The sequence below is a fragment of the Pseudorca crassidens genome, chromosome 14, assembly GCF_039906515.1.
Source record: "Pseudorca crassidens isolate mPseCra1 chromosome 14, mPseCra1.hap1, whole genome shotgun sequence".
Lineage (NCBI taxonomy): Eukaryota > Metazoa > Chordata > Mammalia > Artiodactyla > Delphinidae > Pseudorca > Pseudorca crassidens.
The window spans coordinates 10,038,929-10,108,510 of record NC_090309.1 but is presented as its reverse complement, the minus strand read 5'-3'; the positions used below and the strand labels follow the sequence as shown (position 1 = coordinate 10,108,510).

General features: G+C 55.4%; 3 protein-coding genes across 3 annotated transcripts; all 3 read right to left on the bottom strand.

The window, feature by feature from the left end:
- Positions 1-26,293: 26,293 nt before the first annotated feature.
- ADRA2B (adrenoceptor alpha 2B) lies at positions 26,294-29,913 on the bottom strand. Its single transcript, XM_067704288.1, has one exon. It carries the CDS (start codon positions 29,475-29,477, stop codon positions 28,134-28,136), a length of 1,344 nt encoding a protein of 447 aa, XP_067560389.1. The 5' UTR covers positions 29,478-29,913; the 3' UTR covers positions 26,294-28,133.
- Positions 29,914-37,304: 7,391 nt separating this feature from the next.
- On the bottom strand, positions 37,305-52,034 carry ASTL (astacin like metalloendopeptidase). Its single transcript, XM_067703949.1, has 9 exons — positions 51,983-52,034; positions 51,161-51,286; positions 49,209-49,270; positions 47,846-47,936; positions 47,290-47,407; positions 46,365-46,546; positions 43,500-43,581; positions 43,251-43,405; positions 37,305-37,636 (listed from the first exon to the last, which is right to left on the bottom strand). The coding sequence occupies exons 1-9, from the start codon at positions 52,032-52,034 to the stop codon at positions 37,305-37,307; spliced, it is 1,200 nt and encodes a 399-aa protein (XP_067560050.1).
- A 3,485-nt stretch (positions 52,035-55,519) lies between these two features.
- DUSP2 (dual specificity phosphatase 2) lies at positions 55,520-57,832 on the bottom strand. The gene is made up of 4 exons (XM_067703879.1): positions 57,338-57,832; positions 57,138-57,250; positions 56,470-56,689; positions 55,520-56,352 (listed from the first exon to the last, which is right to left on the bottom strand). Exons 1-4 carry the CDS (start codon positions 57,723-57,725, stop codon positions 56,138-56,140), a joined length of 936 nt encoding a protein of 311 aa, XP_067559980.1. The 5' UTR covers positions 57,726-57,832; the 3' UTR covers positions 55,520-56,137.
- Positions 57,833-69,582: the final 11,750 nt, after the last annotated feature.

Here is a 69,582-nt window from a genome sequence, read left to right as displayed (position 1 = left end):
ATAGTATGCATATTAATCAACCTCGAGGATCACACTGGCTGGAAAGGATGGTGCGCTCATTGAATGATGGGATCCAGATTCAAAAGTAACCCAAGAGCGTGGAGCAGGGACTTCCCTGGCAGTCCAGTGGTTAAGACTTCGCCTTCCAATGCAGGGGGTGCAGGTTTGATCCCTGGTCGGGGAGCTAAGACCCCTCATGCCTCAGGGCCAAAAAACCGAAAACATAAAACAGAAGCAATATTGTAAGACATTCAATAAAGACTTTAAAAGTGGTCCACATCAAAAATAAAAAAATCTTCAAAAAAAAGTGTGGGGCAGTGGATGCACTCTCAGACATTGCCACTTTGGGAAAAGATCTGTTAGTTTCTTATAAAATTAAATATATATCTTCCTATGAGTCAGCAATTCTAATATTAAATATTTACTCAAGAGAAATGAAGATCTATGTCCGCACAAAAAAGCTCGTACACAAATGTTCTTAGCAGGTTCATTCATAATAGCCAACAGCTAGAAACAGCCCAGGTGTCCATCAACAGGACAACAGACAAACACACTGTGATATAATCATACAACACTATTCAATGACAAAAAGGAACAAACTACAAGTATAGGCAACAATGTGGGTGAATCTCAAAATATTATGCTGATTTTTTAAAAAGTCTGACACTGCAAGATTCTATTGATTTGAGTTTCTAGACTGGGCAAAACCTATCAAAACAGTGTTTGCCTCTAGAGGGTTAAGATGGACATTGCCAGGGAAGGGGCATGGAAGAGCCTTCTGGGGTGATGACAATGTTCTCTATCTCAAGAGCAGTTTGGGTTACACAGGTGTTTGCATTTCTGGAAATGTATGTGTCTTTCGCTGTATATACCTTTAAAAACATAAACAAATATTGAACTCTAGTCAATGTACATGCAGAAATGTTTGGGTGCGTGGGGAAGCTTACTGATATCTGCAACTTACTTTGAAAATCGTCCAAAGGTAAGATGGATTGATAGAAGGGTAGAACGATGCGTAGATAGATATAAGATACAGCAAGCATAGTAAAATATAAATTATAGACTCTAGGTGGTGAGTATACAGGTGTTCACTGTACAATTATTTCAACTGTTTTGCATGTTTGAAACTTTCGTAACAAGACGTTCAAAAAATTAACCCAGCAGGATAGGGAGGTGGCTGAGAGCCAAGAGGGTGAAATTGAATGCCAGTGAAGGGCAAGGGGTCTCTGCAGGTGTAAAGTGCTCCTTCGCTTAAACAGGGAATGAGAATGTCCTGGTTCACCAGCAGTTCGTGTTCATAAGGAATGGGTTTCATCCAAGGTTATTATGAGCACATGTGCTGCTGCTGTAATTGATGTGGAATTAATAGATATTTCCATAATCCCTGCTCATGGAGGGCATCCCATCCTCTTCCACACTGCTCTCACCCCCTTGATCCTGGAGATCTCACTTTCAAGGAGACCTTAGCAAATGAGTCAGAACAGGCTGCGTTTTATTGCAGTAACAGAAGATCCCCAGATCTCAATGGCTTCTCTCTCATGTGGGTTGGCTGTGGCTCTGATCCTTGTCATCTTTGCTGGGATCTAAGCTGACAAAGTAGCCTTCATCTAGAATATTCTGTCTGGTGGCAGAAGGAAAAGATACATGGCAAACCACAGACTGGCCCTTACAGCTTCTGCTGAAAGGGACATACAGAGCTTCTGCCCACTTATCACTGGCCAAAGCAAGTAACACGGCTCTACCTTGGTTCAGCTGGACACAGATACCCCAACCTCCTGCAGGGAGAGGTACAGCTGACTATGGCCAACAGTGATTTGCTCTACCTCAAGGACTCTACCGGCATAGTGAAAGGGCTGGGAAAGGTGAGCGGACGAGACCCACTCTACACAGCTCCAGAGGGTAGCCTGAGGACACCTCCAATGGCTGGAGTCACTGGCTTTGGGTCGCAACAGGAAGCACTTTCTAACAAGAAGGACTGTCCACACTGGGAGCAAAGAGGGCACACGTGACCTGGGCACCTCCATGGCCCAGCATGGTGCCCAGTACTGAAGATCTGATTGTATCCCATCCTCCTTATCCACCTGCAAATACTGGGCCCAGCTGCCCACAAAGCAGTGAGTTCCCTGTGCCTGGAAGGATGCAAGCAGACCCTGGATGGCCATGTGACATCCTGTGGATGGAACCCCTGTATTGGGAGGGTGGTCAGACAAGAGTGGGGCTCAGAGCTGCCAGCTGGGCTGCTGCAGAACCAAGTTTCCAAACACGCGTGCTTTCTGGGAGGGGCCGCAAAGCGGAAACCCCCCAGCGTTGAGCAGCTGCGCAGGGCTCTGAGATCTTGAATGCTGGCCAGGACTGTTACTGACCATCCCTCGACCTCGAGCAAGGGCCTCGCTGCAGGGGAGGTGGTGCTAAACTAGTGCACTTGTGAGCAATTCAAGCGGCGGGGCCTGGGCTGTGTATCCAGGACTCTGAGTGCATCTGTCACGGCCAAGCGGTGAGAGCACTGGCCAGCTATCCAATGTGGCCCGCACGACCCACTTAGGGCCTCATCCCTGAGCAGCGGCTCTGGGGAGCTCACGCTCCTACCGTGGGCCTGCCGTATGCAGAGAGACTGGCTGCTCTCTCATCACCGATTTGCTTTCCAAAGGTATCAGACCCCTCTCACCAACGTAATAACTTTTCTCATGAGAACAATCCCTTCTAGTTTGCAAAACGCCAACTGACAGAGCCTCTGCAGGCGCCAAACCTGTGTCCCAGTCAGGGCGGGGATCTGTCTTGGACTCACATTCGTCCCAGGCTGGGTGCTGGACCCAGCTGCCCATTCTGGGAGGGAATGCAAAAGAGAAGGGTCCATCCTGTAGCCCAGATGCCCGCCTGCCCCCTGGGACCACTCTGCTTGCCCAGCCGAGGTCATCGGATCCTTGGCTGGAAGGCCAGCTCTCCACACCACCTCCCACTCAGGCGGCGTTTAGCAGTTTACAAAGGAAGTTTACCTACCTCACAACTTCCTCAGAGAGGAGGGAAGCAGCTTCTCCAAGCCCACAGCGCTGGTAAGGGACAGGCAGGGATGGGGAACCCCACACCTCCCGTCTCTCTGAGCCCAGTGCACCATGGCGGCCCTCCCTCGTACTCCCCTCGTGCACTGGCTCTCGGGCTGCCTGTGAGTGGGTAGGAAGCCCACCAGCCTCTTCCGCAAGCCCGCACCAACTCGTACTCACCACACAGGGCTGCTTTAATTAAGAGGCAGATGAGATAGAGCTGTGAGGCTTTCACAGCGCCTTCCCCTCCCTTCTGCCCTGGGGTTCCCTCCGGCTCCAGCCCAGCCCCCAGCAGAGCCTCCAGGGTGGTGGATGTCGGGAGATGGGGAGGAAGGTCAGGCCAGGCCTGGCTCCGGGCTGGCCAGCCAGAGGCCGGGTGGCCGGGGCAGCAGAGCAGCTCACGTCCGCACATTGCTGAGCGTCCGCATCGCTAGGCCTGTTTCCAGGGGCCAAGGCTCACAGCCCTCTACTGGGGACGGCCGCCTTCTGTGCTCAGCCAGAGGTGGCCCATGAATTCTGGCTGGCTCGGCCTTAAGCCCGACCTCAGCAGAGAAACACACAGAAGGCCAGGTCTCCAAGCCCTTCCCACCCCGCCCCCACCCCGCCCCCGGCCCCGGCCCGGGCACACATCGTCAGAGGCCTGCACGTCCAGTCCTGACCCTCAAGGCTGCTGCCCGGCATGGGCTCCCCTTACCCCCACCCTGCACGTCCGCGTGCAACTCTTTCACACCCCCCTGTCACGGCTCACCTTCTCTCTGCAGCTCCTGGGCCCTTACCCACTCCGCCTCTTGCTCTCTGAGTGCCTGAGTTAGTCACGTGCCTCCGTGCAAGGCCCAGTCTCACCTGCAGGCCCTGGGAGGCGCACTCATGGGATTATTCCTAACTCCCAGGGATGTCCTTAGATACACATGTATCCTTAGAACTTTCTAGTGTGCTTGTGTATTCAGTTCACAGGAATGATGTCATGGTATAGCCTCCGTCCATCACATGGTTTTTCATTCAGCACTGTATTTTTAGGATCTCCTGGTAACTGTACGCCACCTTGTTCCTGACGGCTGTGTGGCTCACACCTGTCTGTTCTGCTAAGGTAGGACCATTAATTTAAAAAAAGTTTTTTTATTGAAGTATAGTTGATTTACAATGTTGTGTGTTTCTGGTGTACAGCAAAGTGATTCAGTTATATATATATATTCTTTTTCAGATTCTTTTCCATTATAGTTTGTTACAAGATACTGAATATAGTTCCCCGTGCTATACAGTAGGACCTTGTTGTTTACCTATTAGGACCACTGATTTAATCCCACTCTTCACCGCTGTAAATAACACCACAAGAAACATCGCACGCAGGTTCCTGCAAACCCGGGTGGGAGCTTCCTGGGAGAAATACCCAGCAGGGGATTGTGGCCCACGGACTTAGGCATGCTTGTAGCCTAGGGGCTGTCAGGTGCACCCAGAGTGACTGCACAGCCAACCTGATGAGAGGAGAAAGGACATACCTGTTTGAAAAATTCTTTGCAACCTGCCAAGGCAGGAGGCAATGTTTCAAAGAAGGCAGGCTTGGGAGACAGGAGGGGCCGTGGTGGTGCCTCTCCAACACCACAGAGACGGTGGGAAATGAGGGAAAATGAGGGAAGGAGACAAGGGTGGGCGTGGAGATGTGAACGGAGGTGCTATACGGCAGGAGGCAAGGGAGGAGCCCCAGGGACAAATCTGGGGTTGCCCAAAATGTCGTTTTAAAGTTATTTGCTCTGCAGGACTTGGATGACCAGCTGCTCAGAAGCATCCACTGTTCCCATGATGCTTTGTGTGAGGGGGCTTCTTAGGGACCCGCAGAAGGTAGCTGTGGTATGGACCAGACATCATCGTGGGAGCCAAACTGGGAAGAATGGCGGACAGACCATGGGATTTGGGGTTCATGGCCATCTTATCTAGATCCCAAGGGCAGGGGGATGCTCTTGACACCTGGCTGATACTACATGGCAGGTGTGGGCATCGTTGAGGATGTTGCTTCACACATGACGGAGACCTGCTGAAGACCCTGGGGTGAAACAGCCTTCTGCCCCATAGTAACCTGCACTGTTTCTGAGCCTAACTCTGTTTTGAATTAATGAATTGTAAATCATGTCACTAGTCAGGTTTTCATGGCCACCCTCAAGGCCATCGTTCACAAGTGTGCAGGACAACACAGGGAACCTCTGGGTATCCACCTCTCCCTCAGTTCTTAGGTTGTCTTTCCCCTTTCCTGATGGTATCCTTTGAAGCCCAGATTTTTTAATTTTGAAGAAGTCCAATTTATCAATGTTTTCTTTAGTTGCTTTTGCTCTTGGTGTCATATCTGAGAAACCACTGCCCATTTCAATGTCATGAGATTTATGTCCACGTCTTCTTGTAAGAGTTTTGTTGTTTTGGCTTACATTTAAACCTTTGATCCATTTTGAATTCATTTTTGTTATGGTGTGAGGTAGGGATCCAAATTCCTACTTTACATGTGTCCCAACACCATTTGTTGAAAAGACTATTCTTTCCCACATTGAAATGTCTCGGTACCCTTGTCAAAAATCAATTGGCTATAAATGTGAGAGATTATTTCTAAATTCTAAATTCTATCCATTGATTGGATTGTAACCTCATGCCAGCACCAGCCAGTCTTAATTAATGTAACTTTGTAGTAAGTTTTGATATCAGAAAGATCAAATCCAACTTTGTTCTTTTTCATTATTTTCTTGGCTATTCTGGGTCCCTCACATTTCCATATGAATATCAGGATCAGCTTTTCAACTTTTTGGAGAAGTCAGCTGGAATTTTTTTTTTTTTTTTTTTTTTTGCGGTATGCAGGCCTCTCACTGCTGTGGCCTCTCCTGTTGCGGAGCACAGGCTCCGGATGCACAGGCACAGCAGCCATGGCTCATGGGCCCAGCCGCTCCACGGCACGTGGGATCTTCCCGGACCGGGGCACGAACCCGTGTCCCCTGCATCGGCAGGCAGACTCTCAACCACTGCGCCACCAGGGAAGCCCGCCAGCTGGAATTCTGAGAGCGATTGCATTGAATCTGTAGTTCAGTTTGGGGAGTGTTGCCACATAACAATATTAAATGTTCCGATCCATGAACACGGGATGTCTTTTCATTTATTTAGATCTCCTTTCATTTCTTTCAACAGTGTTTTAGAATTTTCAGAGTATTTGTTGTTCACTTCTTTGGTTACATTTATTCCTAAATATTTTATGCTTTGATGCTGTTATAAGTGGAATCGTTTTTCTTAATTTCATTGTCACATTATTCATTGAAAGTATATACATGTCCAAGGAGATTCTGACGCCCTCCTTCTCTCCTGTTGTTTTGGTCCCCCTTTGCTCTGGGCTGTGGCCCTGAGCCACCCTGGATTCCAGCAGCATTGCCCTATGTCACTAGGGTTTGGTTACAGGCCTATGTCCCCAGCAGACCATGGCTCCCCAGGGGCCTCATTCCAGCACTGGGTCCAGTGCACAGGACGTGTTCATCTAGAGAATGATGAATGAATGAACAAATGAGTAAATGAATGAATCAATCAATGAATGAACAAACAGACTGACACATTAATACGTGCTGGGTGCCGGGTTCTGCATGTTGTGAGGCAGCTGCTCCCAGAACTCTGGCCTAGGGCTCTCCAGCTGAGTCCCAGTCCTTCCTAGGAAGTATTCCCTTTGTGTCCTCCACCCACACTCCAGGGAAATGGGGCCGTGAGGGACAGTTTCCTGGCGCTTTCCTGAAGTCTGTGAGGGGAAGGCTCACTGGAAGCAGAGTTGGGTGAAGAGAGAGGGAGCTGGGCAATACCTGGGGAGAGGAAGACCTGCCAGTGGCCTGAGGCCTCCACCAAGAACCAGGCAGGCTCCAGGCTGCTAAAAAGTTGAAACAACCCAAATGTTTATCAACGGATGGGTAGATAAACAAATGTTGGTATATTTATCCAATGAAGTATTATTTGGCATAAGTAGGAATGAAGTACTGACACAGGCTACAACATGGATGAATCTTGAAAACATGATGCTAAGTGAAAGAAGCCAGTCACAAAAGACCACATATTGTGTGATTCCATTTATATGAAATGTCCAGATAGGCAAATCCATAGAGACAGAAGGTAGATCAGTGGTTTCCAGGGGCTGGGGGTGGGAAGTGCAGTGGGAGGTTGGAGATGACCGATCAAGGGTTTCTTCTGGGGGATGAAAATGTTTTGGTACTGATTGTAGTGATGATTGTACAACTCTGTGAACATACTAAAAGCCATTAAAGTGTGCACTTTGGGTGAATTATATAGTATATTATGAATTATATCTCAATAAAGAGAAATAAACTATATGTGAATTATATCTCAATAAAGAGAGATAACTATATGTGAATTATATCTCAGTTAAGATTTTTTTTAAAAAATCTCCTTGGAGAAGCATTTGCAGCAGCTTGGTCTTCTTTTCTAGACCACAAAGCTTCAAGAAGAGGAAGGAGCTGCAGATACTTGGGCCAGACAGCAGCAGCCCCAAAAACCTGCCGGGTCACCTTCACCAGGCCACCTCTCCTCTCTGGATCTCATCTCCTCATCTCACGGATGAAGGGACCAGGTCATTTCTGAGGGCCGTTCCACCCTGGTGTGCATTGACTCAAAACACTGGTGTCCTTTGAGCCAGCAGCCCCAGTTCTGGAAATCTCTCCTGGAGAGTTGAGCTCATGCAGGAGAAAGCACTAGGCTCAAAACTGTTCCATGCAGCACTTTCTGTTGTGCTGAAAAAACAGAAGCCACCCAAGTTTCCAAAAGCAAGGGAACAGTTACATACACGGCAGTTGTGCCGTTTAAAACAGGGCCTGGGGCTTCCCTGGTGGCGCAGTGGTTGAGAGTCCGCCTGCCGATGCAGGGGACGCGGGTTCGTGCCCCAGTCCGGGAAGATCCCACATGCCGCGGAGCGGCTGGGCCCGTGAGCCATGGCCGCTGAGCCTGCGCGTCCGGAGCCTGTGCTCCTCAACGGGAGAGGCCACAACAGTGAGAGGCCCGCGTACCGCAAAAAAAAAAAGGGCCTGAAAACACTGACAAACATGGGGAAATGCTGCAGCTGCGAGGTTTGGTGGAAAGGCAGGACCCAGAGCTGAGCGAGGACAGTGGGCTAAGGGGCCCCACGAACGTCATCAGAGAGGAGCAGGGACCATTGGAGCTGCTGTGGGGGGGAGGAGGGGGAGGAGAGACGGAGCGTGGCTCCCTCCTTTATTTAGAAGCCTGTCAATATCAATGGCAATAAAGGTGAGCCCTGGCTCTCGGCTCTTGAGTGACCGGCGAGAAGGACAGGTGTTTCCCGATGTGCATGGTCCACCTGGTGCCCAGGTACCAGCTCCCGTAAAGCTCATAGTCCTTCTTGCCCCTCCGCTGCCTAGTGACAACCTCTCCCTCCTCCATCCCCTCTAGACTCTCTCCTCTCCTCAGCCCACTCCAGGCTCCGAAAGGGGAGGTGGGAGGGCCCCCTGTGGGATCTTCCCCAGCCCCCGACCCTGACCACAACTGCTGGCTCTTCCCCTCCCTCGTCCTCACTCCACATCACATGCCTCCCAGCTAACTGCGGTAGCCCCCATAACTGCCCGCCCCAGTCCCCAGTACTGGCCATGCGCAGACCTGTCCTCAGGCTTGACTTGTGTTATCTCGCTTCATCTTCATGAACGACCTTGTGAGCACTGTGCTTCCCTAGTCCACCGAGGAGGGACAGCTGCCCAGAGAGGGGAGGGAGCTTGCCTGAGGTCACACAGCAACAGGGGGTAGAGCCAGAATTGCTACCTCTTCCCCTCCTGCCCCTCCTCAACCCTCTGTCCTTCTCTCCCACTGCTCTCCCGCTCCAGCCATCCCTCACCCCTTCCCTGGGGAGGAGAGCTCTGGCTCCTCTGTGGATGCAGCAATTATCTGTGGACAGAGCCTGTTCCTCAGGTCTGGGAGGAGGGGAACCAGCCTGATGGGTGGACTCATGGCTCCATCCCACTGGATGGTAGGAAAGGGAAGGCAGGAGTAACTCCAAGGAAACCAGCCTCTGTCTAAGGGAGCTGCATGTGGTGGGCCAGTCCCTGCAGAGCCGAGGATGTTATAACCACACACACACACACACACACACACACACACACTCACTCACACACTCACACACACACGTGAACGCTGGGAAACCGTATGGCTACCTTCTACTGGCAGAAGCAGCCAAAGAGAGGTCCAAATGGAAGTAGGGAAGGCTGGCAACCCAGAGGTTTACCTGCAAGTGGGCTCTGGGGGCCCTCTCTCCCATTGCCCCGTCCCGATGGAAGGGTGGAAGGGGAAGGCTGGGAGGGGCTTGACAGGAGAGGTGTGAAAAGGCCAAAGGGAGGCCCAGGGCTGTCTCAGCCTAGGATGTCTACTCACTCCAGCCACTGAGTCTAACGAGCTCACATCCTCAACCCTGTGCCTACGTGAAGAATACTGATATTCTAATCCCTTCACAGACAGCTTCTGCAGGTGCCCAAGGTGGCTTTACCGCCTCCTCCGTATGTGAGCCTTGTCCCACCTCGTCTCTGCCTTCGGCTGGTGCTTCCAGGGAGCAGAGGTCCAGGGTAGTTCCCAGACAGAAGTCACTCCTATAGCGCTAGTCCTGCCAGGGCAGGCAGCCTTTGGAGTGGGAGACCGGGGTGTGCGCTCCCCAAATTAGGAGCTGTGTGCCCCGGGCAGGTTGCTCACCTCTCGGAACTTCAGCTTCCTGGTGTGTAGATGGTTAATATAGACTAACTTTCAGGGTTTTGAGGATCCTGTATCCACCGCACAGGCCACACCCCGGCTCGCAGTCCTGGGGAGCCGGTTCTGCCACCTCTGCCACCTCTGGCTCTGATTGCCCGGGACCCTGGCTGCCTCGGGGCACTTCTGTCTGTGACTCTGCCTCCAAGTCAGCTAGTGGAAAACTGAACTCATTGTTGATCTCCACACCAGGTCCCCCACTTAACTTTCACATTTCTGACCTGAGAATAATGACCATCCCAGATGCTGAGGCTAAACACTGTGAAGTCATCTTTGACTTTGTCTCTCAGCTTAAATCCTACCCAATGGTGAGTCCCTCACCCAAATCTGCCTCCATCCCAGTCCTCCGTGCTCAGACCAAGGTCAGGACCAGAGCCTGTCCCTGGCAGGGACCCACTCTGTTCCAGCTATGGGGTGCAGGTGGGGATGTAGAGGTGGGTCCTTGCCCTCAGGGAGCTTCTAATCAAATGCAGGAGGCCCACCTGTCCAACCTTCCCAATGACACAGACAGACTGGGAAGGCTCCAGGGGGGTGATGGCATTTGGATGTGATCTTAAAAGACGGGGAGCATTTGAATCAGTGCAGAAGGTGAGGAAGGGCATTCCAGGCTCGGGAGCAGTGACTGTCCATTCAGTGATGTTTTAAGGGCCTGTTTGTGCCGGTACCTTCTGCCCAGTAACTAGGATAGAAGACTCTGCTCTCATGGATTTTACAAATTCAAGCACGATAAGTACTATACAGAAAATAAAACAGAGTACATGGCGGAGAGCGACAAGGGGAGGCTTCTCTAAGGAGAAATTTGCAGAAGGTCTTAATGATAAAAAAGGAGTCATGTGAAGCTGAAGGGGAGTGCATTCCAGGCAAAGGAAGCAGCCAGTGTGAGGAAGACAAAGCTGAGTGCTTCAGAGAACAAAATACACTTGGAATCTGGACAGGCTAGACTTATAGACAAATAGGATAGAACCGCGAGTCCAGCGATAAACCCATGTATCTACAGTTAATTACATTTTCAACAAGGGTGCCAAGAGCATTCAAAGAAAAAAAGAATGGTCTTTCTGACAAACGGTGTTAGAACAACTGGATATCCACATGCCAAAGAATGAATGTGGTCCCTTTCCTCACAGCATATGCAAAGATTAACTCAAAATGGATCAAATATCCAAATGTAAGCGCTAAAACTATAAAACTCTTGGGAGAAAACATAGGAGTACATTTTCATGCCCTTGGATTTGGCACTGGGTTCTAAGATACGCCCTCAGAAGCAGAAGCAAAAAAAGAAAAAATAAATTGGACTTCAAAATTTTAAAACTTTTGAGCATCAAAGGACACAATCAAGAAAGTGAAAATAATAAAATCTACAGATGAGGAAAAGTGTTTGCAAATCAAATACTTAAGATCTGATAAGATTCTGATTTCCAGAATATATAAAGAACTCTTAGCACTCAATAATAAAAAGAAAAATAGTTCAACTAAAAAATGGGCAAAGGGGCTTCCCTGGTGGCGCAGTGGTTGAGAGTCCGCCTGCCGATGCAGGGGACACGGGCTCGTGCCCTGGTCCGGGAAGATCCCACATGCCAGGGACCAACTAAGCCCATGAGCCACAACTACAGAGCCTGCACTCTAGAGCCCGTGAGCCACAACTACTGAGCCCGTGCACCACAACTACTGAGCCCGTGCACCACTACTACTGAAGTCCACACACCTAGAGCCCACAATGAAGAGAAGCCACCACAATGAGAAGCCCGTGCACCACAACGAAGAGTAGCCCCCCACTCGCTGCAACTAGAGAAAAGCCCATGAGCAGCAACGAAGACCCAATGCAATAAATTAATTAATTAATTAATTTTTTTAAAAAAACAAACAGAAGTTGATATCATTACATGCTCACCAGACTGAGAAAAAGACTGATCACAGCAAGTGCTACTGAGGATGTGGAGCAACTGGAACTCTCAGACACTGCCGACAGAAGTGTACTTGGTAGGATAATTCTGGAAAACTGTTTGGCAGTATCCACTAAAGCTAAATATTTGCTTATCATATGACCCAGTAATTCCACTCCGAGATATTTACCCAAAGAAATGAGTGCGTGTGTCCGCCAAAAGACACATCCATAAACATACTTACCAGCTTTATTCATAGTTGTCCAAAGCTGGAAACCATCCACATGGCCAGCAACAGGGAATGGGTAAGTAAACTGAGGTACTGAACCAATACTGAGACAGCCTGGATGGCTTTCCCCAACATTATATTGAGCAAGAAAAGCCAGTCACAAAAGCTCATATATGTTTTGATTACATTTATAGGAAAGTTCTAGAACAGGCAAAACTAATCTACAGTGATAGAAGTCAGAACGATGTTCTCTCCCGGGGATATTGACTGGGAAGGGGGACAAGAGACTTTCTGGAGTGAAGGAAATGCTCTGCACCTTGATCTGGGTGAGGTACACATATGGAAACAGCCACTGGGCTGTGCACTTTTCTGTCTGACCTGAGTAATCTTTCAAAAAGCCCCTCTGAGTGCAGAGGGGGGAGGGGTCCTCCCAGAAGTGGAGGGCTTGTTAAAAACTGGCACATTCACCCATCAGGCATCTCCGGGACCTGGCTGGTCAGGCCTGAACCCTGGAGTGGACTCAGCCTGGGCCTCAGGCAAGAAGGGGCTTAGGGAGCATTTTTTCTCACACTGCCCCGGCCTCGGTGACGAGCCCCAGGCCCAGGGAGCAGGAGGGATGCAACCGCGCACCTGGCAGCCGTGCGGGGCAGAAACCAGGTCCTGGTCCCCCAGCCCAGAGCTCACACCCAGCTGCAGGCTGCTCCCATAAGACATCCTGGTGAAAGGTGATGGGGTGTCCTTTGACCCAGTAAACGGCACGTTAGGACCAGCAGGAGACAGCTCTGAGGTGTCTAAGGAAGTTGGGGCCGTGACAGGGCCCACACTTCATCATACCATGGGTTCCAGCTCGAGTTGAGAAGAGCCTGGGGAGTCTAGAGAATGAGCCCCTTCCTTCAGAGGCACAGAAGAGCCTGGCGGGAGCTGGACGGAGAAGGCCAGGCCAGGCCTGGGCACCCTGCAGTTATGGGTGACACGAGCCCTGATCAGCTCCTAGACCTATAGCTTTGGGGACCGAGGCGGGGGGCATTTCTGTGGTTCCCACCACTGCCAGGTCCTCCTTGGAGCGGACAGCCAGGTGGCATCCACCCTCTGCCCAAAGTTCCTGCTAAGCCCAGGGCCTGCTGAAAAGTCTGTGGGCCCTCAGGCCTAGGAGCAAGGAGGATGGAGCAGGTGGGTGGTGGGATTGCGGGGGGGGACCTGGAGTTTTGGTCCCCATCCTCCGTCAACATCTCTTCCCCCAGCCTGGAAGAGGCCCTGTCTGTTCATGAGTCTCAGCTGTTAAAAATAACCTGCCTCTCCATCATCCTGACAGCCGTGCTTCGGGACAGTGTGTTCCAAGCCCAAGCTGCTCTCCAGGGACTGGAGCAATGGGGCAAGAAGGGCTGTGGATGTTCCTAGCCGGCTCAGGCCAGGAGAGCGTGTCCGGAAGCCAGAGTCCCACAGCCTGTGACAGTTCGGGCTCCCCAGCCACATGTCAGCCCTCCTGGCCCCCGAGATCCTGGGGGTTTGGGTCCAGTGATGGGAGCCCCGGGAGTGCTCATGCCATGCTGTGTTTTGCCTTGGAGCTATGGGATCAGGGGCCTCTCCTGGTGACCTGGAACTTTCTCCCCACTTGCCCGGAACCTGCCTATCACCACGTGGCTTCCTCCTCTGATTCCCAGAAAACACCCCTGGTGGGGCCCAGAGGAGACTTTACTGGGGATCAGGCAGGTGAAGAAGGGACTTGGGTGCATGGGCAGCCGTGCCCTTGTCCCTCAGATGCAGTCCTCCCTCTGCTGTGGCCTCCTCCCCACAAAAGAGAAAGAGGGGTGACAACAGCTCTCAGAGTTAAGAGCTCAGGGTCTGGAGGCAGAAAGACCCATGTTCAAATCCTGCCCCCATCCCTGACTACAGTGTGACCTTGAGAAATGTGCTTGACCTCTCTATGTCCTGAGTCCCTTGTTGGTGAAACAGATGCTCATGGTCCCAACTTGTAGGATTTCCGTGGGGGCTCAAGGAGTTCCAATTGTTGCTAACTGCATAGCGCCCGACACCTAGCGAGCGCTCAGTTAATAGTGTCATCGTTAGAGCACCGTGCTTAAGAGCATCGGCTCTGGAATGGAACTTCAAATCCTGTCTCCTCTACTGACTAGCTGTGTGGTCTTGAGCAAGTTGCTTAACCTCTCTGATCTTTCATATCCTGGCCTGTAAAATGGAAGAATGCCACTTACCTCCTGAAGCTGTTGCAAGGCATCTTGTGTGGATGCTCTTAGGATGGTGCCGAGCGTGTGCTGAGCACTCAGTAAGTGTGTGAGGCCCCTGGCAGGGGAGCATCAGGCTGGAGCCCCAGAGAGGGACAGGCAGGGGGCAGCGGGTGGAGGAATAAAGGCAGCTCCTTGGGCCCACACTTCTTCAGGAAGAGTTGGAGGCCTTCCTGACCACACACCGTACAGGCTGGGGGCTCTCAGGGCAAGCCTACCCTGGGCTCACCTTGCTCCACACCAGGGAGCCCCACAGGCTTCCTGAGGCTCCCCGAGCAGCAGACCCATCCCAGCCAGCAGGCTCTACCCCACCCACCTTCATGCTATCCTGCTGCACCCAAGGGTTGGGGAGAAGGAGGGAGAGAGAGACAGAGACCGAGGGAAATTAAGAAAGAGGATCAGGGGCTTCCCTGGTGGCGCAGTGGTTGAGAATCTGCCTGCTCATGCAGGGGACATGGGTTCGAGCCCTGGTCTGGGAGGATCCCACATGCTGCAGAGCAACTAGGCCCATGAGCCACAACTACTGAGCCTGCGCGTCTGGAGCCTGTGCTCCGCAACAAGAGAGGCCGAGACAGTGAGAGGCCCGCGTACTGCGATGAAGAGTGGCCCCCGCTTGCCACAACTAGAGAAAGCCCTCGCACAGAAACGAGGACGCTACACAGCAAAAATTAATTAATTAATTAATAAACTCCTACTCCCAACATCTTCTTTTTTTGTTTGTTTTTGTTTTTTTTGCGGTACGCGGGTCTCTCACTGCCGTGGCCTCTCCCGCCGCGGAGCACAGGCTCCAGACGCGCAGGCTCAGTGGCCATGGCTCACGGGCCCAGCCGCTCCGCGGCATGTGGGATCTTCCCGGACCGGGGCACGAACCCGCGTCCCCTGCATCGGCAGGCGGACTCCCAACCACTGCGCCACCAGGGAAGCCCCCAACATCTTCTTAAAAAAAAAAAAAAAAAAGGAAAGAGGCTCAGGATCCAGGGAAAAGCAAAGAGAAGGGGAGAAAGGAGGAGATGAGAGAGAATGAGGGAAGGGAGGAGGAGGAAAGAGACCCAAAGTGAGACAGAGAAGACAAAAGGAACAGAAAAATTCTGCAAATGTAGAAAACAGCAGTGACCTCTCCAAAAGGCCCAAATGGAAGGAGGGAGGTGAGAGGGAGGGGACCAGCCGCGGAGCCCTGAGGTGGGGCTGGAGACAGCCTGACCTCCCTGCAAACAGTGCTTGTACCTAAAGATGGGTAATATGTTGTCATGACAACAGATGTAGCATTTAGGGCAATTACTCGTGAATAACAGAGGGAAGAGGGAGCAGTCCTGGCTGGTGCTGCAGCCCAGGGAGGGGGTGTCTCAGGGGCAGCCCCAGGCCCCCATCTGCCCCGCCCCATCCCAGGCCCTCACCTCAGCCTCAGCTCGGCCAGGACCTTTCCAGTCCAAGAGTCTCCCCCAGGGCAAAATTCTGAGCCACACTGCAATTCCCCAGGCCCTGCCTCCTTTCCATCCTGCCTAGCCTGATAGCAAACACAGGCACTGTCTCTGCAACAGCATCTCACCTTAACTCTCTCCACGACCCACTGAGTGAGGCACAGCAGGGCCCTCATTTTACAGATGACAATACAAGAGTCAGCGAAGTCGAGTAACTTTTCTGGGGTCACACAGCAAATAAGCTGGTTTCTGAAGGCCACTCTGCTGCTCAGCGCAGGCCCTCCCCAGATGATTCCCAGGACGTGGGCAGGCCTAGAGATGGGCTATCCCTGAACACCTCACCCTCCAGCACCTTCTGGAAAGGGTCAGAGACAGCATATGTGAGTGAGAAGAAAGAGGGGAACAAAACGTCCAATGCACTGGCTCTGTACAGACACCATCCCATTTTGTCTCGAGATAATTCTTCCATTTTAGACATGAGAAAACAGGCTGAGAGAAGTGACATCCCCAAGGACCCCACTTGGTCAGGGGCAGATGCCAGCCCCAGCGCCCTGTTGATGGGCAGCTCTGGGGCTGCTCCAGGCCTGGTTGAGCCGGGGCAGGTGGCAAAGCAACTCGCTGGACATGCCAGGGTTCGAGGAATTAGGGAACTTCTGCAGGGTGACTGCAGGGCCTGGGCTCTGTTTGCTGGGGGTCCTGAGTCTGGGGGCTTGGAGACCTCAGAGGCCAAGCCTCCCATCCAGCTCCCTGCTGTCGAGGGCAGCCCCCGTTAGGAAGCCTGTGTGTCCACAGGTGCCCCTTCTGCTTCCATCCTCTGAGCCATTGGCCTCACATCCACAGAGCCTGCAGACAAACATCCCGTTCAAGGTCACCAGACCGAGGGGGTGGTGGGACATCCCAGCTCCCAGCGCCTAGGGGAAGGAAGGGAGCGCCGGGCTGCGATGAGTGGGCAGCTGGGAAGTGCGTGCTCGGCCTCTGCAGAGGGCGCGTTTGTTAGTAATCCCGGTCTCTGGGAGGATGAGGCGCTGGCCTTTCACAGGCCTTCAGAGCTCTGCCTAGCTGGCGTCAGGATGACAGCAGGGCCCTCTTAACACCCTCCAGGCCCGTCCTGAGGGAGCTTCCCCAAGGATGAGACCCAGACCCCAGCATCTCCCTGAAACAGCCCCTAGAACCTGGAAGGGCTAGCCAGGGCCGAGGCCTGACCCAGCTGGGAAGGGAGAGAACCAAGGGGCTGGGGGCTCCCAGAAGCTGCTTAATGCTGTGGAGTGGATCCGTGGGGGAGAAGGAGCGTGTGTGGGGTGTGTGTGTGTGTGTGTGTGTGTGTGTGTGTGTGTGTGTGTGAGAGAGAGAGAGAGAGAGAGAGAGAGAGAGAGAGAGAGAGAGAGAGAGAGATCACTAAGGGAATTGACTGCAGTTGGTGAGGCGGGGCTGAGGATTTCAAGCCTTTCTAGAGAAAAAGGAAAAGAAGAGGAACGTTACGAGGAGGAGGAATCAAGAAGATAGAATAAAGGGGCTGATGTCCCTGCACGGGGGTCCCTCCAGTGCCCCCAGCCACCATGCAGGCCCGTCCCTGCAGGTGCAGGTGGCACAGAGCCTGGTCTGGCCACCTAAGGGGCTCACGGCACTCTCACAACTGTGATGGGGGGTGGGGGGGCAAGGTGAGCAGCCCCAGGCACCCAGGGGAGCAAGCACCGTCCTGCATGGAGCTGCCAGGGCAAGTAACCCCTGCGTGGTCAGGATTCACCCCAACGGAGACTTCTGAGTGAGGATGAGAAAGGAGGATGGGAAGGGGGGTGAAGGGAAGCGGGGTGTACTCATCACTGGCTGGATCCGAGTCTAGGGGAGTTGGTATATGGAGGGGGGCAAGGAAGCCTGGGCAGAGTAAGAGGGGCTGCATCTTCTGAGTCCCCACCCCAGGCCAGAGGTCAGGGCACCCAGAGTCAGGACACGAGGGGCTGCAGCCTTATCACCCCAGCGAGCCCTGCAGCCAGGGTGAGAGGTGGGCTCCACACTGTCCTCGCCCCTGAGCCGAAGGGCCGAGGGCGCCAGGCTCACCACGTTACCCCTCGGCATCTGCAGAGCCACTCCCAGTCCCCAGAGCGCAGGGCAGAGGGGGATGCGTGTCAAGGACAAGCCAAGCCCTAGAGGGGTCTGGCAGCCTGGCGGGTGGGCTGAGGTGGGTGTCATGTGAACCCTGATGACTTGTGGGGCAGTTGGTGCCAGCCTGCCCTCAAACCTCCACCCACGCACACCGGTCTGGTACCACGACTGCGGACCGGCCCTTCCCCACTGCCTGTCCTGCGCCTGCCCCTTCTCTAAGGGCATATGGGCGGCTTGTGCCGTATCTGAGCTGAAGCCCTCCAACCTCCAGAGAGCCATGACCTGAGTTTGGGAGACCTGCTCTGATTGGCTACGTGACAGTCCCTAAAACGGCCGGCCCCGTTTCTGCACCTGCAGGACAGAGGGTAGAGATGAAACTGACGCCCCAGATTCATTCCTTTCCTCCTAGCAGGGTCTTTGTAACCTGGTCCCTTTCTCCTTCCTTCATCCACGCAGTTCCCACCTTCTGCTCTCCACTGACTGGGTCTCAAAGGAGTACATGGGAAATGGGGTGCTGGGCATGCAGCCAGGGGTCCAGGGACACCCAGAGGTCCACAGAGACCAGTGGCACTCACCCAGACCCTGGGAGCAGCGGCCTGAGGGACTTCTGGGCCGAGAAAAGAAAATAATCCAGCCTGTGGGCTGCCTCCCGCTGTGACTGTGTCTCCCCCCCTTTGCCTCCCCCTCCCCCTCCTCCTGACACTCAACTCTCTTCCCCACTTCCTGGAGCCAGGACACCCAACATCCCTACTTATTTTTAGTCCGTGGCCTCTGGAGCAGGGCTGCTGGCCCTGGGCCTCCCCCGGCCCTATCCCCTGCCCCTGGGGGGCAGCCTGGGGCCAGCAGGCATCTCAAAACATGAGGGAGCACACACCCAAGCCATCAGCTGGACAGTACACCCCCCCTGCTCACTCCCTCCTGCACCCCCCTCCTGCCTGAGACAGCAGCCACTAGTCTTCTGTGGAGTGTGGCCTCCAGCAGGCCTCCTCCCAGCTTCCTGCCCCCACCAAGGCTCAGCCCCTGCTGCACTCCGTCCCTCAGTACTCTGTAACCTTGTACTGGAGACCTCTCCGTTGCCCATTGGACCCCTACACACACCGCGGCTCCCAGGGTTCAGGGTGGTGTTGACTCTCTCTGCAGCCCTTCAAACCTGGTACAGAGCTCAGCACACTGGACAAGCAGGGCAGGAAGGAACCCAGATGTCCAGGTCGGCTCAGCACAGGGCCCTCCAAACTGCTTATTTTGGACTGCCCATCCCAAGACCGCAGCCAAGACGGTTATGGGGGGCAGTAGGCATCACCAGGGGCAGCCTCTGTCCACCTCCACAGTCCCAGCAGTTCCCTTCGGCCCCAAACTTTCACGCTCCACTCACAGCCAACCTGCCCAGCTCCCCAAAGATGGCTCAGCCAACGGCCCATATCTCTCTACTATTCTTCCCTCCCCGGGAGGAGTTCCAACAACTATAGCTTTCTCCACCTCACCACGTCTCCAGGGACACTTTAGCACCCTGGAGACTGGTGTCAGGGCAGCTGACCAGCCAGCCCTTACATCTTCACTATTTGCCAGGCACTGTCAGTCCTGGAATATGCAGTGAAGAAGACGGATAAATATCCCAGCCCTCGTGGAGCTTATAGTCCAGGAGGGGAAAAAGATAAGGAAGGATAGGGCTTGCCTGGTGGCGCAGCGGTTGAGAGTCCGCCTGCCGATGCAGGGGACACGGGTTCGTGCCCCGGTCCGGGAAGATCCCACAATGCCATGGAGCGGGTGGGCCCGTGAGCCATGGCCGCTGGGCCTGCGCGTCTGGAGCCTGTGCTCCGCAACGGGAGAGGCCACAACAGTGAGAGGCCCGCGTACCGCAAAAAAAAAAAAAAAAAAAAAGATAAGGAAGGATAGGTAAGTGAAATAGCTACTATGCCGCTGGAGATAAGTGCTGAGGAGAAAACCTCCAGCAGGGAAGTGAGATAAGTGCTTGGTTGGGGAGGGGCCAAGAAGGTGCAGCGGGGAATGACGCGCATTGATGGATGGGGGCTGCCAGATTGGCCCATTGCTGTGGAGCGCTGTACAGGTGAAGAGAACTGAGGCTCAAACTCCTCTCCTGGAACACGGGGAGCTACATCTGCTCAAACCAGGTGATCAGACTCACAAGCAGCATGACAGGCCATTCAGCTACTGGGGCTGGGTGACAGTTGAACAATCCTTGCCTTACTTTATACACTCCTGAGCGAATAAGACCTCCCAGTGCCCCCAGCATCCCTTTCCCACTCTTCCTGCCCATCTACAGCCCAGGTCAAAGTGTGAAGGCCCAGGGATTTCCCTGGCGGTCCAGTGGTTAGGACTCGGCACTTTCACTGCCAAGGTCCTGGGTTCGATCCCTGGTTGGGGAACTAAGATCCCACAAGCTTCAAGGTGCGGTCAAAAAAAAAAAAATGTGAAGGCCCAGGAAGTCCCCAGCCTCATCTAATCCCCACCATGATGCCTGGCCTTGACCCCTGCAACCTGCCCCCAGACCTTCCCTCTGCTGGAACCTGTGTTTCCATATGCAGCTTTCTCGGAATCTCTGGGGTCCTCCTGGGAGCTGACATTTGATACCTGGGTACCCCCTACTGCAGCAGCAGTGCAGGAAGCCTAGAGGTCTCCAGAGATGACTCCCTTTATCATCCCCAGTAGCTCCCCTCACATCGCACTGGGTGGCCCAGTCCCCCATGCCCACAGAGGACAAGGCCAGGATTCCCCCTAGACCTAGCTGCTAGGTTTGCACACCAGCTGCTGCTATAGTTTGAGAATGCCCTCCTGGCACTGCCTATAGCCTCATCTCAGCTCACAGAGAGATGATGGCCTCTGCTACTGATGTCTGTCATAGGCACAGTAGTAAGGGTATAGACACAGATGTGGTGTATTTGACATTTGCCTGAGAACGCTTCCCTCCCAGCAACACACTAAAGAAATCCTGGCAGAAGCTCATGGGACCGTGGGGTGACAGAAGGCCGGTAGAGGAGATTCCATACACAGGATGAGGCCATCTTCCAGGGCAGCGTTCACCTTCCTTCTATCAGGCCACTGAGCAGTGAGTCAGGGGACACCTGGGAGACAGGGGCTTCTGCCAGCTCACCTTGGAGAGGACCTGGGCTTCCAGAGGAGCAATCATAACGGCCCTGCCATTTGCGGTGCCCTCTCTGCACTCCCACACTCTACTAGGACATTTTATGTATCATCTCTTCCTCTCAACACACCTCTCCAATCTTACGGTAGTTAACGTTATCCCATTTTAAACGTGAGGAAATGGAGGCTTGGAGAGGTTTTGCACTTTGTCTGAGGCTGCCTGGCCAGTAGGCGATGGAGCCAGGTTTGACTGCAAATCCAAGTATTGCTTTCATGCTGCCACTGGGATGACCCAACCAGGCCCTCTCCCTGCCTGTCGCCTCTCTGTCCAGCCTTCTAGTCATCCACACTCCGGGATGGGTCCCTGCCATCACCTCCCGGGACGCCCCGGTGCTTCCCCAGCTCTGCGGGGACAGTTCTCCCGCCTGTAGGTCAACCAAGGCCAGGATGGAATCTTCCAACAGAATTTCTCTAGGAAGCTATGGGAAAACAAAACAAAACAAAACAGAAAAATTAAACACCAAATCAGAGATGCATTCCTGGAGCGGAGGGTTCCCAGCCTTAGGTGACTAAGGCCAAGGCTGTCCCAGATTGCTGGGAAAACTCACTCGCTCAACAGATGTCCCTGTGTGCCTGCTCTGTGCCATGTTGTACCTTTAGGCCACGAACAGGTAGCAGGCAGAGGAGTCCCTGCCCTTGCCAGGGAGGCCCCCTGGGCACATGCGGCCACAGCAGGGGTTACTTAAAAACCACAGCTTCTCCTTGTGTCATTCCAGGCCATGACCCCATGGGAGCATGTTTTCCCCAGGAGCCCCCCCTCCCCTGCCTGCCCCTCCTGGAGGACCTCAGCTCACTTCCTCCTCCATGACCCCCCAACCCCCAGCTCAAGTCCCCTTCCAGCCTTACTTTACACACAGTGTCAAGCACAGGCTCACTGCTGCCACCACCAGGCACATGCCCACCCCCCTGTTCCACCAGCACCCAGCCTGCCTTGGAGGAATATCTTTCAAGATGGCCCTTCTGAGAGCTCCCCTGGTGGCGCAGTGGTTAAGAATCTGCCTGCCAATGCAGGGGACACGTGTTCGAGCCCTGATCCGGGAAGATCCCACATGCCGCGGAGCAACTAAGCCCATGCGCCACAACTACTGAGCCTGCACACTAGAGCCCATGCTCTGCAACAAGAGAAGCCACTGCAATGAGAAGCCCACGCACCACGACGAAGAGTAGCCCCCGCTCGCCACAACTAGAGAAAGACCGCGTGCAGCCACGAAGACCCAACACAGCCAAAAATAAAATAAATAAAAATAAATTTATTTAAAAAAAAAAAAAAAGGGCTTCCCTGGTGGCGCAGTGGTTGAGAGTCCGCCTGCCGATGCAGGGAACACAGGTTCATGCCCCGGTCCGGGAGGATCCCACAGGCCGCAGAGCGGCTGGGCCTGTGAGCCATGGCCGCTGAGCCTGCGCGTCCGGAGCCTGTGCTCCGCAACGGGAGAGGCCACAACAGTGAGAAGCCCGCGTAGCGCAAAAAAAAAAAAAAGAAAAAGATGGCCCTTCTGAGACTTCCCTGGTGGTCCAGTGGTTAAGACTCCGCGTTCCCAATGCAGGGGGCCCGGGTTTGATCCCTGGTCGGGGAACTAGATCCCACATGCATGCTGCAACTGAGATCCCGCATGCCGCAACTAAAGGATCCCGCATGCCTCAAGGCACAACGAAGATCCGTCACAGCCAAATAAATAAATAATTTTTTTTAATTAAAAAAAATAAAAAAGATGGCCCTTCTAAGTTGCATGCCACCTAGATTTCCCTGGGACACAGATGTCATGGGCAGGACAGGGAGGTGGCTGAGGGGTGTTACATGAGCCTCAGGTGGGAAGGGGATGGAGGCCATAAGTGCCAGCAGAGGAGGAAGCCTGGTGGGCAGGTAGGGGAGCCACTTTCTCAACAATACACAAGCAGAAAAAGACAGGGGTGAGGTGGGGGCCAGAGACACTGACTCAGTTCCCCCTCCTCTCCCTGCCCCTGCCCAGGGGTTCCTGGGGAAGCACCCAGGACATCATTTGAACCATGCTCTAGGCCGACTCCACCAGACAATGAGGAATTTGAAGCTCAGAGAGGTGAAGGAATTTGCCTAACATCACACAGCAATTTGGCAGCCTGGCTGGGACCATGACCTGAGCCTCTGGACCCTGGCCAGTGCTTCTGAACCAACTGAGGAAATCCTTCAAAGCCCTGTGCCCACCCTAACTCCAGCAGGGGGTGGAGAGGCCACAGCTGGGATTTGCAGCTATGACAGCTGTGTCAAAGTAGTACCTGACAACGGGCACCCAGGGACCTAGTGGGCCTGCTGCCTGTGACCACCCGGCCCAGCCCTCTCCTGCACTGGCCCAGGGAGGGCCGGGTTTAACCCTCGCCTGCCCCCAGTGTCCAGGGACTCCAAGCAGCGGTCTCAGGCAGCCTCTCACGCTCCCTCCCTCCCAGCTGCAGCTGGGCTGGGGTGGGAACTGGGATGACACAGGGACACCCGGGCTCCCCACTGCCAGAGTCCGGCCCTTTTCCTTCTTCAAGCAGCCCAGGTCCCCATCCAGGTGGAGGTAGTGGCATTCCATCTGAGCCCTAGCTGCTCTGAGATCAGAGGGGCCCACCCCTGCCAGCTCCAGAAGGGGCATGCCCGCTCCCCAGGGAACTCAGGTCAGGGCCTTCGCACCCTTGGTTGGGGCCCAGCATCTCCTCTGCCTGCTGGGGAGCCAGGAGCCCCAGAAAGCTGCAGCAGGGCCAGAAATAGCCCCGACTTGCCAGGGAGGGAGGCTCTTTTTTGGTCCCCAGTGTGTTCCAATCCCCTTGCCATCACAATAGTCCACGGAGCCTGCCGGCCCCAAGAAGAGTAAGGACAGTCCCCAAAGGAGAGGCAGAAGTCAGAGGGCCAGGAGGAGGAAGAGGGGAGGCTGAGAGAAGGGGGAGCAAATTCCTGAGGACTGGGAAGTGGGAAGGGCCAGGGAGGGGAAGGGAGGGGAGAGAGGGGAAAGAGGAAGGAACAGGGGTAGAACCCCAGGGGTAGAGGGCGGGCATTAAGAGGGGGGCGCCTCTCCCTTTGAAGTCACTGCCATCACTAGATGGTCACAGGCCAAGCCAAGGGCAGGAGACTCTGGCCAAGGGCCAGGCAAGGGTGTAAGAAGATCAGAGGCAGCACGCCCTGGGGAGGGTGCAATATCTTTTTTGGGCCTCAGTCTCTTCTTTAATAAAATTCAGGGATTGGACTGAGCTGTCAGGAATGGAAAACCTGTGACACACATACCATCACTTACTCATTCCCTAGCAGTGACAGACATGAGCAGTCTATCACAGCACTGCTGCCAACTGAATCCATCCAGATGCAGCTTCAGAATCCCCTAACACACAGCGCCAGCCCCAGTTTCCTCTTCTGTAAAATGGCCACACCCAGCAGAGTTATGAGGATCAAACAAGACATGTATTCAGAATGGACTGCCAACAGCTCAGCTCTAGCAGGAGTAATTTTCTGCCACCATCTCCAGAGATTGGGTGGGGAGCTCTTCTCCCATGCTAACGGCAGAGAGTGTGGTCCAGTAAAAGGAGCTTGGGCATGGATGACCTCAGGTGAGCCATTGCATCCTTTTTGGGTTTTTTTTGTTTTTTTTTTTTTTTTTTGCGTACGCGGGCCTCTCACTGTTGTGGCCTCTCCCGTTGCGGAGCACAGGCTCCGGACGCGCAGGCTCAGCGGCCATGGCTCACGGGCCCAGCTGCTCCGCGGCATGTGGGATCTTCCTGGACCGGGGCACAAACCTGTGTCCCCTGCATCGGCAGGCTGACTCTCAACCACTGCGCCACCAGGGAAGCCCTGTTGCATCCTTTTAAGCCTCCATTTCCCTGGAATAAAATGGGCTGATACTTACCTTACCTAAAAGGATTAAATGAGGTAATCAGCGGAAGCAGCAGAAGAGCCAGGGGCTCAGTAAATGGGAAGAGGTGAGCTACCTTGATACGCCCTCCTCAGGCCCGGCGCCTTAGTGGTGGGTGCACAGGCTGGTGGGAGGCGCTGGGAGCTCCTCAAGGCAGGGCCTGGCTTCCTTGTAAAGTCCTCAGTGAAGCCCTGTGTCCCCAAGTCCACCAGTGATGGTGAATACATTGGAGTCTCTGGTCGTTGCCGCTGGCAGAAGCCACGGCCCCTTCAAGTGTGAATGCTTGGCTGTGGCGGGGGTGGCCTCCCCACACCGGATCTGGGCCGTCCCTACCCGGGCTTCATCCCTCCCTGGGGTCTGCCATTGGCATCGGCCCTACCCCACCCCCTGCCGCCTGCGCCTGCCAGCAGCCTGCTGCCTGGCCTCCCCTGCCCACAGAAGCAGGCCAGCCTTGTTCGGGGGCCAGAGACTACCTTCTCTGCGGTGACAGGAAGCCTGGCGGACTCAGCTCCTAACCCAACTCATGGGGTGCCTTTGGGGCCTCAGACCCTTCACCTGGGAAGCGAGGAGACTGAGAGGAGCCGTCAGCAGGCCTTCCAGCTCTGAATCTTAGTGCTGGAGAGCCTGACACGGACCAGCTCCATCCTACTCTCCCGCCCCTTGCTGAAGGCAGCAGCTTAAAACATCCCTCAGGGCTTCCCTGGGGGCGCAGTGGTTGAGAGTCCGCCTGCCGATGCAGGAGATGCGGGTTCGTGCCCCGGTCCTGCCCCGGTCCGGGAAGATCCCACATGCCGCGGAGCGGCTGGGCCCGTGAGCCATGGCTGCTGACCCTGAGCGTCTGGAGCCTGTGCTCCCCAACGGGAGAGGCCACAAGAGTGACAGGCCCGCGTACCGCAAAAAAAAAAAAAAAAAAAAATTCCTCAGAGTGACCCTCCCTCATCCCTCCTCCCCTCCCCTACCCCTCTCCTCCTCCCCCTCCCCCTCCCCTCCTCCCCCCTCCCCCTCCCCCTCCCCTCCTCCCCCCTCCCCTCCCCTCCTCCCCCTTCCCCCTCCTCCTCCCCTTCTCCTCCTCTCCCTCCTCCTCCCCTCCCCTCCCCTCCCCTCCTCCTCCCCCCTTCCCCTTCCCCATGTCCCCCCCATCCCATGTGGGTGGTGTCTGACCACCTCTGCTGGCCCCCAGCTGTTGTGCCTGCCCGCCCATCAGGGCTGGCTTCAGGCTGGCTCTTGAACTGCCACAAATTCACCATCACAACATGTTTTGCCTGTGCTTTTTCCTGCCCAGGATACCTTCCCGTCTTCCCTCTTGGTACACTCCTGATCTTCCCCCAAGACCCTGCCCAAAGGCCATCTCCTCTGCGATGCCCTCCTTTCCTTCCCTTCCCGGGCAGCCAGTCTCAGGCTCCCCTGGCGACTCTCGCCCCCACTGACTTGTAATAATGGATAAGGGATGCTGAGTGGACAAAGCAGGCAGGCAGGTGTGTGGGTACCAGCCAGCTGCACCCATAGGAGGAAAGGGCAACTGGCCCTGGGAAGGCGCCCATGCCCAGAGTCTACTACTCAAGCAGGTGAGGAATAGCTCCTCCTGGCAGCGCTTGGACAATGAGGACACAGCTTGCTTATTACAAAATATCCCTTTATTGGTAAAATAGCTCAGACTTAAAAAAAAAACCTGCATATCACAACAAGGGAGTCACAGGCAACGATAGCAGGGGTCGCATGGGGCACACACAGGACCAGTCAGCAGATGTCATAAACCAGCCCCTCCCCCGGGCCCAGCCTCCCCAGCTCCGCCCGGAGGCAATGCACTGGCCTCACACTGAGACCAGGGAATGAACTGGACAGCCTCCCACCCCAGGAGGGACTCTCTTTGGTCCCCTCCATTCTCTCCACCCCAGAAAACTCCCTCAGCGTCCCTCCAAGTCTAGCCAGGCCCATCAGCGTGCCAGCAGTGCCTGTGCTGCTCAGCCCCGCCCCCAAGACAGGATGCTCACCGGATGAATGGTGAAGCCAGGCGCTCGCATGGGGAAGACTGCAAAACATCCTCCACATTCCCTCAACTGTTCCAGGTGCCAGTTCTAGGGTGGGCGAGGGGACCAGGAGGGAGAGGCCCATGGAGGCCCATCAGTGGGGTGGAGCAACATGGCTGGGTCTGAGATGGACAGACGGTACCCACCTGGGGTGGAATCAGTTATGCATCAAAGGGACCTATTTGGGGCTTGGAGCCCTGCCCAGGAACTCCAGTGGGAGGCTCCCCTGGGAGTCCATGGGGCCCCTTCTCACCTGCTCTAGCCCCAGCACCCCACCACATGCTCTCATCTCAGACCGTTCCCATGCGGTGGGTATTTTTAGCGATCCTGGGGAAACAATGTGCCTGCTTGATGACAAAAGACTTCTCCCCCCATTGGGGGGTCCAAGCCAATGAAAACCCTCTTGGTGTTGTAGGTGAAATGTCGAGAAGTTGTCATGCAGCGTAATAACTCCAACCTTTGCAGGCATAAGAACACATTCTCGAATAAATCCTTTAACTGAAGTCGTGGTTCTGTCTGCGACTCCCCACTTCCAGTTTGGGGTAGGAATTTACACCCCAGGCACAGAGCAAAAGTCTATAGGAAGACAGGCGGTGGTAAACCCAGAAAAGGGGGATTTTTATATCACCGAATAATCACATTTTCTGGTTCTCTAGTGCGTTCCCCCACGGAGCTCAAAACTTTCCGCGAAGCCTTTCATCTCCCTGCAGCAAGTAGGCGGCAAGCTATTGTTGCCCTGGGTTTTGCAGGCGGTAAATGCTAGTGATCAGGGCTCTCCCGTGGAGGCAGAGGCCAGACCCCCAGACCACCCCCCAGGAGGCATCCATGCACCCACCAGCCTCCCAGAGGGACGCCGGGTGAGGAAAAGGATCCGCAGTTCTGGAGTTACAACTCCAAAAGCAGGGGGAAGGAGAGGAAGGGCCCAAAGATGGGGCCAGCCCATAAGCCCCCACCCAGGGTCTAATGGGGACCACGGGCACACGGCACGGATGCCCATCATCGTTTCTGCCCCTTCCTCAGCAGCAGGCCCTCCTGGAAGAAGCGGAAGGCTGGCTTCCTGCTCTTTTCAAGGGGAAGATGAGAAAGATACAAAACGCCACAAGCAAGTGATCAACCAGAAAACACAGGGTCCTCAAGGTTTGCAGGGGTCTGGGGTTCTGCGAGGGAGCCTGGCCGCGGCTACATTCAGGAAGGTCCAAGCCTCATCCATCTGCCTGTGCACAGGCAGGGGGTGGAGAAGATGGCCCCCCACGGCCAAGCCAGCAAGGGGAGGCTTCAAATAGACCCTGCCCCTCCGAGGGGGTTCCCGGGATGAGGCCTGCAGGACCAGGGAAGGGACCAGAAAGCCCTAGGGAGGTGGCCACATACAACGGGGCAAGAAGCAGGGTGGCCCTGGCACCAACCCCACATGGGCAGCGGGCAGGCGGGCTCACCAGGCCGTCTGGGTCCACTTGCGGCAAAGGATCCTTCGGAAGGCACGACGAAAGTCCTGGTTGAAGATGGTGTAGATGACAGGGTTCAGTGAGCTGTTGCAGTAGCCAATCCAGAAGAAGAACTGGAAGAGGCCGTGGGGCACCTTGCAGTGCTGAGGGCAGATGGCACCCAGGCTGTAGCTGAAGAAGAAGGGGAACCAGCAGAGCACAAAGACGCCGATGACCACGGCCAGCACGAACGTGAACCGCTTCTCCCGGGTCAGCTGCGTCCGCCGCCGCCACCACTGCCCCCCCGCAGTGCCCTTGCCCCTGCTCAGGAGCACCTGGCCACGTAGGGTTGCCAGCAGCCGGGAACCCTGTGGTTGCTGCAGGGATGGGCTGCAAGCTGAGGCGGGAGACGCTGCCGAGGCCTTCGGCTCACACACCCCCTCCTCCTCCTCTTCAGCCCCCTCCTCCTCTGGAGATGTCCCACAAACACCTTCCTTCTGACCCTGGCCTGAGCTGGGGCGGGCAGGCCAGCTGGGTGGCAAGGCGGGGGTCCCAGGGTCTTCAGGGGTCTCCCCCTCGTCTTTCTCCCCAGTGGGCTGGGAGCATCCATTGGCCTCTCCAGCAGTAGCCAGTTGAGAGGTCAGAGTTGGCAATCTGGCCGAGGCTGAAACTTCCCCAGGGACAGGGTGGGGCGGCTTAGACCCCCCCTCCCTAGGGCCCCCCTTGGCCCTGGGACCTCTGCAGTGGCTGCGCTTGGCGATCAGATAGATCCGCAGGTAGACAAGGATCATGATAAGGCAGGGTGCAAAGAAAGATCCGATGCTGGAGGCCAGGATGTACCAGGCCTCTTGGTTGAGCTTGCACTGGGGGCGCCCTCGGGGCTGCGGAGCCGGGTCGCCCTTGTAGATGAGGGGCGGCAGCGAGATGACAGCTGCGATGAGCCACACGGTGAGGATGATGCATTTGATGCGGCGCGGGGTGCGCTTGGAGTTGTACTCCAGCGCGCGGCTCACGGCCCAGTAGCGGTCCAGGCTGATGGCACACAGGTGTACGATGGAGGAGGTGCAGAAGAGCACGTCGAGCGCCAGGTACACCTCGCACCAGGTGCGCCAGAAGTACCAGTAGCCCAGCAGCTCGTTGGCCAGCGAGAAAGGGATGATGAGCGTGGCCACCAGGATGTCGGCGGCGGCCAGCGACACTAGGAACAGGTTCTGCGGGGCTCGCAGCGAGCGGCTTGTCAGCACAGCCAAGATGACCAGCGCGTTGCCGAAGATGGTGAAGAGGATGAGGAAGGTGATGACCGCCGCGATGGCCGCAGTGGCCTGCACGGAGTAGGGCTCCTGGTGGTCCATGGCGGGGCCGGACGCGGCCAGAAGGGGCGCTGCTCGCCCAGCGCGTGCACAGCCGGCGACAGCGCTTTCCCACCCAGGTCGGCTAGACGAGGGTGTCGACCCCCTGGCTGAGCTGAAGGTGCTGGAGCCCCATGGCCAGGCCGAAAGGGGCCAAGAGGGCGGGGGACGCCCGGGGCCGGCCACCGCCCTCCTACATCCTCTTGCACCGGCGCCCGGGCTCCCTGCCGTCTGCCCCGGAGAAGTTTACGAAGATGTCCCGCTGCCGTCCCCGCCCCGCCCGGAACGGAGGGAAAGTTGGGCGCCGCCGGGAGGCTGCTGGACTCACGCTGGGGCGCGGGGCCCCGGCCGGCCGGGCAGGCGGTTGTCGGAGGAGGCAAGGAGGGCGAGGCCCGCTCCGCTCCGCCGGCTCTAGCCCGGAGCCGCGTCTGCAGGCAGCCCGCCGCGGCAGGGGAGTGGGGAGGAGAGAGAGCGCGGCTGGAGTAGGGAGGAGACTGGAGGCGGGAGCAGGAGGAGGGAAGGGAGGCGGGGCGGGCGGTGAGACCCAGGGTGGGTGGGAGGTGCGCCTCGCTGAGGGGTGGGCGGACCGCAGCCTCCCGGCGCCCCCGGCCTCCGCCTTGGCACCCCTACTCTGTTTTCCTCCCGGCCTCCGCTCTGCGGCAGGTCAGAGGGGCCCGGCGTCTGGGGTCTTCGGGACCAAGGGAAGGATGCTGGCAGAAGTGGAAGGGTCGGCGCACGCGGGGAGCTGGGACGCGGCGCTGGCGGGTCCGCGGGCGCCGAGGCGGGACGTCTCTCCTGAGGACTGCGGGGCTAGGACCGAGCCCCCGGGTCTAGGACGGTGGGCGCGAGCAGACCTCCCCTCCCACCACCCAAGAGCCCCAAGGCGAGGGTGGGTGGGTGTGTCGGGCGCTGGAGCATAATAAACCACACCCGCTGACCGGAGCCCGCGAGGAAAGAAGCCCAGCGGAGGGCGTAGCCGAGAGACTGCTGGGAACCCCTTCCCCAAATGCTTTTCCGCACAGACTGGACTCCGTCGGGCCTGCGGAGCCCGAGGAGGCGCGCGTGGCCAGGTGGTGAGCGCCCCCTGCCGCCACCCGCCTGCCGAGCTCGTCCGCGGCCCCCAGAGACCCGCCGCCTGCCGCGTCCCGGGGCCACTGAGAAGGCTCCCAAGCCCGGGGCGGGGGGCAAGCGAGTACTCAGAGCCTGCGATTGACGACTTCAGCTTTCCCGTTTCTCCTGCAGCTGCCTCAGTTTCCTCCATTAAGGGCAAAGAGGTAAGAAAAAAAACTGGCTTGGACCCAAGTCTCAACAAATGAGACTCAGGCGGAGACGGGGGCGGGAGGCGCGGGGGAGGGGGCTTGCAAACTCCGACATCGTGACCGGTAGGAAGAGGATGTCCCCTGGTGCAGAGCAGGGAGACCTAGTCAAGGGCGGGGTCTTTTTGACACAATTCAGAGAAAATATTGGTCTCAGGGGCAGCTTCGAAGGGAAGAGCTTCCCTTTGCATTTGTAGGGACCCCCCTCCCTGCTCCAGTCTTGCTGACTCCGCCCCCACCCCGTAGGCTACGCACCCCCCTTGGAGTAGCCCTGGAAAAAGCAGTTGGGGTGAGAAGAAATTCCCGACTAAGCACACACCGCACCCTAACCTCACTCTGGCCTCAAAGAGCTGCGCAGGACCGGCGGTCGTCACACACCCTCCCCCTCCCCACGCTCCCTGTGGCCACTGCCACCAGCGCCAGCCTGGGCAGCCTCAAGGGCGCTTTTTTCACCGTTTCCGGAGCCCCTAATGCTGTAACCCCAGCCTAGACGAGGCCTATATATTGCTAGCCCACAGCTGTGCATGGCATCCTCTGTATAAAGCATCAATCCACTTCTGAAAGTAAGTCTCCCCCAAAGGACATGACCTTGATCCAGCGTGCCTGCTCCATCTTCATGGGAGCAGAGCGTGTGACCTCAAGGTGCCCACAATGTGTCACCCCTACCCAGGCTCAGACAGGTGGTACCCACCCACCCCCAGCCACATGGCAGAACTGAGGGACATCCTCCTTGATCCTGGGCTCTCCCTGCCTCTTGCCAGCCTACCCAGCTCCCCTGTTAGATGAGAGTGCCTACAGCCTGGTGGGGTAGGTACTACCTAGGCTAGGTTTGGAGAGGCGGCCAGCCTCCCTTGCCCCCTCCAGAGACAGGTTCCATGAATGCATCCTTCGACTTGCTGGGCTTCCACCCCACAGTCGCCAGGGATAGAGAGGCCTCAGAAACCCCTTCCCTGAGGCAGGACAGAGGGGTGGCCTTTGGATCTGGGGAAGCAGCCGCTTAAGCAAGTTCCTGCCTGTCCCCGTAGTTCCCTGTCCCACGGCAGGGAATCTCAGCACCCTGGTGGCCCAAATGGGCTTTGAGAAGGACCATTTTTCACCCTGTCCCACCATTCTCGGGCTGGGGGGCCGGTGGGTATCTCCCCAGACGCTGCAGTCAGCAGCAGCCTTTTGTCTGTTGGCTTGTTTTCCTTGAAAGGCCGGGCCTCCAGGCCTCTGCAGGAACTGAGGCCAGGGCTGCTTATACCAACCCCACCCCATCCTTTCTGTCCTACAAATCAATGCTGATTCTCACCTGGGCCTTCCCTGAAGGGGCAGCACCGGGCCCTGCTGGGTACCAGCCTGGGTTGAGGACAGCCAGAGAGAGTCTACAGGAACCCTTGAGGCTGAGCCACCACCCAGGCTCTGTGCCACCCGCTGCTGCCTCCCAGCCCCACCCACCCCCAAGACCAGCGGCTGGCTCTCGGGGCAGGGGGCACCGTTACGTAACTCGATTCCCGTTGCTTTCTGTGGTCTTCATCTCCCCACACACCCACAGTCCCCAGCTGCCTGCTCCACGAGCCCTGCATGAATCAGAGCCTCGGGCCCCAGCAGGGCTTCCATCAGCGCTTCCCGAACTAGATCTGACCTTCCCTCATCATCCTGCTCCACTAGGGCTGGCAGAGTCAGTCCCAGATCTACAACCAGCCAGCGGCAGGAGCTGCCTAGATTACTCCCAGCCACGTTTAGGGGGAGGGGGAGGCAGTGACAGGCACTGGCCCACCTTCCGGGCCACACCAGGCTACGTGCTGGTCCCCGGACGTGCCCTGAGCTCCCATATCTCTAGTCCTTTCCAGGGGCTGTTTGCTCTGCCAGAAACGCCCTCCTTACCCGTCCTTCTGTGCTTGGTGGACCCCTACTCTGTCTTCAAGGTCTGCTCACCTGTCACCGCCTCTCAGGCAGAGGGAGTTACCCTGCCCTCCCTCGGTGCCAATTTCATGCTCAGAGCGAGATGGAGTCCGATGGTTTGTTGCACCACCCCCTCCATCAGAGCAGACATCACTTCTCTGTCCCCAGTACCTAGCCAAGATTGTTGAAAGGTGAAGAGTAATGGTAGCAGGCATCAGCAGATGACATACACTTGAGTTTTTCTTAGACAGGTGGTACCCAAATGAAGGTGCCCCCAAGGGATGTCCTTGGAAAGAGGGGCCATGGGGGAAAGGTGACCTAGTAGCAACTTTTCCGAAGAAAGGGGAGACAGTTGTCCCATCCCTGGCTGTGAGAGCCCAGCAAGAGTTGTGCCATCTTAGTTGAAAGCCCTGGAACCACTTCTCCAGGTCTGAAAGGTGACACTGGCCCCTCTGCCTCCTTGGCCAGGGTTCCAGCAGCTCAAGGTGCTGCCCTCCCTGCCCTGAGGGCCCATGGGGATGATCCCCAACCAGGCTTCACCCCCCCCCCCAGCTTTCACCAGAAGCTCCAGCCTTTCAAATCCCTGGGACCCTTACCCCAGACCACCCTGTATGACCCAGCCTCCCCGCCTCCCCAGACCCTTGAGTCGTGCGCTGTGTGATGTAAGTCAATCATTCTCCCTCCCTCCATCACACCTCTCCTGACAAAACCCCAACCCTGGTCAAACCTAAATCATCCACCCTGCCTTTGACCAAGCAGCTGCTTTTTCCAGAGCGAAACACGCACTGCATCGACTGGCCTCGCTTTAAATTCACGACCGCAGATCTCTAGACTTCCCTAGTGGGCTCACTTACCCATGCTTCACAATCGGCATCCCCCTCCTGCCCGCCCCCTACCTGTAAGCTGTAACTTTGCTTTGTACTTAAGAGAAAATGGAAGCCATCTGGCAGGCACCCATCCCCCAAGCGCACCTGTATCCGAGCTGCATCTCCACTCTTAGGGCAAGTCCTGGGCATATGCTCTGGACCCCAACCCCTCTCATGTCCCCCAGGACTCTGCTCCTTCAATTACCTCCTCACCAGCTATCACTCCCCCACTCTAAGGGCCAGCCCCCTCCTTAAGAAGCCCTCCATGCCCCCCTGCAGCTGCCACCTTCTCGTTTGCCTGGTCATTGTCTCTAATCCCTCACATTCTCCCCTTCACCCTTGTAGGACATCTGCACCCCACCCTCCACTGAATCTCCTCCCGGTGGGTCATTTGTGACTCCACGGCGCCAAGTGCCAGGCTCATTCTGAGTCCTGTTCTTACTGTTTCTCAGCAGCGTTTTATATGATGGACCCTTCCTGGGGGACACGCTGCTCCCTCCTCACAGGCCACTTCTCAGTTTCCTTTCCTTCTCCCAAATTCTAAATCAGTGATTCTCACAGAGTGATTTTTGCCCCTTCCTAGGGACATTTGGCAATATCTGCAGACACTTTTGACTTTAACCACAGGAAGAAGGGGGTTGCTACTGGCATCTAGCGGGTAGAGGCCAAAGATGCTACCAAACATCGTACAAGGTCCAGGACACCGCCCCACACACTCCCTGACCCACCCATTTGACATCTAGTAGCCTCAGACTTCACACGCCCATTTCCCCTGAACCAGGTCTCTCTCCTCAGTTCTCACTGCTGAGATGCCCTCAGCCCCTACATCCAACCGCAAGTGCGCTTGCCTCAACCTCCAAAACATACTCCCAAAGCACCCACTTCTGCCCCTTTCCATGACCCCCATCACCTTCACTTGCACAACTGCAGTGGCTACCAGCTGTTCCTCCCGATTCCAATTCGTTTTCCAGGGAGTATCCGGCATGACTTTTTAAATTTTAAATCAGATCTTGTCACACCCTTCCTTAGAACCTTCCAGCAGCTGCTCCCTGTTGCTCGTGAAATAAAACCATCGCTTTCTGGCTGACCAGGCCCCGCCTGTCTCCCCCCGTCCACGCGCACACATCCCACTCGCACTGGCCTGACACACCTTGCTTCTTCCTGCCTCAGGGCCTCTGCACCGGCTGCTCTTTCTCTGGATGTTCCCAGGGCAGCAGCCTCCTGCCATTCAGGTCTCAGGTGAAATGCCAACAGCCTATAGAAATGTCCGCCCTCCGCCATCACTTACGAATCCCAGATGCTTTGCCTGTTTACTGTCCATCCCTCTCCCTGTCACTGAATAAACTGGGAATAGAAAACATGCCTTGTTTCCCAAGTTATTCCCAGTGCCTATAACAGAGCCTGCCTGGCACCTAAATTCAATAGATGTGTGTTGGGGCTTCCCTGATGGCGCAGTGGTTGAGAGTCTGCCTGCCGATGCAGGGGACGCGGGTTCGTGCCCTGGTCTGGGAGGATCCCACATGCCGCGGAGCGGCTGGGCCCATGAGCCATGGCCGCTGAGCCTGCGCATCCGGAGCCTGTGCTCCTCGACCGCAGAGGCCACAACAGTGAGAGGCCCGCGTATCGCAAAAAAACACAAAACAAAAACAATAGATGTGTGTGGGATGAGTGAATAAATTGATGAGCGAGCCCACACTGCTGTGTGGTTGGGGATTGGAGAATAGGCTGTAGACTCTGGGAGGTGGCGGCTATCCACCGGGCTCTGGTTGACACCCCAGGGCCCCATACATATCACACCCTCCGTGCTGGGGCTCCAGGGGCTGGACCAGGGCTGGACCATCACAGGAAGTATGGGGCTCATGGAACAGGCCTGGGCCCAGAGCTGGCCTGGGGCCTGGGCTCTGTAGTGCTAGGCAAGGAGAGGACAAGGACAGCTTCCTCCCTGATCACCCGCAAAGAAAGAGTAAGCAGTCTTCCCCCTGAGCCAATAGGATCAGCCAGCCCCACCTCCCTCTCTGGAGAACCCAGAGTCCAAGATCAAAAGTCACATCTTAATGGAGGCAGCCTCTGAGCTGGGAGGGCCTCACAGCACACAAAGCACATGGCCTTCTCTGACCCAGCGTGGCCACCGAGAAACCCCAGCTGGGTATTCAGAGACCCACAGGTCGTGATACAGCCACACTTATTTCTGATGAATGGGTATGTGTACTGTCTCTATCCTAGGGTTGGCCCAAAGTCTTTGCTTGGGAATCTCCCAGAGGAGCTGTCACCCTGCTGTGGCCAGAGCCTCTGCTCCCCTACTCTAAACTCTGATACCCCACGTCCCACGTTTGGGCACAAGACTTGGGAGAGCACCCCCAACCATGATCCTTCCCTGACACTAACACCTGAGATCAGGCCCTTGTTCAGTCTCAGAAAATCCTTGACTCAAGACTGAAACCCAAGATAGACTGAGCACAGGGGCTCCAGGCCCCCTGACGCAGTGAAGAAGTTGGCAGAGGGCACGCCACAGCCCTGCACGGCTGCACAGCCCTGTTCCCTTGGGCACAACCATTTGCTTCCCTGAGTCTCTTCCCTCCTCTGGAATATGGGTCTCACCACCTGAGGGTCCCAGGGCAATCGGGAGGATTCAAGGCACTCGGTTATGAGGTAGTCAGAACAGTCAGTATCAGACTCCTGGAGCAAGTTCCCAACTTTATTTCTACCTTCTCCCAAGACACCTGAGGGACCTGGTGCCACTGGGACGGGCATGGGCTCCTGCTTCCCTTCTACCCCAGGCGGGCCCCGAGAACAGCACCACTGGGGGGCCCCAGCTTGCTCACTGGCATCCCTGGAGACTTTCTTTGCCCCGAGAACAGCCCTCACGGGGGAGGCCAGGAGCTGATGAGTGGGCTTTGCTGAAGACAGACCAGCAGGGGGACCCTACAGCCCCTTCCCACCTTCCAGGACCTCCTCAGGCCAAGTCCCCAGGAGGGGCGGGCGGGTGTCGGACAGAGACCAGGTTCCTGGAGACAGCAACGCGGGGTGACAGCAGCTTTGAGCCCTGACTTCAGGGTCCTCGGGTTCTGGCTGTTTCCCACGTGCAGTCCTGGAGGGCCGCCACCTCTTCGTCTCCCTGGGCGGCAGGGGAGGAAGTTGGGCTCTGAAAGCCTCCTGGAGAGCAGGGCTGGAGGCTGGGGCTGCAGAGCCACATTCCCAGCACTCAGACATCAGGGAGCGAGGCTGCTCCCAGGGTCCCAGCCACTGGGTGCCCCTCCCCCAGGGCCGACCCGAGGGAGAGGGAGAGGTACCCTTAGCCCATGCTGGGGGGCTGGGCCTCAACTACAGGGGGGCTCCCAGAGGCCTTCAGGGAGGACCACCCCTCCAGATCCCTGTCCCTAGAGCCCTGGAGAGGTCATCTCCCATTCCCAGACTTCCCCAGGGCTGGGGCAGGAGATGGCAGCAGGCAGAGTCAGAAATCCCCCGGCAGGCCTGCCTTCCCCCGACAGACCTAGAGGGTCCCTCTGTCCCCAGGAGCTCTTGGGGGAACATGACAGGCAAGCAAGGGGCAGAGGGAGAGGCCTGGGCCTTAGACAGGGTAGCCAGAGGGGCTGGAAGACAGGGGTGCTGCCTAGAGGGGCCAAGGGTTGTACAACCTGGCCACGCTGAGCATAGAATGCCCTTCCCACTTGGGGGCAGAAGCCACAGGTTTGACCTCTGGGTGTCCTTATGAAGCGTTTTCTGGGTGCACGGGCTCCTGGCAGAGCAGGGTTCCCCAAAATAGCCTAGACGATTGCTGGCTGGTCTTCTGCTTCTAGAGATGGGTCTGGGGGTACAGCGGGCACTTGGGCCTGCCAGGACTGCTCCAGGGCAATGCCAGGAACCACTGCTCCAGGCCGTGACCTTAGGGAAGAAGCTGGGGGCTGGGGGGGCCTTGCAGAGGCCTCCACACCAGAACTCCTCAGGGCGGGGGGCTCCCACACACGTGGGCTCTCTTCAGCCCCGAAGCCCTCGGGGCCAGGGCTCCTGGATTCTGCCAACAGTGCCTTTAGGAGCTGCTGCAGGTACGGTCTAGACGCGGGAGTGGGGCTCCTACCATCGCTGTGGGTCTGGAGCCCTAGAGGAGGAAAGATAGGTTACGTCCCAGCATCACAGAGGGACGGTGCATGGCAGCTGCGAGAGCCAGAGCACCCTTCAGCCTCATTCACAGTGACCTAGAACTCAGCTCACGGGATGCGACAACCCGCCACGCTCCTGCTATGCTGCTGCCCAATGCCTTCGAGACCCGAACTCCCAACTCCCCCTTAGAGACAAGGACCACAGAGCCATCCCATTCCCTCCCCGCTTGGCCCCAGAGGTCACCAGCAGAAGGTCAGGCCACTGGGATCTTCCATGACCTCCCACCCACACCCCCGGCTGCTCTGATGGTCAAACCCCAGATCTAGCATTGCAGCCCTCGTCACCCAGACCACCCGGGGCTGCTCTGTACAGGGCAACACCTCACCTCTCACCCATATCCGAGGCCTATTCCAGAACTTTTCCTACACTTGCAGCTATGCCCAAACCCAGGGCATCAGCAGGACACAGGTGAGCACGACCAGGCCCGTGTGCTCAGTGGGGTGGGTGTTGCCGGCCCCTCACTGCCCCTCCCGGACCACAGCTGGCTGCCACCGGCTGCTTTGTAAGACTCTTCATTTCAGGCCCAAGTTATCCGGCCAGTCGGCCCCAGCCCCCCTTCAGGACTGCCCTCATCCCTGTCACTCCTGCCCACCCACCAAAGGCTTCCCGATGAGCCATACCTTCCATGCAAGGACACTGACCAATCTGAGCTGACACGCTTCAACCAGTGACTTCACAGCCCATTCCCTGCCTGGACCTGCCAAGACCACACCCGCTAAAGTCACGGGTCCCGGCTGCCCACCCTCTGACGGCCGCCTCCTTTACTTCCAGCCCACTTGCTTCACTATCACGATCCTTCAGCCCCGCTGAGCCCCCAAACTCCTTCTTCTTGCCCCACAGCCTCCTTACTTCCAAACCCCTCTCCTCACCTGGCATGGGTTCCACAGCCCTCGGTGCAGACCCTCCCTTGGAGACATCCCCAGGCACCTCCCCCTCTGTCAGAACTGCCCACAACACCCCAGTCCTAGAGGACCAGGTGACTAACCTACACCACGCCTCCGCCAGCAGCCCAGCACCACCCGTGGCCAGGCCGTGTGTCTCTCACGGGTTTCCTCTCCTGCTCTCCAGTCAGCAGCTTCACACCTTTTCCTTCACATCCATCTTCTTCTCCCCAGCCTCTCGGCTGGAGACCTCACCTCACTCTTTATGCCGCCAAAGCCTGGGATGGAGCCCCTCATCTGCACATCACGATCTGCACGGGAACTCAGATCTGTTCCCATCTTCTTCCTTCCCATTAGGTCCAAGGAAGTTCCCCAGCTCCCAACAAGAGCAACTCCTCCCTGAATGTTCTAGATATTTTTCTCCCCCCCCCACCCCAAATCCATTCCCGCTTCTCCACTGGGTCATTATTTCAGTATCCAAACTTGCTGTGTGTCCACCATCTTGATAAACTTTCCATTGACCCATGACCGCTTCTAGCCACCTCTCAATTCTGTTCCTCATGTTAGTCAAGCCTCAAATAGTTACCCACAAAGCTCTTGCCACGTGTCCTTTTATTTTTCAAAAGGTATGTAATATTTGAGATTATATATAGGAAAGAATAGTCTACGAAATGGTGCTGGAACTAGATAGTCACATGCAAAATACATAGGATTAAATCTACATGACCTCGAGTTAGGCAAGTCCTTCTTAGATATGACACCAAAAATACAGTGATAAAAGAATAGATAAGTTGGACTTCACATCAAAATTTTAAATGTCTATATTCAAAGGACACCATCTAGAAAGTTAAACTATAACATGTGAGGAAATATTTCCAAATGATATATCTGATAAGGAACATGTATCTGGAATATATAAAGAACTCCTACAACTCACCAGTAAGACAACCCAACTGAAAAACGGGCAAAAGACTTGAACAGACACTTTTCCAAAAATATACAGATGACCGATAAGCACATGAAGAGATGTTCAAAGTCATTAGGGAAATGCAAATCAAAACTACAATGAGGGACTTCCTTGGCGGTCCAGTGGTTAAGACTCTGTGCTCCCAATGCAAGGGGCCCAGATTCGATCCCTGGTCAGGGAACTAGATCCCGCATGCCACAACTAAGAGCCCGCACACCGCAAATAAAAAGAGCCCGCACACAGCAGCAAAGATCCCCCGTGCGGCAACGAACACCTAGCACAGCCAAATAAATAAATACTAAAAAAAAAACTACAATGAGATACCACTTCACACCCACTTGCGGTGGTTATAATCAGAAGAATAAGTGTTGACATGGGCTTGCAGAAAGTGGAACCTTCATACATTGCCAGTAGAAATGAAAAATAATGCAGCCAATTTGGAAAACAATTTAGCAGTTAAATATGGAGTCACCAAAGGACCCAGAAATTCCACTCCTAAGTATATACCCAAAGGAAAAGAAAATATATGCCCGGGGCTTCCCTGGTGGCGCAGTGGTTGAGAATCTGCCTGCTAATGCAGGGGACACGGGTTCAAGCCCTGGCCTGGGAGGATCCCACATGCCATGGAGCAACTAGGCCCGTGAGCCACAACTACTGAGCCTGCGCGTCTGGAGCCTGTGCTCTGCAGCACGAGAGGCCACGATAGTGAGAGGCCCGCGCACCACGATGAAGAGCGGCCCCTGCTTGCCACAGCTAAAGAAAGCCTTCGCACAGAAACCAAGACCCAACACAGCAAAAATAAATTAATTAATAAACTCCTACCCCCCAACATCTAAAATATATATATATATGTCCACATAAAATCTTATACATGAATGTTCACAGTACCATTATTCATAATAGCCTAAAAGTAGAAACAACCCAAAGATCCTTTGATAAATGGATAAACAAAATGTAGTATATCATTCAACAACAAAAATGAATGAAGTATAGTTGACCCTTGAACAACACAGCTGTGAACTGCATGGGTCCACGTATACGTGATTTTTTTTTTTCCAATAAAATATTCACAGTACTACACGATACATGGTTGGTGTATCCAAGGATGCGGAGGACTGACTGTAAAGTTATAGGCAGATCTGACTGCATGGAGGGTCAGCACCCCTAACTCACGTTGATCAAGGGTCAACTGTACTGATACACACGATAACATGGACGAATCTTGAAAACATGATGCTAAGTGAAGAAGCCAGTCACAAAAGATCACATACTGTATGATTCCATTTATATGAAATGTTCAGAGTAGGCAAAACTATAGAAACAGAATGTAGATTAGTGATTGCCTATGGCTGGAGTTGGGGGTACACACATGCAACAAGACCTAGGAGTAGGGTCATGGGGTATATACACTTCAACTTCATAAGATATCAGATTGTTTTCCAAAGTGGTTGCAGCAATTTACACTCCTATAGCAGAGTATGAATGTTATCACTGCTTCATATTCTTCTTAGTATTTGGTAGTATCTGACATTTAAATTTCTACCCATTTAGGGGGTATAAAAAGGTACTGTGGTCTTTATTTGCATTTCCCCAATTATTAATGATGTTGAATATCTTGGGTTTCCCAATTTGGTTTCTTCTGTGAATTGCTTGTTAAGTCTCTTGCCTTTTCTACTTTGTGGGGTTTTTTCTTACTAAGTTCTAAAAGTTTTTTTTAATATACTTTGAGTACAATTAGTTACAAAATTTCTCTTCTGATCTGTAACTTGTATTTTCACTTTTATGTCTTTTAATAAATAGTATTTATTATGATCAATGTAGTTGGATTTTTAATTTTTCCAGCTTTGTCTCATGTTGCCTGTCTTATTTTTAAAAAGTCCTTACCTATTCCAAGGTCGTGAAGACATTTTACTATATTTTCTTCTAAAAAGTTTTAGAGTTTTTTTGGTTTACATGGAAGTCTTGTATACAACTAGAATTTCTGTGCATGATGAATTAGAAATTCACTTTTTTAAGTGAATAACTAGGGACTTCCCTGGTGGCGCAGTGGTTAAGAATCTGCCTGCCAATGCAGGGGACACGGGTTTGAGCCCTGGTCCGGGAAGATCCCACATGTGGTGGAGCAACTAAGCCCGTGCACCACAACTACTGAGCCTCCGCTCTAGAGCCCGTGAGCCACAACTACTGAGCCTGTGCACCACAACTACTGAGGCTGCACTCTAGAGCCCATGAGCCACAACTACTGAGCCCGTGCACCACAACTACTGAGCCTGCACTCTACAGCCCACGAGAAACAACTACTGAGCCCACGTGCCACAACTACTGAGCCTGCACTCTAGAGTCCACAAGCCACGATTACTGAAGCCCGCGTGCCACAACTACTGAAGCCCATGCACCTAGAGCCCATGCTCTGCAACAAGAGAAGCCACTGCAATGAGAAGCCGGCGCATGGCAACAAAGAGTAGCCCCTGCTCGCCACAACTAGAGAAAGCCCATGCACAGCAACAAAGACCCAACGCAGCCAAAAATAAATAAATAAAATAAATTTTTTAAAAAAATAAAAAAATAAAATGGATAACTAGTTGTCTTTAGAGCTATTTAATGGCTACCCTATTCTTTCCCTAGTGATCAATGCCCTTTTATCAAGTGTCCACTTCTGAGGAGGATTCATTTCTAAACTCTCCATTCTGTTTCAGTGGGCAATTATCTACCCTTGTACCAATGCTACACGTTTATATAAAGGTATTTTATATACATTCTGTGTATATATATGAATATATGCATTTATACATTTATATGCTATATATATATATAAAGACATTTTATAATCTACATAACGTCATGTCTGCTAGGGCAGTCCCTCCACTTTTTTCTCTTCAGGAGTGTCTGGGCTATTATTGGCCTTTTGCATTTTTATTACAGATTTTAGACTCACTTGTCAAGATCTCCAAACTTATTGGGATTTTCAGCGGGAATTTATTGAGTCTGTAGATCAGTAGAGAATTACATTTTTATATTGTCTTCCTTTTAATATGATACATCTCTGTATTTACTTAAGTATTCTTTAACGATTGTAATAAGGTTTTTTTCCATAAAGTTTTATATAGCTTCTGTCAGATTTACTCCTTAGAACTTTATCTTCACTATTATAATGGTATCTTTAAGAATTATGTTTCCTAACTATTGATATACAGAAATAAAACTGATTTCTATATATTGATTATATTTACTTTTTAAAATTCTTATTAGTTCTAGTAATTTGTTTATAGATTGCTACTTTCAATGTAGTCATCTATGAATAGCGGCAATTTTTGCTTCCTTCCCAAACCTCAGACTTTTAATTTTGTCATACCACAATGGCTAAGACTTTCACTACATTGTTGAATAGATGGGACAATAGTGGAAAAACTTGTCTTGGTCCCAATTTTAATGTTTTGACATTAAAAATGAGTTTTGCTATGGGTTTTTGGTAGGTACGTTAAACTTAAAAAAGTGACCTCTATTCCTATATGTAACAGTTTTATAATCACCAGTGAGGGTTAATTTTTTCACGTGCGTTTTCTGCATCTCCTGCGGTGAGGCCCTGGTGATCTCCCCGTGCTCACCTCTACAGCCTCACCTCCTAGCACCCGACCCTCGCTCACACCACCTCAACACAGGAGCCTCCTTTGGCTCCCCAAATCACTCTATCCCCTGTCACTCACCTTTTGCACGGGGATCACGGCCAAGCGGGCTGCAGTCATAAAACTTGAGGACCCGTGCGATGTCAGAGGCGCTCAGGTTCCATCGCTGGCCAATTTGGACACTGGGGGCCCAGAGCGGCGTGATGGTGGGCATCCCGCGCCGGCTGAAGGCGAGCCTGAAACCCAAGCAGGCAGGGGCCTGAGTCCAGACCACGGCAGGAGCTGGCATGGCAGCGCAGAGGGAAGGAAGCAAGGAAAGGGGGTCCTCACCTGCTATAGTGCATCACTGACGAGTAGTCATAGGGCACCAACATGTTGCTGCTCCGAGATTTGATGAAGTTCATTTCAAAGCCTGAAAAAATACTTGGCGATGTGGGAAGAGGGCCAGGGGAGGAAGGGTAGGTGATAGGGGCTTTCTGGAAATGTACAACCTACCTGAGCCTAGGGGTCCCAAACTACAGCCAGATGTGCATCTCCCCACCCCCGCCACTGATCCCTGATCCCTGTCTCCTCCGTGCCCTGGGAGGGTTCCAGACCTGCACCAGCTGATGTGCAAGCACAGGGACCTGGTGGTGGCCCGCCGTCGCCCCCTAAGACTTCTCTCCACCTTTCTCCTCCTCTCAAGCTTACCTTGTACGAGACTATCTTTATACCACCTGCAGCTTCTACGACGACACACGCTGCAAAGAGTGTCTTGGACGCCCCCTACCGGCGAGATGAAGTGCCTACTCCCCACCCCAGCCTTAGAGGCCCTTGAGCCCATCGTGTGCGGTGAGGATAGCCCGTTCCCAGAAGCAAAGCCACCTTCTCTCCCTGCCTCGGGCCAACAACACCCGCCCCCTACCCCCTACCCCCACCCCCGGGTGTGGAGTCCAGTCCTTTGCCATCGGCCAGAGCACCTGCTTCTCCCTGGCACTTGGCTCCTCCAGGCCTGGGAGGGGCTAGGTTCCCTCCGTCAAGTTCTGCCCTTCACAGTGAGCCTCTGATAGAAGAGCTGCACCCTCCAAACCCCCCAAACCCAGCCAGCCACCTCCACACCCACCCATGGTCACCAGCAGCCTCCTTACCACCAAAATGGAATTCCAACCCCTTTATATCCCATCACCTGCCTGAAAATACCTGCCCAGTAGAGTGCTTAGTTCAATCTCCCACTCCACCTCCTCCTGAGTCCCCGCCTCCCCACCTCCAGTTAATTACTGTTACTAGTTTGCATATTTTAGCCTTTTGTTCTGTACGTATTAACTAAGTACAAATGTATTCTCATTTTTGTCCATTCTTAGGCAATTTTTTCCATTAGGGTAGCTGGTGTTTAACTTGTTTAATTGTTAAGAAACAAAAACAAAACAGCTTTTCAGTTTATTAGTGCTGTTTGTTTTCTAACTCATTAATTTCTGCTTTTACCTTCAGTAATTCCCTCCTGCTTTCATTTCTTTCTTAACTTGGATTGAAATGCCTATTTTTTTTTTTTTTTTTTTTTTTTTTTTTGCGGTACGCGGGCCTCTCATTGTTGTGGCCTCTCCCGTTGCGGAGCACAGGCTCCGGACGCGCAGGCTCAGCGGCCATGGCTCACGGGCCCAGCCGCTCCGCGGCATGCGGGATCCTCCCGGACCGGGGCACGAACCCGTGTCCCCTGCATCGGCAGGCGGACTCTCAACCACTGCGCCACCAGGGAAGCCCTGAAATGCCTAATTTGTTCTCTCTGTTTATTGATGTAAGTATTTGTCTACACGTTTTCCCTGTGCATTGCTTTAGCTGTGAACCATTGGTTCTAATGTGTTTTTATGTTTTAAGAATTCCTGCAATTTCTTTTACTTCATAACTAAAAGAAAGATTTGTTGTTTTTTAAATTTTAATTTCCAGTTGGATAAAGTTTTTCATTTTGATTTATTATTAGTTTCTACTTTTTACATCATGATCAAACTGTTTGTATTAACTCTACTTTTTCAAATTTGAAGTTTTTATGGCTATCATAAGTTTTTACAAGAATTAAGTGGTTTTTTTTTTTGGTCGCACCATGACCAGGGATTGAACCCGTGCCCCTGGAGTGGAAGCGCAGGGTCCTAACCACTGGACCACCAGGGAAGTCCCTCCATGAGTACTTAAAAGGATTATAGTCTATTTTCAGGCTATGGTGTCACTGTCTCCTCCCCACTTACCTAGACTAATCTCTGATCTCAAGCTCCAATCTCCGTCCCACTGAGAGGTGCTACCCATCTTCCCATCCCCTTCTTGGAGCGGAAGGGCATCCATGCATGCATCTTGGGCTCCACCTCTGACCATTTCGCCTGGCTAACCCCGCAGCAGCAGCAAAGGCGCTCACACCAGAAGCATCCGCTTACAGGAAGCCTTCCAAATCTTCTGTTTCCATACCCCCAAACCCAAGTCATCACTTACCTCCTCTGCTCCCCTCCCTCACAAAGCGATTGTCTGGACTCCCCTCACCTCCTGCAGCAGGCTGTCCCCCTCTGCCAAAGGTCAGGGTCCCCGCATTGCTGGAGTCAGATCCCCGGCACCATACCCCAGACCAGCCTCAGCTTTCCCACTGCCACCTTTCAGAGCCTGGCATCCCTGTACTTTCCGTCCCAGCTGCCCATCAGCACCCGTCTCACACACACCAAGCCGCACAGGACTGCCCTGCGCCTCTTGCGTCTGACGCTTGGCCCACTACCTCCAGGACTTCCGTCTCGGCTCAGCGCCCCGGCTGGAACACAGTCCCCGCCCTGACTCCACACAGCAGTGTCCAGAGCATGAGGGGCTGCTAGCTGAGTATGAGCGAGAGAGATTCCTAAGACCATCAACTCCATCCTCAGGTAACTGCCGGTGTCCGTGAAGAGAAACGAGGCGCACAGCAAATTTCTGCCCTAGGTCAGGGTAACTGTGGGTGGCCGTGAAGGCTCAGGGCCCAGAGCTGCAGCATCTGGACTATTCTCCAGGTCTCGGAGGCAAGCAGGAACCCCACCTTCCCCATGGGAGACAGGCAGGGAGTGGGGAAGATGGACGATCACTCTCAAATAGCCGGGCAACTCCTCAGGCCTGGACCGTGCCTCCTGCCACCTTCTCCCAGCAGGACTACCTCTCCCACCCCCCCACCCCCTAGTCCCCTGGCCTAGCCTGGCCTTTCACAGCCCCGCTCACCTGGGAGGATCTCGTTCCAGTTCACACGGATGTAGCGGTCCCGGTCGGCTCGCGAATGCTCGTGCCAGAAGCCCAGCACGTGCATGAGCTCGTGCAGGACGATGCCCGGGCCCCTCCGGAGACAGCTGGGCCCCAGGGATACCACCTGCATCCCTCCACTGCGCCCTATGCTCGAGAAGCACCTGCAGGGCCATGAGAGTGCTGGGTGGGCACCAGCCCAGAGAATCCGCAGACCCAGGACCCTCACCCCTCCTCCCAAGACCTGGGATAAGTGAGCACCAACAGCTAGTCCCCATCCTGGGCTTTAGTCCCGAGCCTGCTGGCCCCAAGTCCCCTTACTGCCTGGAACCCCCTTTGCAGCCTGCACTGAGAGGAGTTGGTGGGAGCCAGTACTAATGTGGATGACGGAAGCAGCTCATGACGTGAATGTCCCCATGTGGGGAGCCTCAAGTCGAAGCTCTCACCCACATTCTCTTAGGCCCCTAGCAAGCTAGGAATGCAGTATTGCCATCACCCCCATTGCAGAGAGAAGGCAGAAGGGGCTCAGAAGTGAAGGGACGTTCCAGAGTCACCTGGTTCCTGCACTGTGGAACCCAGATCTGAGGCCAGGTCTGTCTCATGAAACCTGCACTCAGTCCCCAGGCCACAACATCTCCCCAGAGATGGAGTTGAGGGCTCTTTAAAGGAGAGTCGAGCACCTCCTTGCCCACGTCTCCTCCACCTCCTGCCCTGAGTATCTGTAGGTCCAGCTCACACTAGGCAAACCACTCAGATGGGCAGGGGGACTCTGGACCCGGGACAGAGGCCCAGACACAGGTTTCTGACCACAGCTTTGTTAATTCCAGGCTGAACTGAAGACAGCTGTGGCTCTCACCCCGCACATGCGTGAGTACACACACTTGCACACGTACCCAGAAGCGCTTACCCGGACATGGGGACGATGGAAATGAAGTCCCTCTGGCCCTCATAGGCAACGAACCTGATGCACGTGGAGTGTTCGAACTCAGCAAACGCCTCCAGGATGACTTGACGGCTGGGCTTATCTGGAGAGAGACACCCTGGCTGACGCCCCAGCCCGGCCCCTAGAGCCCTCGCAGCCCCTTGGAGGTCCGCACTTGGGAAGGGAACCAAGCTTCAGGTCACTATCCCAAAACGGAATGTCTAGAAAGGGCAGTGCGATGGTGTGGGGAGAAGAAAGCAGGGTTCCAGACAGACCCTGGCTGTGTGACCTTGGGCAGATAACTGTCCTCTGGACCATTTGGTCTTGAAATGGATCAGACAGTCCCTAGATGTACCTTTCCCATCAGCTCCTCCAGGATTTTAGCCTCCCAGCTCAGGGGCCAGCAGGGATAGAAGGGCTTCTGGTAGAAGGGCTACTTGGGTGGTGGCGGTAGAAGGGGCGCAGAGATGCAGGGGAAGAGGGAACAAAAACCCAGAGAGGAGCCTGGGCTGCATTGGGAAGGAGGGGCTGGCTCACTCACCATACTTGCTGGAGAGCAGGAAGGGGACCTCCACTACGCCGCCGTTCTTGGGCCACTTGTTGTTGGTCGCCGAGAACAGCCGGAAAGGGCTCTGAGGAGAGAGGGCGGCTCAGGGACCCCGGTCAGCCCAGCTTCCCGCCCCCAAGAGTGCCACACCTCCAGCCATGGGAGCCCTAAAGATGTGAGCCGCAGACCCCCCTGGGTACATGAGCATAGCTGGTCATTAGAAATGGGATAGAAGCTGGGAAGTCAGCGGGCCAGCTCCCTGAGTTACGACGTACAGCACAACCCTTTCTTCTACATAACATAGAACTGACAACTTACTCTATCAAGAAGAGAAACAAGACAAAATGAAGAGGCTGGCTAGGAATGCCAGCACCCCAGGGGGCCTAGTTCAGAGGGGCTCAGCTCCACCAGCAGCCCCCCCCCCACTCCTTCCTGGAGCACAGCAGCCCACAGAGCTCCTCTGAACGTGCAGGTGGGAAGATGGGGACACGGTCCTCCTCGGGCTGATTCTAAGGCAACACCCGTGGCCTTAGCGACTTTCTTTATTCTTCTGCCAACTCTGAAGCCTGGGCTTCAGAGCACCCCAGCACGTCCTGCCCCACTGGGACCAAAGGTTTTACTGGATTCTGCTTTTATCCCCGGCACTCACTGGGTGACTGGGAACAGGGGCCTCGCCCTGCCCTGGGGGTTCCTGCCCTGCGCCAGGCTGGCCTTCAGTCTTCGGCCCAGCCTTATGCTATGCCATCAGTGGACAGCCTCAGACCAGGAGCACAGCCTAGCTCGCACCAGGCCACTGTCCTATTCAGGAGTCTTCTGCCCACCCTCGCCCCAATTTAGGCAAGTGTCTCCTAGAAGATGGCAATGCAAGTCGCCCCGATTCCCATCCAGGCTTCTCCCTTTCTGAGCCTGCCCCCACCCCTGGGCAGGATGGTTCCTGTGTTACTTCTTGTTCCGTTGTCCCGAGGCCATTGCTCCCACCACCGATGTTCCCCACAAACACCTCCCTATAGCCCCACCAGCCACTCTGCCAACCTGCGCTTACCTCTTCTTTTGTCCTGATACTCCCTGAGCACCTCCCCCGGGTAGGGTAGCAAGCTGGCTCTTGAAAGTCCAAACCCCCTCCTTCAGGAAGCCCTCTCAGGCTGACTGCTACCACCACTCCAGAGGTCACCCTCCCTCAGGCTGGCTTATTCCTAGCAGAACATTCGCTCTGACTTTGGCAAGAAGAGCTACGAGCAACAAAGGTGGATCCCTCAAACGTCACCCCGCCATGATGCCAAGGGGTGGACTCAAAGGTCTCTGACACTACCTGTGAGGTTATTTACACCCACGTGTGTGTACGCATGCTCACACGCACCGGCCGGAGGATGTCCCCCTCGAGGAGGAAGCTGCTCTCTGGGGTTTCCTCTGGGATGAGCCCTGGGAAGGAAGGGAGGGGCGTGTGTGGGTCCATGTCCTCCACAGCACAGACTCGAGGACAGGCCCAGGAAAGACCTTGGCTGTCAAGCCAAGCAACCCCGGGGTCCATCCTCCTTCGGGCTCTGAGGCTGTCACACAGCCCCTGAGTCCCAGTCTACAAACGTGTGCAATGCTTCTCAGCCTGATCGCACCCTTCCCCTGCTCAGAAGGTGCACCTGTCCTGAGAGCCACACAAGCCAGGTCCAGGGACTTCCCTGGCGGTCCAGTGGTTAGGACTTCACGCTTCCACTGCAGGGGGCACGGGTTCGCTCGCAGGTCAGGGAACTAAGATCCCGCATGTGAGCCCATGGCATGGCCAAAAAAAAATCCAGTCCCAGCTCCTGCGTCTGAGGCCCTCTGCTCTCAGGAAGATGCCATTTGTTCCAGCTGTCTTCATCCTCTGCTCCAGCCCAAGCCACACTCCTCAGAACACACCCTGGGCTCTCCCAGCCCACCTTACCCCCTACCCATCGGTGTGATACTCAGGCCCCTTAGAGTGGCAAGTGACAGAAACACCAGCCTGCACCACCATAGGAGGGTGGGTACTGGCTCCTGCCCACCCCCCTTCCCTCCAGCCTCATTTTCTGCCACAGCTGGCAGCCCTCTCCACAGCCTCTTTACTAGGATATCAGCCCCAGCAGAAACCTTAGAAGAGCGCCTGGCATCCTGGAGGTTGGGTTCCCTAGAAGCAGAGCCTGAGCCAGGGATCCATCTGTAGGTGATTGACGGTGGGAGCAGGGAGAGGTAGAGAGCGCTGGGGAAGAGCCCCAGCCAGACCCCATAGGAGCTCTGGACGCCAAGCGGCAGTACAGACTCATCCCACCTGGAGGCATGGGGCCAGACCCACGTCCTGTATGAGTCGCTGTGGCTGGGCCACCCTGGGCAGGGCAGGGCATAGCTTCCCAGGCATCCCTGGCCGAGGGTCTCCAGCTGCGAGGCCTTAGCATCCAACATTCCCAGCAGCTGGGGAGGGTGTGGGCCTCCCAGTCAAGGGCTTTATGGCGGGTACTACACTAGGCTCCCAGGTCGTTGGGCCACCAGCAGCCCTAGCAGAGAGAATCCTCCACAGCAGCTGGAAAGCAATGCCAAGGAGGCCTCAGATTGGCCTGGAGATGGCCAGAACCAGCCACAGTAACCTAAAGGCGGTGAACGGCCCTGCTCAAGCTTTTCAGAGAGGAAGGGGAGGCGCAGACCACATGCGGCAGATTCCCATCCCCTACCCCTTACCCCCCAGCCCCGTTCTGAACTCCAGTCTTTATTTCTACTAGCTTTGTCCCAGGTTATCTGTATGTTCTCATTCTTCAGCTGAAATCCCCAGGCAGGGAGGCCAGAGACTCAGGCTTCCTGGTCTTTGGACCTCCCCTCACCGGCGCCTCACACCTGCAGGTCATCCTGAACCAGTTGGCTGACCTGTTTCCAAACAGCTACTAATGACTATACTCAACACAGACCCGGCCTGATAAAAGTACGGGGCTCTCCATTGTTTCATAAACCTCTGGTGTTCCCCCTTCTTAATAAAAGTAACAACCCAGTAGAGAAGATGCAGAAAAACAGACTTAAGAAGTTGCCCGTGATGGTGGCGGTGGGCTGAATTGGGAGACTGGGGTTGACATATACACACCAGTATGTATAAAATAGATAACTAATAAGAACCTGCTGTATAAAAAATAAATAAAATTCAAAAAAAAAAAAAAGAAGTTGCCCGTGGAACCATTACTCTCCAAGACCCACTAAGAAAGCTGGCACGTTTCCTCCCAGCTTCTTCTGCTCTCTGAGCATTCAGCACAGTTTTCACGTGCCACATGGACAACTTCATACCCCAAACCCCAAGAGAAGACACAGTGCCCTCACCTTGGTTAATTGCAGGGATGTCCTTATCCCAAGACGTCTGGGTCCCCTCGGGGGTGAGGTCTTCTGAGAATCTGGTCCCACAGACTCCTGGGCAGCGAGAGGCCGAGGGCACTCCTAGGATGAAACCTGGCCCAGACACACAGGTACATATGCACGATGGCCAGAGTGCCCCCAATGGTGACACAGGATGACAGGACATGGGGTGGGGTGGGAGTGGGGTGTCAGACGGCAAGACCCAGGCCCTTCACAAAGATAGGTCTCCAGGAGGGAGTCCTGGGAGCCCGCCTGGCCTCCCCTGTCAGCCCCACCTGCTGCTGAAGCCTGGACAACTTTGAGGAAGGAGCTCCCTTAGCGGGACCGAGACTGGACTTCAAAAGGCAGCCCCAGGCTCCAAGTGTCTGGGTGTGTATGAGGCAGGGGAGGCAGCAAGAGAGAGGAAGATGGGGACAGACCTCAGTCTCCAACGCTGACAGCTGGGTGCGGGCTAGCCTCAGACCCTGCCCCCTGCCCCCCTCGTCAGCCCAGGGGTCTGGAAACGGGCTCAGCCTGGGCAAGCCTGGCATGGCCAGCAGAGCACGAACGCCTGGAGCGTCACTGCTGCTCTCTCCTGCCAGGCAGGCCCTCTGCTCCCAGCGTCCCCCGGAGGTCCTCCCCGGCCCCCCAGGAGCTGGCTTCTAGGAACTTCCCTGGAAGCCCATTCTCTGACCCAGGCAGATCAATTCCCATCCCTTGCGGGCTCCAGCCACACCCTCTGGCTGCCCCCAGGCCTCCGCAGGCTAGAACCAAAACGACGGGGGCAGTAGGGCGAGGCAACCCACTTACCGGGCAAAGAGAGCAGAGCCAGCACCCATGGCCAGAGGCCTCCTATGCTCATGCTGCCGGAGCTGGTCCGCTCTGGCCCCTCAGCTAGCAGGAGCACCAATTCCCACGAGATGAGGCAGCCTAATTACAAACTATGGTCAACGCCCCCCCCTTAAATAGCAGCTTTTCCAGCCCTCACCTGCAGCCCATCCCAATCAACCCCACCTGCAGCCCCGCCCTCTGCTGCCTGCGCTTCCCCTCCCAGCCCTGGCCCGAGGCTTCTGGATCCTGGTCAGATCCTTCCCGGCTTGGCTGAAGTGGGCGAGAGGGTGGGGAGAAGCCACGCGCTAGGCACGCTGCGGGTAGGGGGGTGGGTCCCACTTGGGGGTGTATCTCTTCTCATGTCCCCTCCCACCACCAGGGGGCAGAGAAACGTCGCAGAAAAGTGAGAGACGGCAGTGCTGGGTGGAACCTCATCCTCAAACCTGGGGAGACCCCTTTCCTGCCCCTGCCCTGTGCTCAGATGTGGGGAAGACTACCTGAGACCCTGAGGCGCCCCCAGTCTGACTGTTGAAAAACTCACTACGTTTTTATAAGCTTTTATTGTAGTACACACACGCCAGTAGACAATCACAAGAACCGGGAGCAGTGAAACCCACCAACTGAACACCAGGGACAACCAGCACCCCCAGAGGAGTCTGCCTTGTGGAAAAGTGGAACTTCTGGGTACCTAGACCCTCACATGGGTGCTACCCCTGTCACTCCCACAACAGCCTTACAAAATCGGCATTTTAGCCCCATTTCCCAGGTGCAGGAATTAAAGCTCCTTACCCATATTCCCCCTCCTCTGTACCCCTTGGCCTCTCAAAAGGCCCATCCTCGGAGCCTGGCCACCAAGGGCCCCCCTGGATTTAAATCCTGGAGTTGAAGGATTTGGGGACACCCTCCCCACCAACGTCCAGTGAAGGGAAATGACAGAGCTGAGGTCGCTCGGCGTCTTGCCCTGGCTGGAATCCACTGTTTCTCAAAAGGTAGGGGTCAGAATCATGGGGAGAACGTGATGAAGACAGGTGGCCCAGCTGCCCAGGCAGGGTGTGAACATTCGTAGGGATGGACAGAGCTGACTGCTTCGGATGAGTGCTCGGTAAACAATCATAGTCACCCTGCCCGGGTAGAGAAACAGATTCGTGGTTAAGAAAGCCAGTTGGTCTTGAGGGCGTTGTGCTCGGTGAAACAAGCCAATCACAACCGGACAAATGGTGTAGGAGTCCATTTACATGGGGTATCTGGAGAAGTCAGATTCAGAGGCAGATGGTGGAGCAGTGGTTGCCAGGAGCTGAAGGAGGGGGAAACGGGGAGTTGTTGTCTAACGGGTACAGTCTCAATTCTGCAAGATGGAAAAGTTCTGGAGATCTGTCTCACGATAATGTGAGCGAACACGCTTAACGTTATTGAAGTGCACACTTACAAATGGCACATTTTGTTACATCTTTTTACCACAATTTTTAAAATGTTAATAAATAAATTTAAAAGGAAGGGAGGAAGGGAAAGAAACGCAGTTTGCTTGAAAGGCCAACTTAAAAACACGGAGAGGGGAGGGTGCAGTATGGTGGGGTGGAGACAGGATGCAATGGGGCAGGGGTGAGGGGCCATGGACAGCGGCCTCAGCCACCAGTCCTGTTTCGTGTGAGAAGTAGCTGGGGCGCGGGAAGGCCCCGATAACTCAGGGCCCCAGAGGCCCCCCACCCTCCCCGAGCTGGGTGTGGGCCTTGTGGACAGGTCCAAACAGACCCACTCAGGGCCTGCAGAAGCCCTGATAACAACCCCTAGCTCTGCTCAGTCCCCGCCAGGGAGCACCTCACACACCCCCAGAGCAGAGGGAACGAGGCACAGCGGGCAGGCTTTGTCCCTCGTTCGGCCCTGTGGAGTGGGCACCTGCCAGACTCTGGGCACAGGGCCAAGCAGACCACGGGCCCTGCCCTCACCAGCGTCCAGGCAACTACGCACCTGAAAACCTTCGCTTCTCGGACCTTCAGTAACTAACATTTCCTGGGCTAAGCCTTTACCTGGATTGACTGGAGTAACCCTCAACACCACCCTAAGAGGTGGGAGCTAATGACAAAACCCCATTTTACAGACAAGGAAACTAAGACACAGAGAGGCAAAGCAAGACAGGCCCCCTGACTGTCAAACTACACTGCCCTCCTAAGGCGCGCCCTGCCGGGCGCTCAGAACACCCGCAGCAACAGTCGCCATTCTGCAGGGGGGACGCCTGCACCGAGTTTGGAAGGACGAAACAGAGTTAGCCAGATGACACTCCGAGTGGCTGGAGCATCCGAGTGGAGGCTGATGCAGGACCTGCCCACGCTGAGCTGTCCTCAAGGGCCTCAGCACCCCCTGCTCTCGGGCAAATCACAGCACCCCCTTTCCAGCACCGTCCACTTCTGGCTCAGACTGGGCCCATGTCTCATCGGCGGTCCACGCTGGCCACGTAACCAATGTTCAGTGAAGACGTGGTAGTTGATGGGTGTGAAAAACGACTAAGCCCATCCCAGGTGACCTGTCCTCCATACCAGACACCAGGCCACATGCTTTCTGGGGACAGGAAGGAGCTCTGGATCAGGGGTTGCCATGACCCCCGGCAGGGAAAGGCATTCTGAGGCCTGGGGACCCAGCCCGGAGGTGTGGGAGAAGAGGTGACAGGCTGCACTGCCCCAACACGGGCGCACGTTACACACAGCCCAGGGAAGCCACACGCACAGGCACACGCAGACATGCAGGCATGTAGGAACATCTGGGACACATAGGTGTGTGCAGGCCAAGAATAGACACCCACGCCCAGAGGAAGAGCCACACATGTGGCTGCACACACACACGCACACGCACACGCACACACATCCATCCACATGTTCCAAAAAGGAAGTGGGGTCTAACCAGGGCAGTGCTGAGTCCAGCTCTGAATGGTAAACACAGTCTTCTCCCCCACAGGACCAAAGATGTTAACTGGAATAAGGCTGGAGCCAGCCTCCCAGAAACCATCACTTTCAGCTCTGGAGACAGAAGGCTGCCTAGGAAAGGACACCAGCACAGGGAGGACTGGGCGGCGCGGTGAGGTCACCCCTGCACCTTCCTCCTTCCATTTCCCAGACCCCACCACACAAGGGAAGGGAAGGTCTGATTAAGAAACAGCTTTGGGGGACTTCCCTGGTGTCACAGTGGTTAGGAATCCGCCTGCCAATGTAGGGGACACGGGTCCGAGCCCTGGTCCGGGAGGATCCCACATGCTGCGGAACAGCTAAGCCCGTGCGGCACAACTGCTGAAGCCCGCACGACTAGAACCCATGCTCTGCAACAAGAGAAGCCACCGCAATGAGAAGCCCGCACACCACAACAGAGTAGTCCCCGCTCACCGCAACTAGAGAAAGCCCGCGCGCAGCAACGAAGACCCAACGCAGCCAAAAATAAATAAATAAATAAACTTATCAAAAAGAGAAAAGAAACAGCTTTTGAGCACTTCCCCAGGCACTGACTTGAGGTCAGACACTTGAGAAGTTGTTTCTTAAACGAAACAATATTTTATTGACACATCCTCAATGTTCTGTATAAATATAAAGTGCTAAGTTTCCCACCCCCGCCCACGGGGCTGGGAGGAAGTGGGGGAGGGAGTGTTAAATGTCAGTTGAACACAAATAACTTTCCAGCGCCAACACAGGCGTGAAACGCTCACGTACACACGCAAGCGAGAGGTCCAGACACAGCACCGCATCCCTTCCCCGAGCGCCACACAGGGCTCCTGGTTGTCACAGCTTGTTCCTTAGAGCCCTCGGCTGCCAAGGGCTCCAACATGGTGATAGGACCAGCGGGAGTCGTGGGTGTAGAGTCCAGTTGGTTTCTGTCAGAGGACAGGGGAGGACGGAAGCAGACACGCCCTCCATCCTCCTTCTGGAATGAGGAATGAGGGCCGGCCCTCAAACCCCCAGCAGAAGAGCACCAGGTGAGAAAGTCCAGCATCCCTGCACCCAGCGTGCCCACCTGGGGGCTTTCTGAACTCCAAGGAAGGGGCAGATCTCCCTGAGGGGAGGGGGACAGTGGGGAACTGGGGCCCCCACTGTCCCCAGGAATCAGGCAGCTCTGTGTGCCTCTGCCCTGGGGGAGCGAGCATGGTGGGACCCAGCCTCAGTGACAGAGCACCTGAGTCTCAAACTGCAGCAGCTGCCCCATGAAACCGAAGTTGGGGGAGATGACTCCCCGGCGTTGCTTAACAAAGTCGAAGGCCTCGTCCAGCCTCACGCGGTGGCTCTGTATCAGGTACGCCAGGCAGATGGTGGCGGAGCGCGAGATGCCCGCCTGGCAGTGCACCAGCACCCGGCCTCCGCTGTTCTTCACCGAGTCTGCAAGGGAAATGGGAGAGGGGGGTCAGACAGGAAGGTGGGCAGGGAAGGAGACAGGTGCCCCAGCCCCTTCCCCTGGAGCTCCAACAGGTCCTGGGGCTGAGGCCCGCCTCTTACCAATGAAGCCAATGGCCTCCTGGAACCAGGCGCTGATCTCCACCATCTGGCTGTCCTCCACCGGGATGCTCTTGTAGCGCAACAGGCCCTCAAAGTGGTTGGGGCAACTGGCTGAGACGTTGAGGACGGCTGTGATGCCGCAAGCCTGCAGCCCCTGCAGGTCCGACGAGTGGCTGCAGCTGCCCAGGTACAGGTAGGGCAAGATCTCCACAGGGCCACCCTGCACGGGAAGGGGGAGGGACAGTGGTGAGGTCTCAGCCCAAGCCTGAAGGGCTTGAACACCAGCGGGACAGAGACAGGGCAGACTGGCCCAGGCAAGAGGAGCTCTTAGCCAGGGATCCCTGTCTAAGGATCAGACTCCGGAATACCAGGAGGACCCAAGGGGACATACAGAGATACACACACAAAGATACACACATTCCCCTCAAACCCCCAAATTTTGCTGCTCACAGGACTTACGCAGACTCACAGAGATGCACACCAGCAATGCGCGCCAGGCACACACAAAGGTGTGCTCCCATTTGGGGGCGGAAACACACACACACACACACACACCCCCTTAGGTGACCGTGGACATGGACAGACTCTTACATCCACAAATGGCAGACTCTTTCCCCAGAGGCGCCTACCCTGCATGACACTGACAAGGAGCCCTGATCTCAACTCACCTGGTCATACGAGGGAACCCTGGGGTCGGAGCGGCTGCTTTCGGGTGGCATCGCGGGGCCGGGGGACTCAGAGCACAGATCGGGGCAGCAGGCTTGAAAGCTGTCGAAGCCTCCTGCAAGGAGGACCAAGACACGGTTAGCCGGGAGGGCCCGGCGCGGGTCGGGGACGGGACGGGGGACGAGGGCGGGCCGGCGCTCACCCAGCAGGAAGCACACGGCGGTGGGTCCGGCGTCGGTCTCGTGCAGCAGCGCGGCAAGCAGAGCGTGGGCCGGGCCGTCGGGCTGGATCTCTGCCACCGAGGCGCTGCCCTCGTCCAGCACCACGGCCCGCGCCAGGTCCCCGCGGGCCAGGCGCGCCCGCAGCGCGCGGTCAGGCAGCAGGCAGGCGAGGGCGGCGGCGGGGGCGCCGCGCGCGCGGCGGCGCAGCAGCGCGTTCCAGGGCACCGGCCGCGCGGCGCGCACGTGGCGGCGGCAGAAGGCCAGGAAGGGGCGACAGTCGAGCAGCAGCGTGCGCTCAGCCTCCCGCGGCTCCCGCAGCAGCGCGCCCAGCGCCGTGCAGTCCAACTCTTGCGCCGCCTCCAGCCCCATGTCTGCCGGCCCCGGGCAGCCTCCTCTCCCCTATTCCCGCACCTCTTCCTCTCCTTCCCCCTCTCCCCGCGAGCGCTCCGGACTCCCGCGGCGGCCGCGCTACCCGAACCGTCTGTTCCGGGCGCCCTCTCCAGCGCTAGGGCTTAAGTAGCCGTAGGACGGCCTCCCGGGTCACCATACATGGGCAAAGCAGGAAGGCGCCGGCACCGCCCCCGCGGCCTCACGCGGGGCGCAGGCTGGGCGGGCCCGTGGCTGGGACCGGTTTGGGGGAGGGGGTGCACTGGGAGAGGAAGCCGGGCACCAGCTCCGAAGGGATGGTGTTTGCCCAAACGCCCCCCTCCCGCCTTTGCGCCCCAGGACTCTTCCTGAGTGCTCTCACCCCTGGACCTGCTTCGCGCCGCTTGGTCCTCGGGCACCCGGCTACTCGGATAGATACACGTCCGCATCCCCGGAGACCTCGGAGCCCGTGGTGCCCCTCGCCCCGCTTGCTCTCCCTTTTCCCTGTTCCCTTAACCTCCCAGGGTTTCCCCCCTCCTAGGAATCTGCTACAACAAAAATTGACTTCTGTCTGTTGCCACGGATGATTTCCGCACTGGAAGATGGGGAGCCGTGCTTTGATGTACCTTTTCTCTTCTGCTTAGAGACCCTGGGCCAGAGGGGCTTTATTTCCCCTCCCCCTCCCCCGTTTCATGGCTGAGACCAGCACTCGGGGTTTTGCAGCTGCTCAGTGACCAAGCTAGGCCAGAACGTTGTCCTCTGAGCCCAAGACCCTAAGCGCTGTCATGAGGAGGACCTCTGGGCCTTGGCATGGGGGGAGGCAGGGGGCCTGTGACGACTTTCCAGTTATTAGCGGGACAAGGCTTCTTCCCCCGGAGCTGAGGGAAACCCCAGGGGCCCAGAGTGAAGCACTTCCCCAAGTCGCAGGCCAGCTCTGAAGGGGAACTCTGCTGACGCTGCTGGGCTCTCCCTGGGGCCTTGTGGGAATTTCAGGAGCCTCACCAAGGGGAAGAGGGAGAAGAACTACCAGAATCTGCCTCCCCCACTCTCTCCGCCCACCACTCCCCGCCCCCCCCCCCCAGTCCTCCCTAGGCCTGCAGCGGAGCCCCTGGACAGCAGGGACCCAGGACTGGACTGGAGCAAGGCGATGAGCAGTAAGACTGGGAAGCTAGTTAATCCACATCCCTTCTGCCTGCCCCCAACTCAGCTGCCAGCCCTGGAGCCGGATGTGGTGAGCCCCAGGTGTGTGGGGGGGGATCTGGGCCCCTGCACGGGGGCAAGAGATGTTGGCAGCTGAACTCCTCCAAAGCAGGGACATTCAGGTACGTGGGGACAGTGCCCTGGAGTGGGAGCCACCCCCATCCCCACCTTAGCTGCATGGGATTTCAGAACCCAACCCCCAAGGCCCCCACTCCCCTGAGTCACTACTCTACGCCCTTTGTAAGACCCTTCCAGCCCTACTGCAGACCCCTAGGTCCAGACTGTCTTGGAGGGCTACCACTAGGACCCATCGCGGACCCCCAAGCCCTGCACTTGGATTGTAAACTGTAAACTGTTCCCCGTAGTGTGTTGATGTGTATGTGTGTTGGAGCATCATCTGTTGATGGAGACAGAGCTGGTAGCTTGTGTGTGCTGCGAAGGAGAGGGGATGCGGGGGATAGAAGCCGCAAGGACTCCAAAGAGTCCTGGGGCAGTTCACCCTCTCAGGCCTCAGTGTTCCCACCTATAAGATGGGAGTGTATAATAGACCAACTGCTCACCTACACTGGTTCCGAGGCTCTGAGGCTGTGGCAGTGCCCAGACACCTGCAATGTTCCATCCCTCCCTCCCAGGCCAGTCTGGAGGCTGATGCGGCAGAGCCCACAACAGAGCCGAGGAGTCTGGGCCACAGATCCCAGCGACTGATACGGGCCCTCATCGTTGGCATCAGCCCGGCAAATGACTTAATGGCTGACTCCAGGGGTAAATTACAGACCACACGAAAGGATAGCAGGTCCAGTCTTGCTGACCCATGGGGCTGGTGTCACCTGCTCTGCTGGGAGACATGGGCTTCCAGCTCCACGGGGAGGAGAAGAGAGGACTGGCCAGCTGGGATCCTAGCTCAGGGGTGAAATTCAGTCCAGCTGCGTAGGGGCTGCAGACCCTGGACTCCCACACCGGGCTGAGCCTCTTCCCCTCCTGGGGAGAATGGCGTGCACCTTGCAGTCCCACGTGGGAGTGGGAGTGTGTTGGCAAAGGTTTGCGCTAGCGACACAGTGCCCAGTTGCCCTGCCCAGAGCTCTGGCCAGGACCCGTGATTTCCGCCCAAGGTGACTACATGTATGTACCCCCATCAATGCCACTGGCTTTGGGGTGTCCCCTTTTCAGCTCTGGAACACAGGCTCAAGGAGGCCTGACTTAGCCATGAAGGAGGGGCTCCCCTCAGCCTCTCTCCCCTATTCCCAAACTAGGGAAGCGCCCACCCTCATAACTGGGTGACAGCCCAAGCTCGGGGTAAGGAGAGAGTGGGAAGAAGATGGAACCCAAGTCCCACCCCCACTTCTCCTCTGACTAAAGATGCCCCCACCCTTGGTGAGTCATGGCCCCGGGATGTCTCTCCCCCTCTGCCACCTCCTCAAGGACCATCGTTTCCCAGCAGAGACGAGGCAGGGGTCGGGACACATGGGTGGAGAAACGGGTGAGAAGGGGTCTCCGTTGCACTGGCTGCCCCACAGGTCGCAGGTCCCGGAGGGATGACCCTCTTCACTAGGTGGTAAAGGGACAGCAGGGGCCGGGGATGGGGGGATGGTACCATACTCGGGTTTTGGGGGGCTTTGTCTCCCTGGCCTGGCTGTTACAGAGCCGACACTATCAAGCAAGTTTGGGGCTCAGCTTTTTTTTTTTAATTAAAATACCCAACTGGAACAAATGATGATTCTGTGTCATTCTTGCTTGTAACCATCTATTCTGATGGCTGTTTACGTGTCACTAGCCTCCTGCCTTTGGGTTTCCGGGTCTTTCCCTGCCCCCACCCGGCCCCCAGCCCCATGCAGAGCGACTTCCCTTCCACAGAAGCCCAAAGCGTTGTGTTGTGTTCTTGTGTTGTCCTCCCTCCTCCTTCCAAACCCATACCCCAAGCAGATGCTCCGGGGAGAGAGGAAGGAATGAATGGTGTGACTATGATCCTTAGGTCAAGGCAGGTGTGAAGGTGAGGGTGACAAGTGACAACCACCCCCAGCCCGCCTGAGCCGTGAGTCAGGATGACGTCAGGCTTCCTGTGCCAGGCCTCTGCCCAAGTGGCATGGTGGCCACTCCCACAGGCTCCTGCCAGGCGGGGACAGTGACTCCATGCTCTGCGAAGACGGCCCTGTCCAGCACAGCGGGGAAGGCGGGGAGGGCCGGTAAAGGAGAGTCCCCTTAGGCAGCCACCTCAGCAAGGCAGACTCAGAAGTGGCCACATGTGGCTGAGGGGGCTGGCGTCTGTCCCCACACGCATGTGTCCCATCACTGGGGCAGCCTTGCTGAGGACCCTCTCCTGGACACGATGGATACATGAAGAATAAAGTCTCCTAGAGAACAGACTGTGGTTGCCAATGGGCGGGGGGATGGGGAGGGATGAACTGGGAGTTTGGGATTAGCAGATGCAGACTCATATAAAGAATGGATAAACAGCAAGGTCCTACTGCATAGCACAGGGAACTATATTCAATATCCTGGGATAAACCATAACGGAAAAGAATATGAAAAGGAATGTGTATATGTGTGTGTGTGTGTGTGTGTGTGTGTGTGTGTGTGTATAACTGAATCACTTTGCTGTACAGCAGAAATTAACACAACATTGTAAATCAACTATACTTTGATAAAATAAATTTTAAAAAAAAGAAGCAGAAAGTCTCCATTTGGGGCTGGTGTGGCTTTCATGCCTCTCAAATACTCGCTTTTCCTCATTTTTAAAAAAATATTTATTTATTTGGCTGCGTAGGGTCTTAGTTGCGGCACACGGGATCTTTCGTTGCAGCACGCGGCCTCCTCTCTAGTTGTGGTGCGTGGGGTCCAGAGCACGCAGGCTCAGTAGTTGCACCACGTGGGCTCTCCAGTTGTGGCACACGGGCTTAGTTGCCCCGTGGCATGTGGGATCTTAGTTCCCTAACCAGGAATCGAACCCACGTCCCCTGCATTAGAAGGCTGATTCTTACCCACTGCACCGCCAGGGAAGTCCCTGCTTTTCCTTGTTTTAACAAAGGCTCTGCACCTTCTCTAAGCATCCACACCCAGGTCACACATTCTTTTCTATATTTACTCACTTACCCGGCCCTTCATTCAAAAAATATATGCTGAGTACCTGTTATATGTCAGGTACTGTTCTGGGTTCTGGAGATACAGCAATAAATCACAAACCACTGCCCTCGGGTAGCTGATGTCACTGTTTGAATATTAATTTGGGGGACCATCTTGTACTCATGGTTATTCACCTAGAGTAATGATATAGTTTCCTTTAAAAATAAATTTTAGGTTTGTGAAAACTGAGTTGGATGGTACAGATGGTACCCAAAGATGTTAAAAAGTGTGATGCAGGAAGTAGACGCCAGAGCCTTTGCTCAGGAGGGCAGCCCTGTGGTCCCTTCCAGCTTTGGTGTGATGTGCTTCTGTGGGGTCTGGTTTTCTCTCCTGCCACAGTCTCCCATCAAGAAAGGAGGCTGACCATCGACATACGAATGGATAAAGAAGATATGGTACATATATACAATGGAATATTATTCAGCCATAAAAAGGAACAAAATTGAGTCATTTGTAGAGACGTGGTTGGACCTAGACAGTGTCATACAGAGTGAAGTAAGTCAGAAAGAGAAAAACAAATACCGTATATTAATGCATATATGTGGAATCTAGCAAAACGGTACAGATGAACCAGTTTGCAGGGCAGAAATAGAGACACAGATGTAGAGAACAAACGTATGGACACTAAGCAGGGGAAAGTGGGGGGGGATGAACTGGGAGATTGGGATTGACATGTATACACTAATATGTAAAAAACAGATAATAAGAACCTGCTGTATAAAAAGAAATAAATAGAATAAAATTCTAAATAATTTTAACTTAAAAAAAAAAAGGAAGAAAAGAAAGGAGGCTGAGGCAGAGGGGAGAGGTGGCCACAGCCCTGAGGAAGGGCATCTGGGAGAGCCCAACCCATTCCAAGGCCAGACATGGCTCTGCTTGTTGGGGTCCCTGCCTGCTCCATGGGCGTGTCCATCAAGGGGAGCTGGGTTTGGCTGCACCCCTAGATGTGCCTGGGGTTGCAGCTAGAGGAGACCCCGCCTCCCTGGTCTCTTCCCCTGTCAGGCACCCACTCCCAGCACACCCCTGGCCCCCAACCCATGGCCACCGCCGCAATTAAACTGGTCCCGTTCCCACCTGTCGGCCAGAGATGCCCTTGGCTTGGGCCCAGGTAGCCAAGAAGGGGAGAGGTTAAGTTGCTAAGGAAGAGCTCTGTCACTAGTGGTAACGATTGGGCAAGTGGTGTGGGATTCTCAGAAATGTGACCACACCGCGGTCACAGGGCTTCCCCACAGCCTGAAGTGGGTGCAGTGTGAGGGGTAGTAAGGGGACTTCGAGGCCCAGAGGATCCAGAGACTACTCCTTCCCACCCCATCACCCCTGACACCTTTACCTCCATCAAAGACCAGGCTGGACCACTCCCCTGAAGACCAGCAATACCATGAACAGTGGGGCAATGGCAACACTGGTGCGCATCAGGGAGCCATGGGGGCTCCGGAGCCACATTGCCTTGGCTCAAACACAGCTGGGCTGCTTCCTTGCTGTGTGGCCTTGGGCAAGTGATTTAACCTCTCTGTGCCTTCTTAAACAATAGCAATTACTAGCACTATGCTAGGTGTCTTCTAGGCATTACTGCCTCTAAGCTTCAGGGCTTGGGGGCGGCATCGTTACCCTCACTTTGCAGATGGGGAAACCGAGGCCTAAAGGGGTTACAGGTGGCTGAACCAAGGCCACCCAGCCTGTAAATGGGAACACTGGGTTTGGAACCTGGGCTTCAACCACTAGATTGCCCTGTGTCTGGGCCCATTTGTGTCTGCATCCACCCCTCCACCAGCGCACACCTCCTGCCAGGTCTCATCTCTCTTTATCATGACAACCACACAACTAACACTCATCAGCACTCGCCCTGTGCCTGGCCCTGTTCTAAGACCTTTACAGGAGTGACTGCATTTAAACTGCAACGAGCCCTAAGGGGTGGGAATGATTGGTACCCCAAATACAAATGGGGAAACCCAGGCACCAAGGGGCTAACTGACTTAACCCAAACTGTCACAGTTAGTAGGTGGTAGAGCCAGAGTTTGAACTCACAATTTTGTGTCCCTCCTGCCTCTGGAATCCAAGTCCCCACCCCACCTGCCCAGGCTCTTCCCATCCACCTTCCACCCTCACCCAAGCCCTCCTATCTCTGTGCTGGGCTCTGGCCACGCAGGCTGTGCTCTCACGGGACCTTGCTATTTTTAGGTCATCAGTGCTGTCTCCTCAGCTCAGCTACAGACTCCTTGGGGATGCACAGGCCATGGGGAAGCACAGAGCACAGCTCACGGTGGGAGACCGATGATGCATCTCTGGAGATGTGGTGACTTGTCCCCATGCCCTCAGCTAACCGTCAAACAGGAAGTTGATTACAGTTGAAAACCCACAACGTTGGACAAAGGTCAATGTCAGGATGGGGCCCTGCCGCACCCTTCACCCCCAACTTGCCCTGCTCCAGGGCAGAAGAGATGCCCTCAGGTCCCCAGAGCAGAGGATGGTTCCAGAGAGTAAACATGCCAGCATGTGAGGGGAAGAGCCCCCTTGTAACTTGTGCAGGGAGCTAGGTGTCCTGGGTTCAAGAGCGAGCTCTGTCATATAAGGGGGAGGGGGGTGGGAGAGGGTTGGATTGGGAGTTTGGGATTAGCAGATGCAAACTGGTATATACAGAAAGGATAAACAACAAGGTCTTACTGTATAGCACAGGGAACTATATTCAATATGTGATAAACCATAATGGAAAAGAATATGAAGAAGAATGTATATATGTGTAACGGAATCTCTTTGCTGTACAGCAGTAATTAACATAACATTGCAACTCAACTATACTTCAATTTTAAAAAATTAAATAAAAAACAAATAAATAAAAGGCATTCTTCACTAAAAAAAAAAAAGGGCGAGCTCTGCCAGCACAGCTCAGAGGCCCTGGGCTCACTGAGTGCCGCTGGCTTCCCTCGGGTCCCAGCACTCATACGTTCACTGGGTATTCAGAACCAGGCTCCCTTCTGGGGGCTAGGGCTGCACCACGAACAGGACAGATCAGTTTTCTGCCCTCATGGGGCTGACCTTCCAGTGGGGAAACAGAAACTAGACCGGTAAATTTAAATAATAAATTTAAAATTTAATAATAAAACTTATTATTAAATAATAGAAATTAAAATAATAAACTAAAATAATAATAAATGTTAATAAATTTAATAAATAATGGGGGGAGGAGAGAAATAGGTGAGGGAGATTAAGAGGTACAAACTTTCAGTTGCAAAATATATGAGTCACGGGGATGAAGTGAACAGTGTGAGGAACACAGTCAATAATTTGGTAACATCCTTGTAGGGCGACAGATCGTAACTAGACTAGGGTGGTGATCCTTTTGAAATGCAGAGCAATATGGAATCACTCTATTGTGTAAGAGGAACGAACAGCACGTTGTAGTTCAATCATACTTCCAAAAAAATCACACGAACGAACGCACAGAAAAGTAGATCAGATTTGTGGTTACCAGACGTGGGGAGTTGGCAGGGGAGGGGATGAAGACAGTCAAAAAGTACAAGCTGCCAGTTATAAGGTAAATAAGCGCTAGGGACGTAACCTCCAACATGATAAATGTAGTTAACGCTGCTGCATGTTATACACGCAAGTTGTTAGGAGAGTAAGTCCTGAGTTCTCCTCACAAGGAGAAAATATATTTTCTCTGTTTCTCTAGTTTTGTATCTATATAAGATGATGGATAGTCACCAAACTCACTGTGGTCATCTTTTCCCGATGTATGTAAGTCAGATCATGAGGGTGTACGCTGTAAACGTATACAGTGCTGTATGTCAGTTATGTGTCTATAAAACTGGAAGGAAAAAAAAAAAGAGCTAATATCATATAAGGGTAGGTGCTGTGGATATAGCCCCAGAGGGGAAAGAGATAGAGCAGGGGGAGGCCTCTGGGGGGAGTTGCCTTGTAACTTGAGGGATGAGAAGGGGTCGGTCAGGAAGGGGGCAGGGAAGAGCCGGCCAAGCCAGCAAGTGGAGGTACGGGGAGAGGGGAGGGACAAAGGCCCTGGGGTGGGACAAGCTGGCAGGCCCCAAGACTTGCTGGGCGGATGACTGGAGAGACAGGTCCCAGCAGCCTCACAGCCAGCTCCTGTTGGGTCTAGTCGGCCTGTGTGAGTCTGATTTGATTAAAAGGACAATAGGAATCCTTGGAGGGTCTTGATTAAGTGGGGCAACCCAACCAGAAGAGCCCCTCCAGCTGTGGGTGGAGAATGGCTTGTGGCCACAGGGAGGTCAGGGGACCGTGACTGCACAGCGGTGGCAGGGAAAGTGGAGGTGGAATCCAGGGTCAGGTGTGGGGAGAAGGGACAGGAATTATGGACAGAGCAGAGGAGGGCCCCCGGCTTTGGGCTGACTAGGAGAATGAGGAGGCCCAAGCCTTCCTCCCCTCCCTCCTGCCCCTGGCCCTGCCTGGGCACCCACTCCACGCGACCGGGGACTCAGGAGCCGGCGAGGGATGCCGGCTGCTGCGTGCACTCCCGCCACCCCACAACTTGGTTTTACAACTGGAAGAGGGACATTGTGAGGGCAAAGAGCAGAGAATTGAAGTTGCCCACCACGGGGCCACAGCCAGAGAGGAGCTGTGGGCCGAGGCTGGGGTCAGAGCAGCACAGATGGCTGGGGGTCAGAAGCCAGAGAGGAAATGCCCGGAAAGGATTAGGGAGGATTAGGCCTGCACATCGGATTATGCTGCCCTTGAACAGCTCCTGATAAAGCTGAAGCCATCACAGCTCAGAGTCGCCCTGGAGGTCCACAGGCACGTATAGACACACACACACACACACACTCACACCCCATCCTTGTGCACGCGTTGTCACACGTTTGAACACATGTTCAAAGCCAAGCCCCTTCCCATCACCCATGGACACTTGTACATGCCACTGGGAAGTGGCTTCCCCAGCCCCAGGACAGCCCGCAGAAGCCCCTCCACGAGCGGTCCTGCCCCAGTGGCTCCAGGGGCCAATCCACAGACCTACCGCATCGTCTCACAGACACCCACCTGCCTGTGCTGCCCGCCAACCTTCACACCTGACCGCCCCCCACAAGACATGCCCCTGCCCACCGGCGCCGCACCCTGTTTAACACGGAACACCGGTGCGGTCTGGATACAAGTGCCCAGGATCATTTCTCACTCAGTTCAGATGTGACAGTCCCCTTCCCTGTCTGGCTGCCCCACCCTGTCTGTGCTGCCACAGAAAAAAGCTGGCTCTCCTACTGGCAAGGGTCCAAGCGGGGCGATTCCTCCTCTGGAGCCGCGCGCACACACACACACACACACACACACACACACTCACACACACTCACACACACATTCACTCTCACACACATTCACACTCACACACACATTCACACACAACTTGCAAGGTGGTCCCATCATCAGTGCTGTTCTTTGGCGGGGATGTCACCTTGAGATTAAACAAGACAGCCCGTATTAGTGGTAAGTGCCCCGCTGGGTATCAGGCACTGTGCTAGATGTCCCAGGGACACTTCACTATGAGCTGGGCTTTGTGTCATCCCTACCAACGCAATCCCTTGGAGCCCATCCACTGCCCCAAGTCAGGAACCCTGGCTCCAGGGAAAGGGCGGCCCAGCCAGAGCTGCCCAAGGAGCCAGGCCGCGTCCTCAGCAGACCCTTCTCGAGCATCCCATCCAGGAAAGGTTCTCCCTGCTGCCCCTGCTCCTTTCTGGAGTGTAACTCTCGCCAGCATGACTCACACACAGCCAGGCCTGGGCAAGGAGTGCCTGCCTCAGTTCCCCCAGGGGCAGGGGCAGGGGCAGGGGCAGGGGCAGGGGCAGGCCTCCAATTTAGTCTGAGACAGGAAAGGCCCCTGGAGGCTAGGCCAGGCAGAGGAAGTAGCGACCTAGGCCCAGCTTCCCAGAGCCTGCAGGGGCCAGGCACGGCCAGATGCCCAGTGTTCCTGCCATCATGCGGCTGCAAGATCACCTGGCAGTGGGGAGGGCAGGAGGCCAGAACGAGGCCACAGGCCCCAGGGTGCAGCTCCAAAGACGATAGTAATTAGGCCAGGAATCCAGGCAGCTGGAGCTTCCCCACTGCTGGTCTGGTTGCTGAGGGCGAGGGAGGGACGCCAGGGACACAGGAGGGCCAGGGAGGATGTACTGTCCCTGCCTGGACCCCATAGAAGGACCCACAGAGGCACAGGGGCGGTGCCCCGGGGAGGCATCTCATGTAGTGTCCAGAAGGGCCTGCAGCTGGGAAGCCACCTGCCCCTCTTCCTTCTCTCTCGGCTCCCTTCACCCATGCTCGGGCTTTCTCCTCTCAGGCGGGTCTCCTCTACTCCTCCCCCCTCCCCCCTCCCCCTCCCCTTCTCCCCCTCCCCCTCCCCTTCTCCCCCTCCCCTCCCCTTCTCCCCCTCCCCTCCCCTTCTCCCCCTCCCCTCCCCTTCTCCCCCCTCCCCCTCCCCTTCTCCCCCTCCCCCTCCCCTTCTCCCCCTCCCCCTCCCCTTCTCCCCCTCCCCCTCCCCTTCTCCCCCTCCCCCCTCCCCTTCTCCCTTCCCCTCCTCCCTCAGCCCCTCTCTCCTCCCCGCCTCTTCAGGCTGCTTCCCATCTTCAGTCTTTTTACTAAATATACCGCTTCTGGCAGAGATGGCCAAGGGAGGTGGATGGGGTAGTGAGCTGAGGCAGAGCCCCTGGTGCTGGCAGCCTGGCCCCAATCTCAGAGGGTGACCCTGGGCAAGCCCCTCCCCCCAGGACTGTAGCCTCTTCGTGTGGACAGGAAGGGCTGGGGCCCCTGATGGCAGCGCCTGCCTGGGTGTGGAGCCCACCTCTCCCTGCACAGAGACCATGTGCGGTGACGGGCCAGACCCCACTCCTGGGCCTGGCCTTGAGGGCTCACCATGACCCCATCCCACTCTGCATCCCCACTTCCAAACTCTGCTCTTGCTGTTCCCTGTCCCCAGATCGCTGACACCACCTTCTCCAGGAAAACTTCCCCGTGCCCTAACCCAGCCCCTGCTGATTTCTCCTCGTGCCAGGGTCTCTGGGAGCACCCTCCATCCTGCCCTGTGGCTCCACACCCATTCCAGAACCAGCACAGGTGCCTCTCCAGCCTGGGACACACACCTTGTGGGCAGAGGCGGGTGCGCAGCCTCGGCCAGAGCAGGAGCTCAGCCACCACTCCCTGGGCACCAGCGTCCACCCCAAGCTCAGCCCCAGCCAGGCCTACGCTCAGCCTGAGGCACTTGTCCATTAAGGCAGAAGGGGTGAGAGGAAACCAGCACCATGAGGGACCAAGGTCAGAATGCAGAACTTTCCCCGCCCCCCCATAGGGTAGTTGCCCCAGAGCCTTTTCCCTCTGGGCACTGAAGCCCCTCCTTGAGGCAGGGGGATGGCAAACATGACCTAGACAGGATCCGGCACAGGATGCTCACCAGTAGAGCACGGTTTTTGGTAGTTCCCCAGGCCCCAGAAGTACACTTCCCTGCCCCTTCTCCACCCACCAGGCCCCTCTGCCCAGGCCTCAGACTCCAGACCAGAATGTCCACTTTGCTGATGGGCCCCACTGGGAGCCACCCAGA

What these genes read in the sequence shown, in the direction of transcription:
- ADRA2B (XM_067704288.1), bottom strand. Translation starts at nt 29,477, where the DNA reads ATGGACCACCAGGAGCCCTACTCCGTGCAGGCCACTGCGGCCATCGCG.
- ASTL (XM_067703949.1), bottom strand. Translation starts at nt 52,034, where the DNA reads ATGAGCATAGGAGGCCTCTGGCCATGGGTGCTGGCTCTGCTCTCTTTG. An exon ending in CTGGAACGAGATCCTCCCAG is followed by an intron (nt 43,582 to 46,364) that starts GTGAGCGGGGCT and finishes GTATTTTTTCAG; the next exon opens with GCTTTGAAATGAACTTCATC. An exon ending in TCAGTGATGCACTATAGCAG is followed by an intron (nt 43,406 to 43,499) that starts GTGAGGACCCCC and finishes CTTGGGTTTCAG; the next exon opens with GCTCGCCTTCAGCCGGCGCG.
- DUSP2 (XM_067703879.1), bottom strand. Translation starts at nt 57,725, where the DNA reads ATGGGGCTGGAGGCGGCGCAAGAGTTGGACTGCACGGCGCTGGGCGCG. An exon ending in CGCCGTGTGCTTCCTGCTGG is followed by an intron (nt 57,251 to 57,337) that starts GTGAGCGCCGGC and finishes TCCTCCTTGCAG; the next exon opens with GAGGCTTCGACAGCTTTCAA. An exon ending in GGGTTCCCTCGTATGACCAG is followed by an intron (nt 56,690 to 57,137) that starts GTGAGTTGAGAT and finishes CTTCCCGTGCAG; the next exon opens with GGTGGCCCTGTGGAGATCTT.